This window comes from Pleurodeles waltl, chromosome 12 (assembly GCF_031143425.1).
Source record: "Pleurodeles waltl isolate 20211129_DDA chromosome 12, aPleWal1.hap1.20221129, whole genome shotgun sequence".
Lineage (NCBI taxonomy): Eukaryota > Metazoa > Chordata > Amphibia > Caudata > Salamandridae > Pleurodeles > Pleurodeles waltl.
In genome coordinates, this window is record NC_090451.1 from 469,924,002 (window position 1) to 469,996,090 (window position 72,089).

Sequence of the window (72,089 nt, forward strand, 5' to 3'; positions counted from 1 at the left end):
ATGATACACCCAAACACACATTGATGCATACACTAACACATCCAGGCACACACTAACACATACAGTTACACACCCAGGTACACACATATGCATACAGTGAAACACCCAGGCACACACTCATTTATACACTGACACACCCTGGCATACATTCATGAATACACTAACAGCCAGGCACACACTCATGCATATATTGATACATCCAGGCACATGCTCGTGCAAACGCTGACACACCGAAGCACACACTAATGCATACGCTAAACACCCAGGCACACAATGGTGTATACACTAACACCTTGGCACACACTCATGCACACAAAAACACATCCAGACACAGAATCATGAAAACAGTGATACTCCCATGCACACATTGATGCATAAACTAACTCACGCAGACACACACTGACACATACAGTTATACACCCAGGCACACACCAATACATACACTGACACACCCAGCACACAGTCATGCTAACACTGACACACACACCTAAGCAAAAACTGATGCATACACTAGCACACCAAAACACACACTGACATACCCAGGCACACACTCATGCATACACTGACACACCCAGGCACACAGTCATGTATACACTGACATATCCTGGCATAACACTTGTGCATACGCCGACACACCAGGCACAAATTCATACATACAATGACACAATCAGACATACACTGATGCATACATTAACACACCCAAGCATACACTTATTATTTCTATATAAATACATCCACTTACTTAATACTGCACACAGAGAAATACATGGGCACACAATTATATGGAGGCAGACAAAGCTCTTTATAGAAAATATGGCGTTTCTAACAAGATGTTATTTTAAAGATTTTTTGAGAACCAAGGGTTTAAAAAATAAAAGTAGACTGAATGCAGAAACTGCAAACAACCAAATTGTATGAAAAATAGTTGCATACTGTAAAAAACTAGTGTTTTCAAACACTAACAAGAAAAGATACAAGTGATGAGTCTTCACCTTCTCCAACAGGGTTATGATGTCATCATTTTTTCTAACCCCTGGCACTTGCCACAGTCAATACCCATGTCTTTTAGTTCACTGAAGATATCTGGAATTGAAATCTGAGCAGGTGGCTGTCCAAGGCCAGATGTTGATTGGAACAGGAACATCTACAGTTGTGGTTCTCTCCCGCACCATCCTCCAATATACATGTTAATTGTTGCTTTTCAAGTATTTCCACATCAGTGATGTACCATAGATGTATTACTTGAGAGTTCTTCCGGAAAGCTCTTTCCCACACAGCTTAAAATGTGCAAATCAAGCACACACCTCCTTCTCTCCTGATGACACAGTAAACCACACCCAAACATCACTCTCCTTTTGCTGCAATGTTAAAACACCTCATTTGTGCAGGAAAAATAAACAGAATCATTTATAAGATTTTGAATATGTCAACCCTTATGCTATCTTTTGATTCAGAGGCTCCATTTATACCTAATATATTTTTTTAACAATTCAGTGTATCTGTGGATCAGAATTCGTGGACTTATTTATATCACGTGACCAGTACAAAAACCATAGAGTGCAAACATACGACAATCTGTGGTTCCACAGAGGATCTGCGGATCTGAAAAAAAATGAAATAAAGAAATAACAGTAATTATTGTTATGTGTAAATGACCATTTTTGTATTATTGTTTTACACACTGAAATTCTTTTATTTCTCCAAATTGTGCCCTCATCCTCCTTACTTTGATTTTCATCTTTCTCCTGTATTTAGTGTATTATCTCCTTCCTTTTCTGAAATTAAACTGCTTTCTCCTTGGCTGACGACTGAATTAACAATTACTTATTATAATTACTTTAATTTAAAGAACCATACAAATTTACAGAAAAAAACAAAGGTAACATGGACATTATAGTTAGGAAACAGAATTAAAGACAAATAGAAATTCACTGGAAAAAACAAAGGTTATAGGTACACTATAGTTAGGGACTGAATGTTCTCACATAAAACCATAGAAATTCAGCAGTTATAGCTACCAACTCTAACTAAAACGTGTGCCTCTGCAATCTATTGCTTTTGACCTGACATATTACATCACTCATGACATGGTCATTGACATCACGGATGACATCCCTAATGACATCTGAAATGACATCACTGATGACATCATTGATTACATCATCCACCAGACAACTCTCACACCCCATTCACAGGCCCATCGAAAGCTCTCATACACCCACTCACACCCTCACACAACTACTCACATACCTATTCACACACCTATACAACTACACACAAAAGCACTCACACATTGTAAAATGCACTCACACACCCGTTCACATATTCATAAAGCCAATCACACAACCACTCACTTTGTTCTGCAATTACTCACACGCTGACTTATACACCCATAATCCCTTTCAGACAGCTACACAGCCAACCCCACAGCTAATATAATCTTCACTTATTGAGCCACTCATATACCCAAATACCCAAACACTTATTCATAGACCCACTTCCTCTGAAATACACACACAGACACCCAGTCAAATAGACATTTGGGGCCATATGTACGAACACATTTTCCCATAGACACAGAATGTATAAAACCCCTTGGTACATCTGGCCCACAGTCACAAAGACAAGGAGTCACTCACCCAATTACTTTTATACCCACTTACTCACCCATTAAACAAATAACAGAACCAGTCACTCACCCACACAGTTACTCACACACCCACTCACTTAGTCATATAGATACTAACACATATACTGACTCTCCTACACAGTCACTGATACAAGTACCCACTCACCCACTGTTGGAAAGTGAATTATTGGTAAGGGCAAGTAAGTACCTACACTTAGCAGTAGGCCACTAACTTCCACTTAGGTCCAGTTAGGTCTCAATAAATGAAACCCAGCTCAACCCTTGGTAGCTTGGCAACAAGCAACAAGGCTTGATCTAGACAAGTGCGTAAAGCATTTAAAAATCACAAAACAGTGAATAAGTAAAACACCGAACACAATAAAAATCCAACACCAATTTAAAAATAGATTATATTTTTATCTTTAAAATAACACTAAAACAAACAAAATCAGATAAGGGGAACCAGAGATATGAATTTTTAAAGAATTAGGCTCATATACATACTTTTTGATGCGAACCAGCGCTGGCGCTGGTTTGCATCAAAACATTTACCGCCGGCTAATGCCATTCCAATGCACCAGTAGGGCACCTTATTTATGGATTGACGTTAGCTGGTGCTGTGGGCTGGTTAGAGTAAAAAAAAAAATGACTCTAACCAGGTAGCACAGGCGTAGGGAAGAATCGGGGTTGTGCGTCAAAAAATGATGCAAGTCAGGCTAGAGTAAAAAATCTTGGCTCTAACCAGACTTGCCCCATTTTTTGACAAACAACCCCCCATTGAAATGACTCCTGTCTTAGGAAAGACAGGAGTTATGCCCCCCTGCCCAATGGCCATGCCCAGGGGACTTTTGTCCCCTGGGTATGGTCAGTGGGCACAGTGGCATGTAGGTGGTCCCTTAACGCCTGCCCTCACCCAGGTGTTAAAAAACAGCGCAAATCAGGCTGTGCGACATTTTTTAAGGCCTGTCCCCTCCTGTGCGTCAAAATGACACAGGAGTATAAATAAGGCGCACATGCCTTAAAGTCATTTTTTGGACGGGAACACCAACCTTGCATGTCATTAACGCAAGGCGGTTTCACGCATCCAGAAAATGACGCACACTGCTGAATTTTGACATTTGCAGGGTTGGGCGTCAAAGTATAAATATGGTGTTAGGTTTGCGCCTAATTTGCGTCAAAAAGTTTGATGCAAATTCAGCACAAACAGAGTATAAACATGACCCTTAGTGTTTTTTAGCACCTAGAAACAAAAGGCGCCAATCTGATCATCTGGTCGGACCTCAACCAGGGCGAAGTCAAAGTTTAAGGCCAACCACGATGGAGCCCTGCTCGGCTACAGCAAGCGGGAGGCCTCGATCAAAAGTTTACCTTCTGACTTAGTTGTTTTCTTAAAGATTTTCTTCAGCGGGACGAAGTCGCCAGTCCGATCCAACCTCCCTAGAGCCCTTCTTCGGATACGCATCCCAGGAGACCTCGTTGAAGATTTCTACGTTCGGACATCGATGATTTTTCGAGATAAAAATCATTCGACCAGGCCAAACCTGAATCTTGATCTGACGTCCCTGGAGCCATCATCGGATACTCTGAGCAGGAGGTCCTGGTCACCTTTCTAGGTTCAGACTTGGTCAGTTTTATTTAGATTTTCTTCATCAAGACGAACCTGCAAGTCAGGCGGGGTCGGGGTTGAGGCCAGCCAACTAGACTCACCACAGGGGGTCATTCCCTCAACGGAGCTTTTTCCAAAAAGTTCACCAATCTTCTACAAACATCTGGATCTTCTTCCAGAAGGTCTTTGAAGGTTGTTTAGGACTCCACAGCTCACATCCAGGTTCGAAGAAGCTCTGAGTTGCTCCTTAAGGGTGAGGATTCCAACTCCCAGATTGCACCTGGCTCAAAATTCAAAATGGCCACTGGACAGTGGTCAGCTGGCCAGTTTCTTCAGAATTTAATGCAGGGGACTCTGGTTAGCTATTTTTCACCTGTAGCAAACAGGGAGTCCCTCCTAGAACCAGTTGAAGCCAGGCAAAGTCATTCTTGTGGTGAAGCCCAAGTGTGCAGTTGGTGTAGTCCTTCAGAGTGCAGTGTCCAGGTGCAGGTCAGGGGTCCAGCGGGGCCGTCCTTCTTCTTCTGATGTTCTTCCTGGTAGGGATCTGAGGTGTGGGTGCAGCTCTGCCATATTCATCCTTGCTCCTGGGTGGAAAGTAGGAGAGTCCTTGTTATCCCAGCACAGGCATGCTTCTTCCCCCTTTGATGACCACATCCTGTGAAGTATGGCAAAAATCAATCCCAGGGATCAACATTCCTCAAAAATCCAACATGGCTGAAAGTGATTTTTGGAGGTTAGATCTGGCTGAGCCCACCCACTGGTGTGGATGAAAATCCTAAACACACTCCTCTCCTGCCCTCTCCTAATCTAATCAAGAAGGCACCTAATTGTCTGGGGTTGGAGGATGTGAGGGAGGTCCTGAGCTGCTCCAAATGTCCTTCCTTGCCTTTGAAGACCAGTTTGGCCACTCTCCCCCCCATCCTGCTTCTCCATCCACTGAGACAGATCTCCTCCCTCAGGCACATTCTTTGTGTTCAGCCCAGGCCACTTCACACCTCATCAAGGCAGCCTGGCCAGGCTGCCAGAGGCTGGTCAATCAGAAAAGGGCACTACAGAGCTGAAGTTGGCAACTTTCAGTTAGAGTTTTAAAACTCTTTACCTGAACTAGTTATATTAAATCCAAAAATTGCAAGTTGTGGGATTTATTATGACATTTAATTTGATAATTTCAATAATTGTTTATACTTGTTGGCATCCATATGTATTAAGAACTATTTTTTAGTGTGATCTTTTAATATATCTTGTACGGCACGTGTGATTTCCATTGTTAAAGACTACATTATAAAATATTAATTAATTTGGTTGAATTGATATTTCATCAAGGTGGATGCTTTTCAATGTGATATGCTTGCACTATGGTGTTGGTCCTCTTTTTAAATTTTTTATGTTTTTTAGTATTTGGTATGTAAATTTTATGGCCATCCCATCCGTGATCAAGGCTACGGCTGAAATGCATTGTGAGGAAGACTCTTGTCAAGTAAAGATTATTTTTGCAATTTACACAATCCTAGTAAGAGTAAGTCACACACAATAGAAATTATCTTGTCCCCACCCTCTGGTAGCTTGACACTGAGCAGTCAGACTTAACTTAGAAGGCAATGTGTAAAGTATTTGTGAAATAAATCAGACAGGAACAGAGTGAAAACACCACAAAAATAAACCACAAAGGTTTAGAAAAATATAAGTTATTTATCTGGTTAAATTAAGGTCAAAAGAATAAAGATTTAATAAGCATGAATTGAGATATCACTTTTGCAAGATTAAAACAAAAGTCTTAAATCTTAGAAATCAACAGTTGTCTCTTGGTTTCACAAAGTATACCTGGTTTGTGTCAAAAATAACATGCATGGGGACCGCAGAGGAGGAGATGCTTGGAAAAATAGGGTGTGCGTTGGATTTTACGGCACAGACAATGCGTCATTCTTTCCATGCTGCAAGGGGCTTTGCATCGATTCCCGGCATGAAGGCTTGGTTCCTCACTGTGATGTGGGGATCTTTTTGATGCCCAGGGATGATGCATGAAAAACCTGGGTGTACAGGACGAAGTCACAGACATTACATTGATCCAGTGGGTGATGCGTCAAATTTTCTGTTGCACGGCAGGTGCTACGTCGATTCTTCACTCGGGAAGTCAGGCTGCGTCATTCCGGTTCAGCTGTGTGGCGATTTCTTGGCCGCACCATGACTGTGCATTGATTTTTGGCACACAAGGATTTCCTTGAAGAGATAAAGGCCCTCATTATGACCTTGGCGGGCGGATGCGATCGCACTCCCGCCGCAGTCATTATGAGATCCCCGCTGGGCCGGCGGGTGGAAACCTGGTTTCCGCCCGCCGGCCCAGCGGGGATCTCGCCCGCAACACAGGAGCCAGCTCCAAATGGAACCGGCGGTGTTGCGGCTGTGCGACGGGTGCAGTTGCACCCGTCACGCTTTTCACTGTCTGCTATGCAGACAGTGAAAAGCTGCATGGGGCCCCCAGGGGCCCCGCAACTCCCCGTACCGGCATCCTTTTCCTGGCGGTTCAAACCGCCAGGAAAAGGCTGGCGGTCGGGGACTCGTAATCCCCTGGGCAGCAGATTATCACCGCTGGGGCAAATGTGGCGGGAAACCGCCGGCCCTGGCGGTGCGACCGCAGCGCTTCCGCCGCAGTCATAATTCCCAGGATTGCACCGCCAGCCTGTTGGCAGTGCAATCACCACAACAGCCCTGGCGGTCTTTGACCACCAGGGTTGTAATGACCCCCAAAGTCTTTTTGTCCCTGAGACTTCAGAAAACAGGATGCAAGCTCAACACAAGCCCTTGAGGAGCACTTCCCAGCAAAGTCAGAGGACAGCAAGGCAGCAGGGCTACAGCAGGGCAGCAGTCCTTCTCAGCAAAGCAGTTCAGATGAGTCCTTTCGGCAGCCAGGCAGTTTTTCTTGACAGGATGCAGATTCAGGTCCAGAAGTTCTGATTTGGTGGTGTCAGGGACCCGGTTTATATACCCAAAAATGACTTTGAAGTGGGGGAAACTTCAAAGAGGTTTTTTGAAGTGCAGAAGGTCGCCTATCAGTACAGGTCTGTCTGCCAGGATCCCAGTAGGTGGATTGGCAGTCCATTGTGTGAGGGCAGGCCACTAGCCTTTGAAATGTAAGTGTCAGGCCCTCCACCCTTCCAGCCCAGGAAGAACCATTCAGTATGCAGATGAGTGCAAGTGTGACTGAGTGTCCAGTGTCCAGTGTTGTTGGCAGGGTCAAGAGTTCAAGGGAGCTGTCAACCATTCCAGCGCAGACGTGGATTGGAGACAGGCTGTAAGGCACAGATGGATTTTAAGTGCAGAGAAATGCTCACTTTCTAAAAGTGGCATATCTTAAACAGTAACATAAAATCCAACCTCACCAATAAGTAGGATTTCTTATTACCATTCTCGCCATACCAAATATAACCTGGTTACCCCTTTCTGGTCAGAATCTACAACGCAAACAGCATATGAGGTTAGTCCTAATGCTATCCTATGAGAGGAGCAGGTCTCACAGCAGTGGAAAATGAATTTAGGGGTTTTCCACTACCAGGACAGATAAAACACACATGCACCTGTCCTGCCTTTTACCTACATAGCACCCTGCCTCCTGGTTACCTATGGCCTACCTTAGGGGTGACTTACATGTGGAAAAAGGGGAGTTTAAGGCTTGGCAAGTACTTTTAAATGCCAAGTCGAAGTGGCAGTGAAACGTCATTCACAGGCATTGCTCTGGCAGGCCTGAGACATAGTTAAGGGGTGACTTATATGGGTGGTACAGCAGGGCTGCAGGCCCACTAGTGGCATTCAATTTACAGGCCCTGGGCACATGTAGTGCACTTTAATGGGACTTACAAGTAAATTAAATATGCCAATTGGGTATGAGCCAATGTTACCATGTTTTTAGGGACATAGCACATGCACTTCTGCAGTGTCCAGAGTCCCCTAAGCCAGCAAAAATGAAGAAAAACAGTAAAAGAAGAGGAGGAAGGCAAAACGTTTGGGGGTGACCCTGCAGAGAGGTCATTTCCAATATATATATATATATATTTATATATATATATATATATATATATATATATATATATATATATATATATATATATATATATATAGTAAACACCAAGAGATTAAAAGTCAATGACACACTCTCAAGCCAGTGAAAACACAAAGTTTACTGCTTGCATGACGTGTTTCGCCTGAGAGACTGGCTTGTTCACATAGCAACACCATATTAACACACCCATTTTAAATCCTTGTGATAACAAAAGAAACATAAACATAAGACTAACTAGTTCCATTCGTTATCCCAGACATCTTTGAATAGCTTTACAGCTAAATATATGTATTTCTGATGTGATAGAAAATTATGAGTAAAAAAAAAGAAAATGAGAGATTATTAAAGAGAAAGCATAATCATAATCTAATCAAAAACTTTGTAACATTCATTGTCCAGATACTGTTGTCACAAACACGCTATGAACATGCATGTTAATCAGTTGAACTATCTATCCCCATCTATTTGAAAAGTCCAATATTAATGATTGTACAATCCTAAATCCCTTAACAACTTAATACAGTGTAAAAAGTAATTGCCTAGTGTGTAATGCTATTGCACAGTCAGAACCAACATAATCAATAGAGCACTATTTATTTTCCACATCTAATTCAGATCTTCGCAAAGTGCATAATCGTGCATAGTATTTCCTCACAATCCTATATAAAAGATATTGCTTCCCTGAGAGGTTCCTAATAAATCAACTTATCTGACTGCTCAGAAGCTCATTAGATACATATGAACTTAGGGAAAACTATGATCAAGAAGGTTCCAAGTTTTTTTCCTAGAGTCAATAGACTTCCTCCTGACTTTTCTTCAATCTAGAAAAATATAACCATAATTAATTATTATAAAATAAGTTAAAAATATAACTGATAAGAAGACCATAACTTGTGACAACTATTCTGAAAAAACCTATTCAACTGAATAAAATTACTAACTGTAAATTAATTGATCATAGAACTCATTACTTGTGGCACGTCGCTGTTCAACTAGCAATAATGTTTAGAGTTATTACGCATGGAGATATACTCCTAGTTCTTCATCTTGGTCAAGACCTGAAGGGGTCTTAGTTTCGAAATCCAACATCAATCTGGATTACTGTTGTCTACGTTTTAGTTATCTGTTGCCCCTTCTGTGATATGTGTTGAACAGCATAAAAGGACAAAAGGGTACTTTTACCACCATGTTTTAAAAAAAAGTGTCTGGCTATAGGGTAATGGGGATCAACTTTGTTGATTGCCCTCATGTGTTCCATCACTTCCTTTTTAACCATCAGTGTAGTACTCTAGTACTCCCTATGTATCTCTGTTTGCATGGGAATATATATATATATATATATATATATATATATATATATATATATATATATTACATGTCAAAAATTGTTTTAAGACCCAGTCCTCACTTTTCGGGATATATTGGTGTAGGAAAGTACCATCTTGCCTGGCATGTTACCCCCATATTTCACTGTATATATGTTGTTTTAGTTGTATGTGTCACTGGGACCCTGCCAGCCAGGGCCCCAGTGCTCATAAGTGTGCCCTGTATGTGTTACCTGTGTTATGACTAACTGTCTCACTGAGGCTCTGCTAACCAGAACCTCAGTGGTTATGCTCTCTCATTTCTTTCCAAATTGTCATTAACAGGCTAGTGACCAATTTCACCAATTTACATTGGCATACTGGAACACCCTTATAATTCCCTAGTATATGGAACTGAGGTACCCAGGGTATTGGGGTTCCAGGAGATCCCTATGGGCTGCAGCATTTCTTGTGCCACCCATAGGGAGATCTGACAATTCTTACACAGGCCTACCAGTGCAGCCTGAGTGAAATAACGTCCACGTTATTTCACAGCCATTTACCACTGCACTTAAGTAACTTATAAGTCACCTATATGTCTAACCTTTACCTGGTAAAGGTTGGGTGCTAAGTTACTTAGTGTGTGGGCACCCTGGCACTAGCCAAGGTGCTCCCACATTGTTCAGGGCAAATTCCCCGGACTTTGTGAGTGCGGGGACACCATTACACGCGTGCACTATACATATGTCACGACATATGTATAGCATCACAATGGTAACTCCGAACATGGCCATGTAACATGTCTAAGATCATGGAACTGGCATTGGGGAGACAATTCCATGATCCCCAGAGTCTCTAGCTCAGACCCGGGTCCTGCCAAACTACCTTTCCCGGGGTTTCACTGCAGCTGCTGCTGCTGCCAACCCCTCAGACAAGTTTCTGCCCTCCTGGGGTCCAGCCAGGCTTGGCCCAGGAAGGCAGAACAAAGGACTTCCTCAGAGAGAGGGTGTTACACCCTCTCCCTTTGGAATAAGGTGTCAGGGCTGGGGAGGAGTAGCCTCCCCCAGCCTCTGGAAATGCTTTGATGGGCACAGATGGTGCCCATCTCTGCATAAGCCAGTCTGCACCGGTTCAGGGATCCCTCAGCCCTGCTCTGGCGCGAAACTGGACAAAGGAAAGGAGAGTGACCACTCCCCTGACCTGCACCTCCCCTGGGAGGTGTCCAGAGCTCCTCCAGTGTGCTCCAGACCTCTGCCATCTTGGAAACAGAGGTGCTGCTGGCACACTGGACTGCTCTGAGTGGCCAGTGCCAGCAGGTGACGTCAGAGACTCCTTCTGATAGGCTCCTTCAGGTGTTGCTAGCCTATCCTCTCTCCTAAGTAGCCAAACCTCCTTTTCTGGCTATTTAGGGTCTCTGCTTTGGGGAATTCCTTAGATAACGAATGCAAGAGCTCATCAGAGTTCCTCTGCATCTCTCTCTTCACCTTCTGCCAAGGAATCGACTGCTGACCGCGCTGGAAGCCTGCAAAACTGCAACAAAGTAGCAAAGACGACTACTGCGACCTTGTAACGCTGATCCTGCCGCCTTCTCAAATGTTTTCCTGGTGGTGCATGCTGTGGGGGTAGTCTGCCTCCTCTCTGCCCTAGAAGCTCCGAAGAAATCTCCCGTGGGTCGACAGAATCTTCCCCCTGCATCCGCAGGCACAAAAGAACTGCATCACCGGTCCTCTGGGTCTCCTCTCAGCACGACGAGCGAGGTCTCTTGAACTCAGCAACTCTGTCCAAGTGACTCCCACAGTCCAATGACTCTTCAGTCCAAGTTTGGTGGAGGTAAGTCCTTGCCTCCCCACGCTAGACTGCATTGCTGGGAACCGCGTGTTTTGCAGCTACTCCGGCTCCTGTGCAGTCTTCCAGGATTTCCTTTGTGCACAGCCAAGCCTGGGTCCCCGGCACTCTAACATGCAGTGCAAGACCTCCTGAGTTGTCCTCCGGCGTCGTGGGATCCTCTTTTGTGACTTCGGGTGAGCTCCGGTTCACTCAACTTTGTAGTGCCTGTTCTGGCACTTCTGTGGGTGCTGCTTGCTTCTTCTGAGAGGGCTCCTTGTCTTGCTGGGCGCCCCCTCTGTCTCCTCACACAATTGCCGATATCCTGGTCCCTCCTGGGCCACAGCAGCATCCAAAAACCCTAACTGCGACCCTTGCAGCTAGCAAGGCTTGTTTGCGGTCTTTCTGCACAAAAACACTTCTGCACGACTCTTCACGACGTGGGACATCCATCCTCCAAAGGGGAAGTTTCTAGCCCTTGTCGTTCATGCAGAATCCATAGCTTCTACCATCCAGTGGCAGCTTCTTTGCACCCACAGCTGGCATTTCCTGGGCATCTGCCCACTCCCGAATTGATCGTGACTTTTGGACTTGGTCCCCTTGTTCCACAGGTACTCTCGTCTGGAAATCCATTGTTGTTGCATTGCTGGTGTTGTTGTTTCTGGCAGAATTCCCCTATCACGACTTCTGTGCTCTTTGGGGAACTTAGGTGCCCTTTGCACCCACTTTTCAGGGTCTTGGGGTGGGCTATTTTTCTAACCCTCACTGTTTTCTTACAGTCCCAGCGACCCTCTACAAGGTCACATAGGTTTGGGGTCCATTCGTGGTTCGCATTCCACTTCTAGAATATATGGTTTGTGTTGCCCCTATCCCTATGTGCCCCCATTGCATTCTATTGTGACTATACATTGTTTGCACTGTTTTCTATTGCTATTACTGCATATTTTGGTATTGTGTACATATATCTTGTGTATATTTGCTATCCTCTTACTGAGGGTACTCACTGAGATACTTTTGGCATATTGTCATAAAAATAAAGTACCTTTATTTTTAGTATATCTGTGTATTGTGTTTTCTTATGATATTGTGCATATGACACTAGTGGTACTGTAGGAGCTTCACTCGTCTCCTAGTTCAGCCTAAGCTGCTCTGCTAAGCTACCTTTTCTATCAGCCTAAGCTGCTAGACACCCCTCTACACTAATAAGGGATACCTGGGCTTGGTGCAAGGTGTAAGTACCCCTTGGTACCCACTACAAGCCAGTCCAGCCTCCTACATTGGTTGTGCAGCGGTGGGATAAGTACTTTGCAACTACTTACCACTTTGTCATATTGTACTTTTCATAAGAGAAAAATATACAAAACAAGTTCAGTGTATGTACACCTAACCAAAAAGTTTTGCTTTTCTTCTCTCACTTCTTTGCTAAGTGCTGAAAAGTACCTCTAAAACTTTCAAAAAGTTCTTAAAAAATTGTAAAAGTTTTTTTCTGTCCTTTAAAAAGTTCTGAAAACATTTTCTCTCTTTTTCTGTCCCTTAAACCTTTTCTATCATGTCTGGTACAGGCCAAACTCTTGATCTGGCCAGCATAGCTTATGACAACCTTAGCTGGAAGGAAGCATGGAGTCTCTGCATAGATAGAGGTTTAGGGGTAGGGAAGAATCCCTCAAGACAACTGTTAGTTAATATGCTCATTGAACAAGATAAGACCTTAGGTGGCACTTCTGGTGAGAAATTAGCTGATGGTTCTCAATCTGACCCTGGGGCACCCCTAGCAAAAGATTTAGAAGGGAACCTTCCCAACCTGCCCCTTAGCAGGCCATCTAGCATAGCTGGTCCTGATGTGAATTCACATCACAGTAATAGTGTTACTTCCCATCACAGTAGGAGTGTCACTTCTGTAGGCCAGAATGTTAGAGTGCCATCTGTTAGGGACAGGTCTCCCTCTGTTCATTCACACCATTCTTCTGTGTCAAGGCATGCCCAACCGACCTTCCCTGAAGACAGAATGTTAGAAAGGGAGCTCAATAGATTGAGAGTGGAACAATCCAGGCTGAAGCTCAAGAAGCAACAGCTGGATTTAGATAGGCAGTCCTTTGATTTAGAAAAAGAAAGGCAGAGGTTGGGGTTAGGACCCCATGGTGGCAGCAGCAGTATTCCAAATACTCGTCCTGCAAAAGAGCATGATTCTAGGAATTTGAACAAGATAGTTCCCCCTTACAAGGAGGGGGATGACATTAACAAGTGGTTTGCTGCACTTGAGAGGGCCTGTGTTGTACAGGAAGTCCCTCAAAGGCAGTGGGCTGCTATCCTATGGCTATCTTTCAGTGGAAAGGGTAGGGATAGGCTCCTTACTGTTAAAGAAAGTGATGCCAATAGTTTTACAGTTCTTAAGCATGCACTCCTAGATGGTTATGGCTTAACCACTGAACAGTACAGGATGAAGTTCAGAGAAACCAAAAAGGAGTCTTCACAAGACTGGGTAGACTTTGTTGACCATTCAGTGAAGGCCTTGGAGGGGTGGTTACATGGCAGTAAAGTTTCTGACTATGAAAACCTGTATAACTTAATCCTGAGAGAGCATATTCTTAATAATTGTTTGTCTGATTTGTTACACCAGTACCTGGTAGACTCTGATCTGACCTCTCCCCAAGAATTGGGAAAGAAGGCAGACAAATGGGTCAGAACAAGGGTGAACAGAAAAGTTCATACAGGGGGTGACAAGGATGGCAAGAAGAAGGATGGTAATTCTTCTGACAAGGGTGGGGACAAATCTAAAAATGAGTCTTCATCAGGCCCACAAAAACACTCTGGTGGGGGTAGTGGGCCCAAATCCTCTTCAAATCAAAACAAAGAAAAGAAACCATGGTGCTATTTATGTAAAATAAAAGGCCATTGGACAACAGATCCCAGTTGTCCAAAGAAAAGCACCAAGCCTCCTACCACTACAACCCCTGCTGCTACACCTAGTGCCCCTAGTAATAGCAGTGGTGGTGGGAGCAAACCTACTAATAGCCAATCCAAGGGAGTAGCTGGGCTCACTTTTGGTAACTTAGTTGGGGTTGGTCTTGTTAGGGAGACCACAGAGGCTGTGTTAGTCTCTGAGGGGGCTATTGATTTAGCCACCTTGGTTGCTTGTCCCCTTAATATGGATAAGTACAAGCAACTGCCCCTAATAAATGGTGTTGAGGTTCAGGCCTACAGGGACACAGGTGCCAGTGTTACAATGGTAATAGAGAAACTGGTCCACCCTGAACAACACCTACTTGGTCACCAGTACCAAGTAACCGATGCTCATAACAACACTCTTAGCCACCCCATGGCTGTTGTGAATCTCAACTGGGGGGGGGTTACTGGTCCAAAGAAAGTTGTGGTTGCCTCATATTTACCTGTAGACTGTCTACTAGGGAACAATTTAGAGACATCAGCTTGGGCAGAAGTGGAGTTGGAGGCTCATGCAGCAATGCTGGGCATTCCAGGGCATATTTTTGCTTTAACCAGGGCTCAGGCCAAAAAGCAAAAAGGACAGGGTGACTTGGATCCTGGAAGAATGGACCAAGTGCTCCCTAAAGCTAGGGTTAGTAAAGGTAAAACACTACCTACTATCCCTCCCTCTACAGTGGATTCAACTTCTGAGGAAGAAGAATTTCCACCCTGTGCAGAACCTACACCAGAGGAGCTGGAAGCAGACACTGCTGAGCTTTTGGGTGAAGGGGGGCCTGCCAGGGAGGAGCTGAGTGTGGCACAGCATACCTGTCCCACACTAGAGGGTCTAAGGCAGCAAGCTGTCAAACAAGCAAATGGGGATGTCAGTGACTCTCACAGAGTTTACTGGGAGGATAACCTTTTGTATACTGAAGCAAGGGATCCAAAACCTGGAGCTGCCAGGAGATTGGTGATTTCTCAAGAATACAGAAAGTTCTTCCTAACTCTAGCCCATGACATTCCCTTAGCTGGACATTTGGGGCAAATGAAAACTTGGGACAGGCTTGTCCCCTTGTTTCATTGGCCTAGAATGTCAGAGGACACAAAGGAATTTTGTAAGTCCTGTGAAACCTGTCAAGCCAGTGGCAAGACAGGTGGCACTCCAAAGGCACCCCTTATTCCACTGCCTGTGGTTGGGGTTCCCTTTGAAAGGGTAGGGGTTGACATAGTTGGCCCCCTTGACCCTCCTACTGCTTCAGGCAATAGGTTTATCTTGGTGGTAGTGGACCATGCCACCAGAAACCCTGAAGCAATTCCTCTAAGGACCACTACAGCTCCTGCAGTGGCAAAGGCCCTCCTGGGAATCTTTTACAGGGTGGGCTTCCCAAAAGAGGTGGTATCAGACAGGGGAAGCAATTTCATGTCTGCTTACTTAAAGGCCATGTGGAAGGAATGTGGTGTGACTTCCAAGTTCACCACACCCTATCATCCACAAACAAATGGACTGGTGGTGAGATTTAACAAAACTCTCAAAGGTATGATAATGGGACTCCCTGAAAAACTCTGCAGGAGATGGGATAACCTGTTATCTTGCCTCCTTTTTGCTTACAGGGAGGTACCCCAAAAAGGAGTGGGCTTCAGCCCCTTTGAACTCCTATTTGGACACCCTATAAGAGGTCCCCTAACACTTGTTAAGTAGGGTTGGGAACAACCTTTAAAAGCTCCAAAGCAAGACATAGTGGACTATGTACTTGGCCTAAGATCTAGAATGGCTGAGTACATGAAAAAGGCCAGTAAAAACCTTCAGGCCAGCCAAGAGCTCCAAAAGCAATGGCATGACCAGAAGGCTGTTTTGGTTCAGTACCAACCAGGGCAGAAAGTGTGGGTCTTGGAGCCTGTGGCCCCAAGAGCACTCCAAGACAAATGGAGTGGACCCCACATAATTGTTGAAAAGAAGGGAGAAGTCACCTACTTAGTTGACTTAGGCACTGCCAGGAGTCCCCTTAGGGTGCTCCATGTCAATCGCCTGAAACCCTACTATGACAGGGCTGATCTCACCCTGCTCATGGCAACAGATGAGGGATAGGAAGAAGAGAGTGACCCTCTCCCTGATCTCTTCTCTTCCACAGAACAAGATGCTCTAGTGGAAGGTGCAGTTTTGGCAGATTGTCTTACTGCTGAGCAGAAAGACCACTGCATAAATCTCCTGGGTCAGTTTTCTGAACTCTTCTCTACTGTGCCAGGCACCACTTCTTGGTGTGAGCACACTATAGATACTGGAGACAGCTTGCCTGTCAAAAATAAGATCTATAGGCAGCCTGACCATGTCAGAGACTGCATAAAGCAAGAAGTGCAGAAAATGCTTGAACTGGGAGTGGTTGAACACTCTGAAAGTCCATGGGCCTCTCCTGTGGTACTTGTACCAAAACCTCATTCCAAAGATGGTAAAAGGGAAATGAGAGTTTGTGCTGACTACAGAGGTCTCAACCAGGTAACCAAAACTGATGCTCACCCTATACCCAGGGCAGATGAGCTAATAGATACACTGGCATCTGCCAAGTATCTAAGCACCTTTGATTTGACTGCAGGGTATTGGCAGATCAAGTTATCAGAGGATGCAAAAGCAAAAACTGCATTTTCAACCATTGGAGGCCATTACCAATTCACAGTAATGCCTTTTGGATTGAAAAATGCACCTGCCACTTTTCAAAGGTTGGTGAATACAGTCCTGCAAGGGCTGGAAGCTTTTAGTGCAGCATATCTAGATGATATAGCTGTCTTTAGCTCCAGCTGGGATGATCACCTGGTCCACCTATGGAAAGTTTTAGAGGCCCTGGAAAAGGCAGGCCTTACTATCAAGGCTTCAAAGTGCCAGATAGGGCAGGGGAAAGTGGTTTATCTGGGACACCTGGTAGGTGGAGAACAGATTGCACCACTTCAGGGGAAAATCCAGACTATTATAGATTGGGTTCCCCCTACAACTCAGGCTCAGGTGAGAGCCTTCTTAGGCCTCACTGGGCACTACAGGAGGTTCATAAAGAACTATGGCTCCATAGCAGCCCCTCTTAATGACCTCACATCTAAGAAAATGCCTAAAAAGGTATTATGGACAGCAAACTGACAGAAAGCTTTTGAGGAGCTGAAGCATGCCATGTGCTCTACACCTGTCCTGAAAAGCCCCTGTTACTCCAAAAAATTAATTGTCCAAACTGATGCATCTGAATTAGGGGTAGGGGCAGTCTTATCACAACTTAATTCTGAGGGCCAGGATCAACCTGTTGCTTTTATCAGCAGGAGGTTGACCCCTAGAGAAAAGCGTTGGTCTGCCATAGAGAGGGAGGCCTTTGCTGTGGTCTGGGCACTGAAGAAGTTGAGGCCATACCTGTTTGGCACTCACTTCATTGTTCAGACAGACCACAAACCTCTACTTTGGCTAAAACAAATGAAAGGTGAAAACCCTAAATTGTTGAGGTGGTCCATATCCCTACAGGGAATGGACTATACAGTGGAACATAGACCTGGGAGTACCCACTCCAATGCAGATGGACTCTCCAGATATTTCCACTTAGACAATGAAGACTCATCAGGTCATGGCTAGTCTTATTGTCCTTCATTTTGGGGGGGGTTGTGTAGGAAAGTACCATCTTGCCTGGCATGTTACCCCCATATTTCACTGTATATATGTTGTTTTAGTTGTATGTGTCACTGGGACCCTGCCATCCAGGGACCCAGTGCTCATAAGTGTGCCCTGTATGTGTTACCTGTGTTATGACTGTCTCACTGAGGCTCTGCTAACCAGAACCTCAGTGGTTATGCTCTCTCATGTCTTTCCAAATTGTCACTAACAGGCTAGTGACCAATTTCACCAATTTACATTGGCATACTGGAACACCCTTATAATTCCCTAGTATATGGTACTGAGGTACCCAGGGTATTGGGGTTCCAGGAGATCCCTATGGGCTGCAGCATTTCTTGTGCCACCCATAGGGAGATCTGGCAATTCTTACACAGGCCTACCAGTGCAGCTGGATTTCACAGCCATTTACCACTGCACTTAAGTAACTTATAAGTCACCTATATGTCTAACCTTTACCTGGTAAAGGTTGGGTGCTAAGTTACTTAGTGTGTGGGCACCCTGGCACTAGCCAAGGTTCTCCCACATTGTTCAGGGCAAATTACCCGGACTTTGTGAGTGCGGGGACACCATTACACGCGTGCACTATACATATGTCACGACGTATGTATAGCATCACAATGGTAACTCTGAACATGGCCATGTAACATGTCTAAGATCATGGAATTGTCACCCCAATGCCATTCTGGCATTGGGGAGACAATTCCATGATCCCCCGAGTCTCTAGCTCAGACCGGGTACTGCCAAACTACCTTTCCCGGGGTTTCACTGCAGCTGCTGCTGCTGCCAACCCCTCAGACAGGTATCTGCCCTCCTGGGGTCCAGCCAGGCTTGGCCCAGGAAGGCAGAACAAAGGACTTCCTCAGAGAGAGGGTGTTACACCCTCTCCCTTTGGAATAAGGTGTCAGGGCTGGGGAGGAGTAGCCTCCCCCAGCCTCTGGAAATGCTTTGATGGGCACAGATGGTGCCCATCTCTGCATAAGCCAGTCTGCACCGGTTCAGGGATCCCTCAGCCCTGCTCTGGCGCGAAACTGGACAAAGGAAAGGGGAGTGACCACTCCCCTGACCTGCACCTCCCCTGGGAGGTGCCCAGAGCTCCTCCAGTGTGCTACAGACCTCTGCCATCTTGGAAACAGAGGTGCTGCTGGCACACTGGACTGCTCTGAGTGGCCAGTGCCAGCAGGTGACGTCAGAGACTCCTTCTGATAGGCTCCTTCAGGTGTTGCTAGCCTATCCTCTCTCCTAAGTAGCCAAACCTCCTTTTCTGGCTATTTAGGGTCTCTGCTTTAGGGAATTACTTAGATAACGAATGCAAGAGCTCATAAGAGTTCCTCTGCATCTCTCTCTTCACCTTCTGCCAAGGAATCGACTGCTGACCGCGCTGGAAGCCTGCAAAACTGCAATAAAGTAGCAAAGACGACTACTGCGACCTTGTAACGCTGATCCTGCCGCCTTCTCTACTGTTTTCCTGGGGGTGCATGCTGTGGGGGTAGTCTGCCTCCTCTCTGCACTAGAAGCTCCAAAGAAATCTCCTGTGGGTCGACGGAATCTTCCCCCTGCAACCGCAGGCACCAAAGAACTGCATCACCGGTCATCTGGTTCTACTCTCAGCACGACGAGCGAGGTCCCTTGAACTCAGCAACTCTGTCAAAGTGACTCCCACAGTCCAGTGACTCTTCAGTCCAAGTTTGGTGGAGGTAAGTCCTTGCCTCCCCACGCTAGACTGCATTGCTGGGAACCGCGTGTTTTGCAGCTTCTCCGGCTCCTGTGCACTCTTCCAGGATTTCCTTTGTGCACAGCCAAGCCTGGGTCCCCGGCACTCTAACCTGCAGTGCACGACCTCCTGAGTTGTCCTCCGGCGTCGTGGGACCCTCTTTTGTGACTTCGGGTGAGCTCCGGTTCACTCCACTTCGTAGTACCTGTTCCAGCACTTCTGCGGGTGCTGCTTGCTTCTGAGAGGGCTCCTTGTCTTGCTGGGTGCCCCCTCTGTCCCCTCACACAATTGGTGATATCCTGGTCCCTCCTGGGGCACAGCAGCATCCAAAAACCCTAACCACGACCCTTGCAGCTAGCAAGGCTTGTTTGCAGTCTTTCTGCACGGAAACACTTCTGAACGACTCTTCACGATGTAGGACATCCATCCTCCAAAGGGAAAGTTTCTAGCCCTTGTCGTTCTTGCAGGAATCCATAGCTTCTACCATCCAGTGGCAGCTTCTTTGCACCCACAGCTGGCATTTCCTGGGCATCTGCCCACTCCCGACTTGATCGTGACTTTTGGACTTGGTCCTCTTGTTCCACAGGTACTCTCATCTGGAAATCCATTTTTGTTGCATTGCTGGTGTTGTTGTTTCTGGCAGAATTCCCCTATCACGACTTCTGTGCTCTTTGGGGAACTTAGGTGCCCTTTGCACCCACTTTTCAGGGTCTTGGGGTGGGCTATTTTTCTAACCCTCACTGTTTTCTTACAGTCCCAGCGACCCTCTACAAGGTCACATAGGTTTGGGGTCCATTCGTGGTTCGCATTCCACTTCTAGAGTCTATGGTTTGTGTTGCCCCTATCCCTATGTGCCCCCATTGCATTCTATTGTGACCATACATTGTTTGCACTGTTTTCTATTGCTATTACTGCATATTTTGGTATTGTGTACATATATCTTGTGTATATTTGGTATCCTCATACTGAGGGTACTCACTGAGATACTTTTGGCATATTGTCATAAAAATAAAGTACCTTTATTTTTAGTATATCTGTGTATTGTGTTTTCTTATGATATTGTGCATATGACACTAGTGGTACTGTAGGAGCTTCACTCGTCTCCTAGTTCAGCCTAAGCTGCTCTGCTAAGTTACCTTTTCTATCAGCCTAAGCTGCTAGACACCCCTCTACACTAATAAGGGATACCTGGGCCTGGTGCAAGGTGTAAGTACCCCTTGGTACCTACTACAAGCCAGTCCAGCCTCCTACAATTGGTATTTCTTAACTGTTTGAATCATCTTTCTATTACTAAATGCCTCACAATGACCACATGGAAAAAAGCCCTTGAATGAAAGATCTATTATACTCTTATATACTGTAATTTCATTGTACATAGTCATATCTCTTAGGTTACGACCTCTTCTATATGTTACCTTAGGACGTAAGTCCACCTTACCACCAATATGAGAATCATTTTTTACTATCTTCCAATGTCTACAGACAATTCCTATAATCTCACCTGCCCCTTTGGTATAATTCATAACAGTGCAACAGTTATCCTGATTATTTTCCACAGTCACATCCTGTTCACATAAGATTTAGGCCCGTATTTATACTTTTTTTGTGCTGCATTTTCGTCGTTTTTTGACGCAAAAACGGCACAAACTTGCAAAATGCCATTGTATTTTGTAGGTTTGCGCCATTTTGCGTCAAAAAGTGGCGCAAATGGGGCGCTAAAAAAAGTATAAATACGGGCCTTAATATCTGATCACTTTTTTAATCTTTGTGCGGGCCTGATTTAAGACCCACAATGGGTAACTCCTCTCAGTGAACCTGTTCATCATGATCTTCTTTTTTATACATCTCCTCACTACTACAGTTTCTTTTAGCTCTTAATAATTCTACAAATGGAATATTCCACTTGGAGTTGAGAGGATGATCACTAAGAGCATGGAGAAGACTATTGACTGCAGTTGTTTTTTATGAAGTTTAGTATCAAGTTTGTTTTCAATTATTTCCACCTCCACATCCAGGTAAACTACCCTTCCTCTGCTAATTTGCTTGGTGAATACCAGATTATATGGATTTTTGTTTAATTCACCCATAAATGCTTTTGCCTCATCCATGGTTCCTTTCCATACTATAAACAGTTCATCTATGTACTGTAGCCACAGTACAATCTTCTGGAGATGCAGGAAATAATCATCATCATCAATCAATGACTTCTCCAACCATCCCAAAAACAAATTCGCTAGACTTAGGGCGAAACAAGTACCCATAGCCACCCCAAGCTTTTGTCTATACAGTATACCATTGAACAGAAAGATGTTATTCTTCAAGCAAAAATCAACCATTTTAACATCAGCCTCTGATACTAGCTTTGTTACACTGACGCAATTCGACCTCCGTCTTACTCAAAATGGAATATTCAAAATGGATCAGTCCTTCCATTTCCTGTCCATTTTTATACCGCACCCAAGGGCATCATGGTGATTATAGTCCATAGATGTAGTATCACTCATTGAATATGTTAATGAAACTGGACCCAGAACACATTCCCACAGTTCACACTCATGCTCATGAAGATTTCAAAATCAATATGTTCTGCCTTCCAGGTAAATACCACTTAAACGCTCTGAGTTCAGTAAAAAGTCATAGAGCCAGATGAACGAAGCGTTTTGCATGGCGAAAACTGCGAAATTCACAGTTTACGCTATGAAAAACGCGCATCGCGATGCACAATCCCATTTTGCGAGTCGGTTCCGACTCGCAAAATGGGAATGCAACTCACAAATAGGAAGGGGTGTTCCCTTCCTATTTGCGATTCGCACCGCAATGCAGAATTGCTTTGTGACCGCGAACGCGGTCTCAAAGCAATTCGCAGTTAGCACCCATGACAAGTGGGTGCTAACTCATTCGCAAAAGGGAAGGGGTCCCCATGGGACCCCTTCCCCTTGTGAATGTCGCCCAAAATATTTTTTCAGAGCAGGCAGTGGTCCAATGGACCACTGCCTACTCTGAAAAAAAAAAGAAAATGGTTTAATTTTTTCTTTTGTATTGCAACTCAATAAAAAAAAAAAAAAACTGCTTTATTAAAAAAGCAGTCACAGACATGGAGGTCTGCTGTCTCCAGCAGGCCACCATTCCTGTGAGTGCAGGGAATCGCAAGGGGGTCGCAAATTGCGACCCACCTCATTAATATTGATGAGGTGGGTCTTTGCGACCCCCTTGCGATTCGCAGAAGGTGTCTGAGACACCATTCTGCATATGATTTTGCAACTCGGAAGTTGTGAGTCGCACCGACTCGCAATTTCCGAGTCGCAAAATCATATCTTGCTACATCTGACCCATAGTCCCTTATAACACCCACACTCAGCGTTTTCCTTCTATTGTACAGGTAGATTACCTCCTCATTCCTATATCTCCAGCTCAGAGTCCTGTCACCCTTAAAACTTTAATTCAAGGCCAGGATCACATCAGCACAAGTTATGGTTACTTTAGGGCACGAGTTATAGTTACTTGAGGCAACTCTAGCTATAACTGGTGAATTACCATGGTTTTGTATGGTTAAAATGTGATCCTAACTATAACGCCCCTGTAACCTTTGTTTTTTTCAGTGAAAATATATAAATATATATATATATATATATATATATATATATATATATATATATATATCTTAAAGATAGATAAAAAAACACTACTTCCCTAACATTCTATGAATGTACATGGGCGGCTTGAAGTATTGGATGGCACAGCCAGGTCAGTCAATGCAAATGTTTTTCATTAATTTTATGATTCCATCTTTCCAAGTGTCAACAGTGCGAGTCTTGTGACATGTTTCGACCAGAGCCTTCAACTCGTCATGGGTTCAACACAATGCAGAGTGTATTTAAAGAGACAAAGCCCACCCCCAATATCCATTAACAACATCTAGACTGCTAACATTGATTTTGTAAAAAGGGTTCCCAAGACGTCCACCATCTCTTTTTGCACAAGACCCTTGAGAACAACTGTCTTACAAACATCCAACTATAGATTCACTTGTAAATAATCACAACTTGATGATTACGGTAAAATACCAAGTATGCAAAGCCTTTTATCAAAAGTGTTCAAAGTATATTTCTAATTATTCATCATTTTTCCATTATTTCATATTGCAGACATATTGAACAATCACATGTCATAGTTATACATTGTACTTAATCTCCCTTTATAACAGTTATCTTCAATAGCTTGAGATTCTATCTCATGTCCTATATCTCCTCATTACTCTAATTAATTAAATTGATCGTATGCCCCACTGTGGGTGATTATTTTCATCTAAAAAAGTGCTATAGAAAGGGAGCAATGCAATTTGGGCAGAGCTTCCCATCGATTTTTAAAATGCTATGATGATACACAGGTTTCATTTCTGTACAGTATATGGCCGCCCCATAAATCATGATATTACACTCTCCCCATTGTCTATCCATTTCCATATGAGAATAAATGGGACATGTGCTCTGTCACATATTTGTGTACCTTGTACTTCCCATTTTAGTGGGTCATTTTAAAGTATTTCAAATGAAGCATCCAGTGAGTCCCTCACTAGAATGTAATAGCTCTTGGTACTGTGGATGATTTTAAGTGTCATATGCGAGGTGTTTAATGAAGTGCACAATTAAAATGTCAGGTGCATGGAAATGAAGAGGCCATCATGTGCAAGGCATTTAATAAAATTGACAATCAAAGTATCATGTATATAGCAATGAAAAGGCTGTGTTCAGCATGGATCACAATTAAAAGTGTCCTACACATTGATTATTTCATTTAAAATGAAATAATTAAAAAAGCTGATACAAAGAAGCTGATGCAAAAACGCTACCAGGAAATTTGTGTGTCCTATTTAAGATTTGGAATTAGATTCACAATATTACCTACATGTCTTCTAGGGTGCAGAATCTTGAGATGTCATATTCATCTCCAGTCTTTAGTCACTGCTTGCACAAAAATTGACCTTCCTCTACTCACCAGAGTAGTCCTATCCTAATTTAATGGTTGAAATCTCAATCTTCATTTAGAGTGTCCTGTGCATACATACTATCTAATGCTGAATTAAAGTAGTACAAGAGATAAAAGCAAAGCCCTTCTATTTAGTAGTGAGCCATGTACAGACATAATTTTCACTACTTTTTATGTAGGTTCTTGTCAGGGGGTATCCCAATGAGTTTGTCATTTATGGGAGATCGTAGGATGGTCTGGCAGTACCTGATTTAAAACACTAACCATTAAAAGCAAATTCCAATTTTGTTTAATGAGTTCTTTCACTTCATAACTTGAGGAGTTGAAATCCATGACATATCTGATCACACCACCTACTTCTTTAGCTGTGGGGGTGACTATCTTAAGGATTAACAACTCTTCCCTCTGTTTTGTCCATGATCTCTGCAACACATCATCTAGTAGACATTTTGAATATCCTCTATGATTAAATCTCTGACACATATACTTGGCATGCACTGCAAACTCACTGTCCTCTGAACTGTTTTGCCTTGCTCTTAGAAACTCCCCAAGTGGCACACTCCATTTGAGTCCCTGGGGGTGTCCACTATTTGCATGTGATAGGTTATTACTGCTCATAGGCTTTCTGTGGATCTTGGTGCACTGCTTGTCATCCTATATGTAAATTGCAATATCCAGCTAGACACTATCAGTGGCACTGATGTTGTGGGTAAACTTCAAGTTTGGGGGATTACTATTTACTGAGTCAAAGAAGTTCACAATATATGTCTCTTCCCCTTCCCAAATTAAACATAAATTGTCTATATAGTGTATCCACATAATGATATGCTTCAAAAATTCTAAATTTTGTTCCGTCCAGATCGGCTCTGCCTCCCACCAACCCATCATTAGGTTGGCATAAGTGGGACAAAGGATATGCCCATGGCCTTCCTCTTCATTTGTAAGTAATAGATATTATCAAACCCAAACACATCATGGGTCAGACAAAGCTGTAACACTTAGATGAGAATTCTGTGTGTTCTGGTAAGCTTATTGACCTCAAGCTCAGAAAGTATTTGCATGCCTGTAAACTGTCTTCATGTTCAACTGATTTGTACAAGGCTACCACATCTACTGTAGCCATGAGGTATTCTTTTTTCCATGGTATGTTATTAATCCTGTGAAGAAAGTCCATTGAGTCCCAACAGTACAAGGGCAAAGCAGATACAAATTGAAACAAGAAAAAACTATGAATTTTGAAGTATTTTCCAGGAGAGAGCCCATTGAGCTCACTGTTGGTCATCCCAGAGAATTTTGTACGTCTTTATGCACCGTGGGCAAGAAATAAACAGTTGGTCTAATGGGGTGGCCATTCCTGAAGTAGACAGATTAATTTTCATCAAATAATCCTCCATCATGCCACTTGATAAGTTTCTAATGGTACTCCTTAGTATGTTCTTCAGTTTGATCACAGCTCAATCCTTCATAATTCTCTTTTTAACTTAGTTGCCTTTTGGCATCTTCAATATGTTTCATTTGGTCCATGACCACAATATTGTCCCCTTTGTCTGACAGCTTTCTTATTAGATTATCATCTTGGAGATCTTTGAGTGTCACCCAGAGATTTTTTGTCATGTTGGAATGACCACGGCAATATTGCTTTTGTATTTCTCTGCATGATATTCTTGTCAGTCCTTGAGTCATCACTTTTTGGAAAACATAGTTCTTATTACCAGATGGTATTTTGGGACAACATTTTGGCCTGATTTATGACCTTGGTGGTCCAAAGACCGCCAGGGCCACGGTGGCCGTCTCACCGCTGACGGGTCAGCGGTGAAGACCGCCACATTATACCTGTTGCGGTTTGTACTGTGCAAACTCCCACATCCCTGCTGGTACCACCGGGGTGGTTGGACAGCCGGGACGGAGATCAGCATCTCTGACCTGGCAGTCCACCCAATACCACCAACGGTGTCACGAGTCCCCTTTCCACCAGGGATTTCGTGGCAGTAGCACCACCACAAAATCCCTGGCCGAAAGGCTACCGACAACAGAAATTTGCATCCCTGTCGTCGTTACACGACTCCCCCTCCCTCCCATCTACCCAAGAGCCCCCCCACCCCCTTCCCTTACCACATTCCCACCACCCACCTCCCCAAACACCCCAGTAACCCCCACCGCACTGCTCCCAGTATTTACCCCCACCCCCAGAAACGTACTCACTCCCCACCCCTGATCCCCATATTTACCCCCACCCCCTGCATACACACATACACCCACACGTACCCACAAACATGCACACCCTGACACTCACTCACTCATACTCACAACACCATTACACTCATGCGCACACACTCACAACACCCTTACACTCCCATGCAACACCCCCAAATCCATACACACATACACACACACGCACAACACCCCCACTCATACACGCACTCACTCCATTCACCCCATTGACACTCACACACACTCCATCCCCCACCCCCTTCTTTCCTCAACATACATACACACACAACCCCTACCACTGTCTGCACACACGCACCCAGACCCAGTATTCACATTCACCCACACACGCATCGCTATCACCACATTTACACACAGACACACACGCATGCATGCACGCACAAACACTCCCCCTTCCTCCCCCATTCATGACACGCTTACACCAACGCACGCACATCCATTCATATACCCTACCCCCTCCCCTTGCAAAGGACACTTACCTTGTCCAACAAGGTGTTCCTCCCTGAGTAAATGGGAGCCAGTCCTCCCACCACCACCAGTGCCCCTCCATCAGGACACCACCAGGCCATATTACAGGTCGTCCTTTTGGCAGGGCAGGGCAGGCGGTGGAACCGCCTCTGCGCCTCTGGCCTCCAGCATGACTACTGGAGGATTTCCATCCAAATTGTGGCAGAAATCCTTCACTACTCATAATATGGTTGTCGGAAGACCACCAGCACTAGCAGTCTTCCGGTGCCCTTGGCTTTGGCGGTCTTAAGAAAAGACCACAGAAGTCATATGGGAGCCTTTGACTTCAGCTTACATTCACTGCTGATAGTTTCATTTGTAGGAATCCCCATAAATTCACAATCTTCAAAATTCGTCAGGTCTTCCACTTGTACATTGTCTGGTCCTCATTTTGCTTCTGTTTCCAAGGTCATTAATGTTTTGAGAGGACTCATATCTGCTGTAGTCATGGGTGGAAATCTCCTGTTGTTCTATAACTTTGGATTTGTATTGTTTCATTGCAATTTACTTCGTAAGCTTAAGCTTCCTTGAGATATTGTACAGAACTATACTTGCTGTTACCAGATCCATCGGAATTATGGCCTAGAATGTCAAGACTTTATTTAGCAAATTAATATGATTTGGAACAAGATTTTTGAAGTGTTGTTGATGACTAGAGTATTGTGCCTACTCCTTTTTGCCTCCGCTTTTCTTTCCTCATACTCTTTCTCTTCATTCTCCTGGCTCATTTGTGTTTACAGGCAACTTGTTTGCTTGTCCCCTGCCACTCCTTTTCATCTGGATCTGGAAAAGACACATTTCCCTGAGAAATCCATCAAGGATTGCACTCTCATCCCCCAAGCTCACATCAGAACTTTCAATACTTGATGCCACATGTTCCTTCTCAAGTACTTTGTCCATCATTTGCCTGTTGTATAGAGGATCATATCTCCTTGCAAATGTATATATCCTGCCAGTGGCATTGACAACTTTATCTTGATTAAAATTTGTCACTTTTTTGTCTGTATTTCTTTGTTGTGTTTCTCAACTCTCTTTTTCATTTCACTTATGCACTACGCCCTATGTTTATGATTTATTTCTAATTTTCAGCTCTGCAGATCATTTAGAAGGTGCTATTGTGTACATTGGTCTAAAATCTGAATGGGAAATTGCATGGCAAAATGCATTTTGGAACCACACTTTCTATCGTCCTCAGTTTCATAAATCACCCTGAAACTTTCAACATATCAGATAAAGTGAGTGGTGTACTAGTTTTGAAACTTTTGTGAAATTAATCAAGCGTCACTAAAGTTATTGTCAAAACATATATATGTATTGTTGTCAGTAGGTAGCTATAATTAGGACCTAGTTTCTAATGAAAAAGTGTATTTTTGAGTTGCCTATATCTTTGGCATTGTTTGATGAATCTTTATAAATTATTTTTTAAAGTGTACCCTAGAAGCCCATTTTACAAGGGCATTTTCAGGGTGATCCATCAAGCAGAATAAAAAAAAAAGGGGGGGTCAATAAAAGTGTATTTTCCATTTTCATTCCCATAGGGGTTTTGAACACTACTACATCCCAAACTGCTAAAAGGAATTTCACCAAATATAACTAAAAAGTAGCTTTTGGTCCGGAGATCCTGCTTTTTGTTATGAGGTTTAAATTTGTTCAGTAGGTTTAGAGAAATGAAAAGGAAATCCAAATTTGTACATCCAGGTTTGGTACAAATTTGTGATGAATTTGCAATGAATCGTAAATGCATGTACAAACTGAAGTGCAGTGATTGGCTTGCCGCAACCTGAGCAGAACGTTGCAGCTGCCATTTTATATTATGGGGTTGGATACTGAAGTAGAAAAGTAAATGAAGAAAACTGGTATAAGGAGTCAGGTTGGATGTAACCCAACTCCATGGGTGGGATATAGTGGTGTTTCTTGGACATAGTATGGGCATAACACATCAAAGAAGAGGTTTTTCCACCTCAAATGCGATATTCACTAATACGTTGCCACGCCCAGCACAGCCCCCATTTAAAATAGTAATACATTTGCAAGTATTGCAAAAATACACAGAAAAGAAAAATCACACTCACTCAAACACTCATCTCCCAACTCTCAGACCCATTCAGGCACTCATGCAGTTTGGATAATGGATTATTTATAAGGGCAGGTAAGTACCTACCCTTGGCAATAGGCCACTAACCTCCACTTAGGTCCAGTTAGGTCTCAATAAATTAAACCCAGCTCAACCCTTGGTAGCTTGGCAACAAGAGAAAAGGCTTAACTTAGGAGACACGTGTGTAAAGCATTTAAAAATCACAAAACAGTAAATAAGTAGAACACAAAACACAATACAAATCCAACACCAATTTATAAAAATAGATTGTATTTTTATCTTTAAAATGAGACCAAAATGATGTCGGATAAGGGGAAACGGAGATATGAATTTTTAAAGAATCAATGTTTTCTAGCGCATAGAAGCAGCTAGCGCTCAAAGGGTTAAAAAAGGTCACACTGGAAAGGGACATAGTCCAGGGATCAGACCACCCACGAGGTAATACTGTCACACTTACTTTCAGAAGTGTTTCTTGATTCAGGAAAGTGGTCCACAGCACCAACCAAGGGTTCAAGGCACTGGTTTGCCTCCGGAGGCTTGAACTACAACTCCCACAATGCACCTCTTCAACTTATGGAGTTGCTCCATATGTCTCCAAACTTCTGGATCTTCTTCCAGAGGTCCATTTTATGTCCTTGAAGTGTTCATAACTTGATCCAAGGTTCCAGAAGCTCTGAGTGGCCCCTTGGGAGTTGAGACTACAATTCCCAGAATGCACCTGGTCAGAATCCTCAAATGGCCACTGGCTGCTGGTCAGCTAGGCTCTGCTTGTAGGACTTGATGCAAGGGACTAGGGACAGCTCCTTCGTACCTGTAACAAACAGGGAGTACCTTCTTGAAGCAGTAGTCCTTTTAGTGGTGAAGCCCAAGTGTACAGCTGGTGCAGTCTTTCAGTGTGCCGCGTCCGGGTGCAGGTCATGGGGCCAGCAGGGTAGTCCTTCTTCTTCTTTGTCTTGTTCTTTGTAGGGATCCGAGGTGTTAGTGCTGGTCTGACATATTTATCCTTGCTCTTGGGGTGGAAAGCAGGGGTGTCCTGGTTGTCCAATCCCAGGCAGGCTCCTTCCCCCTTTGATGACCACTTCCCTCTGAAGTGTGGCAAAAATCAATCTCAGGGAGCAACATTCTTCAAAAATCCATCATGGCTTAAAGTGATTTATTGAAATTAGATCAGGCTGAGTCTGCCCACTGGTGTGGCAAAAAATCCTAACCACGCCCCTTTCCTGCCCTTTCCTAATCTAATGAAGAGGGCACCTAATTGTCTGGGGTTGCAGAAAGTGAGGGAGGTCCTGAGCTGCTTGAAATGTCCTTCCTTGCCTTTGAAGACCAGTTTGGCTGCTCTCCCCCATCCTGTTTCACCATCTGCTGAAGCAGATCTCCTCCCCCAGGCACATCCTTTGTGTTCTGCCCTGGCAACTTCACACCTTCTCAAGGCAGCCAGGCCAGGCTGCCAGAGACTGGCCAATCAGTGAAGGGCACTACAGAGCTGAAGTTGGCAACTTTCAGGTAAAGTTGTAAAACTCTTTACCTGAACTAGTCATATTAAATCCAACAATGGCTATTTGAGGGATTTATTATAACAATTAATTTGACACCAAACTCAAGGTATCTGTCACCTTTGGGGACTTTGTTAATTAAAATAAAGTCTCCCCATTTTAGCCTATGGAAGCCATTCACTACAGTGAGGGAAAAATAAATTTGACTAGTTTACCTCACCAGGGCTTATAAAAAATGTTTATAAGGTCCCTTCTTATAGTTACATGGCACCCAACCTTAGGGCAGATAGGGAACACCTTAAGGGTGACTTACATGTGGAAATTAAGTAGACAACGACTCTGGAAGTACTTTTAATTCCAAAGTCGAATTTGCATAAAACTTTCGTTTAAAAGCAGCCAGCAAGGCAGGCCTGCCTTTAAAATGACACAGGGCACCTTAGCAGTGCATCTATGGGTGCACTACCTATGCTGGGGTCCCTAAACCTACATGCCCTACCATATACTAGGGACTTATAGGTAGGGTGGCATAGCCAATTATAATTAGCCTAATTTGCATATTAATTTTATACAGAGCACAGGCCCTGGGACTGGTTAGCAGTACACAGGGCACCATCAGAGTCAGGGAAACACCAGCAAAAAGTGGAAAATGGTGGCAAAAAGTTAGGGGGCCTCTGCAATCAGCCCTCTTTTCTCACAAACCCACTGTGGTACTCATGTACATACTCACAGATACACTCGCAGACTCATGCACAGACCCAGAGACTCAGAGACTTATGCATACACTCTGAGACCCACTCAGAGGCTGCTTACACTCACAGTCCCACTGACTCATGCATGAACTAATACAATTAAAGACTCATGCACTGACTCACAGAACCACCAAGAGACTCATGCACTCACACACGCACTGAGGTGCTCATGCACACACTCATAGACCCACTCAGAGACTCATGCATGCAGTCAGAGACCCACTGAGGTACTCATGACCATACTCAAAGACTTACTTAGAGGCTCATGCATGCACTCATAGACTCAGATGCTCATGCACCCACTAACAAACCCACTCAGAGACTCATGCACCCACTCAAAGACCCACTCAGAGTCTCATGCATACACTCACAGACCAACTGAGGTTCTCATGCACCCACTAACAGACCCACTCAGAGATTTATGCACTAAGTCACAGACCCTCCCAGACACTCAGGCATGCACTCATAGACTCCAAGATTCATGCACCCCCTCAGAAACCCACTCAGAGACTCACGCACCCACTCACAGACTCGTGCAGCCCCTCACAGACCCACTGAGGTACTCATGCACACACTCACAGACCCACTCAGAAACTCATGCTTGCACTCGTTGACTCATAGGCTTATGCACCGCGTCGCAGACCCACTCAGAGATTCATGCACCCACTCAGAGACTCATGCATGCACTCATAGATTCAAAGATTCATGCACCCACTCAAAGACTCATGCAGCCACTCACAGACCCACTGAGGTACTCATGCACCCACTCATGTGTGCCTACTGCATGCCTTTCTCTTCTTTTCACTCCTTTCTCATCACTATAGACCTATTTTGTGCATCCCTGCTCCATGCCTTTCCCTCTTTCTCACAGTTTTTTGCAGACACTTTCTTGTTTCACAGCAGTACCATCACATCTCCAGCAACAAAAGAAGGACTCCATAAGTTCCTTCTTGGTAGGCCACAGTACATGGCCCCTGGCACGCAGTCTGGACAACCCCCATTTGCGCATGGCCATAGGCTGTGCATAGGGTGGGGTTCAGTGATTATAAAGTGTTGGCTTCAGGGCCTTGCCGCAGACCAATACCTGTGGCCACCACTGCAGGGTACGACCAAAGGCTGTGCGCTTTGGAAGTTGGATTAACATAACGTTTTTAAAGTTACTTTACCCTAACAAAGGTTATAGGGACGTTATTGTTAAGAAATAGAATAGAAAAAATATTAGAAATTCACTGAAAATACCAAAGGTTACAGGGACGTTTTGTGAGGTACTGAATTTACTTGCACAACCATAGAAATTAAGCAGTTATAGTTAGTTGCCCTAACTATAACTTATGCCCCCACAATTCACTGCTTAAGACCTCACATATTACATCACTCATGACATCTACATCATTGATTAAATCTCCAATGCCATCACTGATGACATCTTCCAGTCTCAGTAAGAATATACAAAGGCCGTCATTACAACCCTGGCGGTCGGTGTTAAAGCGGCGGTAATACCACCAACAGACCGGAAGGAAAAAAATGGAATCACGACCATGGCGGAAACCGCCAACATAGACAGCCACTTGAACACTCCGACCGCCATGGCGGTAGAAACAAACACTGCGGCGGTCACCGCCAACAGACAGGCGGAAGACAAAGTACCGCCCACTGTATTTCAAGACACCTATCCGCCACCTTTTCCGGGGCGGAACCAACACAATCAAAAGCACGGCGGAAACAGTACACAGAAGGGAAAACACTCACCTCTCAACACCCAACGAGGAACCAGGACGCCATGGAGCCAGAGCTGCAGGTGTTATCAATGTTGGTGTATCTTCTCATCTACCAGGAGTACGAACGGTGGCGGCGGCGACGACCACGGTGAGTACTGCACCTACAACACAGGGGAGGGGGGAAAAGAAAGTGACACACACACGCAACACACAATACCCCCATCCCCACCCTCACCCACAACAACATACACACAAATACATGCAGCAACATTACATATACACCCCCCTCCCCCTGGAAGAACGCAATGACAAAATTAAATGATTGTAACAATTGTAATCATGAAAAATCAGAGAGTCAAAATTTAAAATTCAGTATATACAAATATGTACACCAACTACACAAGTCCGGATAGTGTACCAATCATTGTCGTGGACCACTGGGCCCAAAATGCATGAGCGAAGCCTACACTAGATACCTGACTGGAAACGGTGAGAACACTGCTGGGGCATCAGACTGATAATAAACAGGCAACTCATGGGGAGGGGGGCACCTCAGCCAGATGAAATCACGACGCCACTGCTGCATGAGGGGGCTCCATGCCCATTGCTTTGTCCTGGGGACTGCAAAGCCACAGTCTCTCAAGTCACTCAAGTGGGTGGTTTGCCCACTGCTTTATCCTGGGGAGTGCAAAGCCACAGTCTCTCAAGTCTCTCAAGTGGGTGGTTTGCCCACTGCTTTACCTGGGGAGTGCAAAGCCACAGTCTTTCAAGTGGATAACAGTCTCCACTGGTTTTGGAGGGGGCTTTGTGCCCAGAGTGCTTCATCCTGCCATCGACTGAGGTAGTGGATGTATCTCTCCACTGGTTCTGGAGGGGGCTTTGTGCCCAGAGTGCTTCATCCTACCAAGGACTGAGATAGTGGATGTATCTCTCCACTGGTTCTGGAGGGGTAATTGTGCCCAGAGTGCTTCATCCTGCCAAGGACTGAGGTAGTTGATGTATTCCTCCACTTGTTCTGGAGGTGGCTTTGTGCCAGAGTGCTTCATCCTGCCAAGGGCTGAGGTAGTGGATGTATCTCTCCACTGGTTCTGGAGGGGACATTGTGCCCAGAGTGCTTCATCCTGCCAAGGACTGAGGTAGTGGATGTATCTCTCCACTGGTTCTGGAGGGGGCATTGTTCAGAGTCAGCTGAAGGAGAGTGTACTCACCCCCTTGTGGCTGCTGTGATGCCCTCAAGCGCCCATCTAACTCCGGATATGCCACCGCCAGGATCCGGGACATCAGGGGGGTCATGGTGCGACGGGCACCCCTTCCATGTTGGGAGGCCATCCCCAGCTGGGCCTCCGCTGTCTTCTTGCTCCAGCGGCGCAGGTCTTCCCATCTCTTACGGCAGTGGGTGCTCCGTCGGTGGTAGACCCCAAGGGTCCGGACGTCCTTGGCGATGGCACGCCAAATACCCTTCTTTTTGTGGGCGCTGACCTAGAGGAATGGTACAGGGGGAAAGGAAATTATTCACCCGTCCGGACCGTCATAGTCATTGCCCACCAGTTCCCACCCATGCCCTGACGCACATACACTCACCATCCGCACATGCAGGCCTCAACCCCCCCCATGTATCTTCCATCCACACCACTCAAAGCAGGCATTGCCCATGCAGCATGCTCACAGTGTGTTCACCTGTTTGTCTGAAGGACCGCACAGTTGCGTGTACTGGGGGAGGACCCCATCCACTAGTTTCTCCAACTCCTCCGAAGTGAAGGCAGGGGCCCTTTCCCCAGACACTGTAGCCATCGTCGCTTCCAGACACAGGTCACAGCAGCACTTGCTGTGTAGGTCCTCTCCTGTTGAAGGTCAGGTATCAAGTGAGTGAACAGACAGAAAATGGCGGTCACGGCCGCGGCGGTGCGTACCGTCACTGCCGGCGTACATCATCATTGGCTCCTGGGACCCATAGGGCCCAATGTTAACCAATGCAGAATTGCGCAGCGGTCTTCGACCGCCCACCCCGACAGTGTACAACGCCAGCACAGTTACCTTATGTCCCCTTGTCCCACCTTACAGGTCAGGCAGCCGCCATTTCAGGGGGCCACATGGCATGGAAAAAAACTGTGTCACACTAGGCTGGGAATACAGACAGATTCCGGCACATAGCAGATTACTAACATTTCTGCAAATAACACATTGTGATACCTCAGTGTTAGATGACTCTGTGCTCGCTGTTCTCCTCCATAGGGCACGTCTGCTGGGGCAGGTGATGTGATGGCGGCATCCTCCGGTGTACAGACCCCTGGTGGACCTGTCAACAATGGAAGAGAGACACATCATAATCACATACAGACTTGATCGTGCAACAATCCTGGAACTGTGTGCCCAGTTGGAGCCAGACCTGATGTCAGCTATCCACCATCCCACAGGGATACCCCCTCTAGTGCAGGTCCTGTCTGTACTCCATTTCCTGCCAGTGGATATTTTCAAACAACAGTGACAATGGCATCAGGGATGTTCTCTAATGTGTTGTCCAGAGTGTTGTCTGCCCTGCTGAAACACATATGCACCTACATTGTTTTCCCTCAGGTGGAGGATTTGCCCAAAGTGAAAGGTGACTTCTATGCCCTGGGACATATCCCCAACATCATTGGTGCCATTGATGGTACACATGTGGCATTTGTCTCCCCCCGCAGGAATGAATAGGTATACAGAAACCGGAAAATCTACCATTCGATGAATGTGCAGATGGTGTGTTTGGCAGACCAGTACATCTCCCATGTCAATGCCAAGTATCCTGGCTCTGTGCATGATGCTTCCATTTTGAGAAATAGCAGTATCCCTTATGTGATGGGGCAACTCCTGAGGCACCGTATGTGGCTAATAGGTGAGGCCAAGGTCCCAATAAAGTTGACATAGGTGTCTGGGTATGGGGTTGTCCCTAGGGGTTAGTGTGTGTCTAACAGTTGTCCCTCGCCATTTGCAGGTGACTCTGGTTACCCCAACCTGTCATGGCTACTGACCCCAGTGAGGAATCCCAGGACAAGGGCAGAGGAACACTACAATGAGGCACATGGGTGAACTAGGAGGATAATCGAACGCACCTTTGGCCTCCTGAAGGCCCGATGCTGGTGCCTCCATCTGACAGGTGGTTCCCTATACTACTCACCGAAGAAGGTGTGCCAGATAATCGTGGCCTGCTGTATGCTGCACAACCTGGCTTTGTGACGCCAGGGACCTTTTCTGCAGGAGGATGGGCCAGATGGTGGTCTTGTGGCAGCTGTGGAGCCTGTGGACAGTGAAGAAGAGGAGGCAGAAGAAGAGGATATCGACAACCGAAACAACGTCATCATGCAATACTTCCAGTGCGACACAGGTAAGAAGATGTAACTGCTTCCCTCTTCTCATACTATTGTTGGAGCTAGCATGAGTCTGTCATTTTTACTCAGTGTATGGACAATGACTTGTCACTTTGACTTTCCATTTCACAGATCTGGGTCCCACTTTGTGCCCTGTGCTATGTTTACTCCTGGCCTACAGCTCTGTTACATTGGTAAGTGAACAAGTAAATTGACATTGCTAAAATCCATAGATATTGCAATTACACATTTGTGAAAGCACAGACTGACTCCAGATTGTTTTGTGATTGAAGTGTGTTTATTCCTGTGCAAATAAGTGGAGGGGGTTATAAAACAGGCTGGGGTGATGGTGGAGGTATGTATATGGCAGAGTCCAGTCTATTAGTTTCACAGGTGCATTGTCCAAAGGGGCATAGGAAGTGGAGCAATGGCAGTTTAAGGATGGACAGGGTGACAGAGTGGGACAGAAGGGTGACATTCAGGGGGTTCTTATTTCCTGGTGGGGGTCTTGACAATGGTCTCTGTTTTATTCCTGGATCTCAGAGACCATTTGTGGGGTGGTTCTCCATCTGCAGGGGTGGGGTGCTGGTGTCCTGTTGTTCCAGTGGTGGTACCTCCTGTCCACTAGCGCCGGCGGAGGTGGAGGGCTGTTCATCATCGAGGCTAGTGTCAGGGGCCCATTGGTGTGCCACTGTGTCCCTCCTGGTGTTGAGAAGGTCTGCCAGCACCCCTGCAATGGTGACCAGGGTGATGTTGATGGACTTCAAGTCCTCCCTGATCCCCAGTTAGTGTTCCTCCTGCAGCCGCTGGGTCTCCTGAAACTTGGCCAGTAACGTGCCCATCGTCTCCTGGGAATGGTGGTATGCTCCCATGATGTTGGAGAGCGACTCGTGGAGAGTGGGTTCCCTGGGCCTGTCCTCCCCCGTTGCCCAGCAGTCCTCCCAGCTTCCCTGTTATCCTGTGCCTCTCTCCCCTGAACCGTGTGCCCACTGCCACTGCCCCTAGGTCCCTGATCGTCCTGTGTGAGTGGGGTTGCCTGGGTTCCCTGTAGTGGTGGACACACTGCTGATTGACGTGTCCTGGGGACAGAGGGGTAGGCCCGCTGGGTGGGTGCTGTCCTGGTGTTTCCTGAGGGGGGAGGCTCTGTGGTGGTTTGTGACTGTGTCAGGGGAACCGACTGTCCCGAGGTCCCTGATGGTCCGGGCTGGTCATCTTGATCCAGGCGTGCAGAGCTGCTGTCATCACTGTGGGTCTCTTCTGTGGGGGGACTGGATATGTTTGGCACGTCCTGTCCGGTGAAGTTGGGTATGGGTCCTGTTGGGGTGTAAATGCATAGTTATTGTATCTGTGTGTGCTATCTTGTGCAATGGGTGAGTGACCCTCTACTCATGCGCTTGCATTATTGGCTTGCTCCTTGTGTGATTGGTGATTATGGAGCATGAGTGAGTCTCTCTACTGGACATGCTTTGGTGATGGGTGTCCATGCATTGGTGTTACATGCAGGGCTTGATTTTGGGATGTGTAGGTTGTGTTAGTGGGGTATCTGTGGGTTGTTGGGGTGATGGGTGTGAGGGTAAGAGTGTCAGTATGTGATGGCATGCAGGTGGGGTGTCGGGGATAAAGTAGTAAAGATATGTCTTACCAGAGTCCAGTCCTCCTGCTACTCCTGCGAGGCCCTCAGGATGCATAATTGCCAAGACTTGCTCCTCCCATGTTGTTAGTTGTGGGGGTCCACCGCCAGTCTTCTGTACAGCAATCTGGTGTCTGGATACCACAGAACGTACCTTCCCCCGTAGGTCGTTCCACCTCTTCCTGATGTCATCCCGTGTTCTTGGATACTGTACCACTGCGTTGACCCTGTAGACAATTCTGCGCTATAGCTCCACCTTCCTAGCAATGGATGTCTGCTGCACCTGTGATCCGAATAGCTGTGACTCTACCCGGATGATTTCCTCTACCATGACCCTGAGCTCCTCCTAGAGAACCTCGGGTGTCTTTGAGGTGCCATGATGTGGTGTGGGTGATATGTGAGGTGGTGTCTGTTGTGATGTGTGAGGGGATGTATTGGTGTGTGTTGTTTGAGGTGCGTGGATGTTGTGTAAGTGATGGTGTTGTGTGTCTGTAGGTGCTGGTGTTGTTTTAGGTAGTCTTTCTCTCTGGCCTTCTTTCAAAATTTTGGTAGTAAGGGTTTGTGGGTGATGTGGGTATGTGCTTTATATTGGATTGGGTGTGTAGGTGTGGTGTGTGTATGTGTATCAGGTGTGTATATTTTGAATTGTCCAATGTGGTTGTGTTTTGTAAGTGTGCGTGTATTTTGAGCGCGGCGGTGTGTACCGCCAATGGAATACCACGGTTGAAAGACCACCACATTGATTTGTGGGGCGTGATACTGTGGGCGTATTCCTGTTGGCGTGACGGTGTCGGTTTTGGTATCACCAGTTGATCACTGACCTTTGGTGTGGCGGACTTGTGTGAGTGTCTGTATTGTGGCGGATTCCGAGCTGTGGGTCGTAATACCTGTAGCGGAATACCGCGGCCGCAGCGGTATGTTGGCGGTCTTCTGCACGGCGGAAAGCGGGATTTACCGTCAGGGTTGTAATGAGGGCCTAAATGTTTACCCAAGTTAAAGAAATGTATTAAGGTCTTGCATAAGTTAAATTAGTACTCTTTCAGAGCTACTGATCAGTGATAGTATTTGCGAAAAAAGGCATAAAGGGGCTGTGTAGGAATACCCTGAACCCGTAAGCCGGGATGTGAGAATACACAAATTTGCTGTAAATCTTTTTAAAAAATAGCACAGCCTCCTGTGCCTCTTTTAAAAAACAGGCTTTTTCCTACATACCCCCTTCAAATGAAAGATGAGGTGCAACTAAACCAACCCCTTGGCAGTTTTCACCATCTAAACAGAAGAACATTGAAAAGCCTTCTCATTGCCATGCTTAGTCCCAGGTCTGTGTTCCAATGTGTGAGACCTGACAAACTTAGGGTGGTCACACCTAACTTTTTGCCTGCCTCCCTCCACTTTTTGACATTGTTTTTGCCGGTTTTAGGACTCTGCCCACTTTACCACTGCTAACCAATGGTAAAGTTCACATGCTCTCTCCCTTAAAACATGGTGACATTGGCTCATATCCAATTGGCTTATTTAATTTACTTGTAATTCCCCACTAGAGTGTACTACATGTGCCCAGGGCCTGTACATTAAATGCTATTAGTTGGCCTGTAGCACTGATTGTGCCACCCACATAAGTAGCCCCTTAACCATGCCTCAGGTCTGCCACTGCAAGGCCTGTGTGTGCAGTTTCACTGCCACTTCAACTCGACATTTAAATATATTTGACAAGCTTTAAAAACCCCTTTTTTCTACATATATGCCACCCCTAAGGTAGGCCCTAGGTACCCTATAGAGCAGGGTTCTATGTAGGTAAACGGCAGGACATGTACCTGTGTAGTTTAGAGGGGTCATTCCGACCCTGGCGGTCGGGGACCGCGGGAGCACCGCCAACAGGCTGGCGGTGCTCCCTTGGGCATTCTGACCGCGGCGGTTCGGCCGCGGTCAGAACAGGAAAACCGGCGGTCTCCCGCCGGTTTTCCGCTGCCCTGGGAATCCCCCATGGCGGCACAGCTTGCTGCGCCGCCATCGGGGATTCCGACCCCCTCACCGCCATCCTGTTCCTGGCGGTTCTGCCCGCCAGGAACAGGATGGCGGTGAGGGGTGTCGTGGGGCCCCTGGGGGCCTCTGCAGTGCCCATGCCAATGGCATGGGCACTGCAGGGGCCCCTGTAAGAGGGCCCCACTTTGTATTTCAGTGTCTGCATTGCAGACACTGAAATACGCGACGGGTGCCACTGCACCCGTCGCACATCCTCCACTCCGCCGGCTCCATTCGGAGCCGGCATCCTTATGGAGGGCTGTTTCCCACTGGGCTGGCGGGCGGCCTTTTGGCGGTCGCCCGCCAGCCCAGTGGGAAACCCAGAATGACCGCCGCGGTCTTTTGACCGCGGTACGGTCTTCTGGCGGTTCCCTCCAGGCGGGCGGCTCCCGCCGCCCGCCGGGGTCAGAATGACCCCCTATATGTCCTGATAGTGTACAACTCCTACATTCCTTTTACACTGATGTGAGGTCTGCTCCTTTCATAGGCTAGCATTAGGGCTACCCTCACATACTGTTTAAGTGGTAGATTCTGATCTGAAAGGATTAGCAAGGTCATATTTAGTATGGCAAGAATGGTAATACAAAATCCTGCTAACTAGTGAAGTTGGAAATAATATTACTATTTTACAAATGCCACTTTTAGAAAGTGAGCATTTCTCTGCACTTAAATCCTTCTGTGCCTTACAATTCACGTCCCAGGCCGATATTGATATAATCTTTTTTGATTTATTAGTTATTAATAAAAGTGTTACAGTTGTAGTGCAAGAGGACTCATTATGCTAAGTGAATGAGAATGGCATTAAGGATTCTGTGGGTTTGCCACACGTACCACAGTGGCAGCCTCTTGTAGTGCCACCGTCTTTCCTCCCAATTTGGGAGGGGTGGCATAGTCACTATCTCCAGAGGATGTCCCAAAGTGTGGAAGTGGCATGGTGATAGAGATAGCATGAGTCAATGATGATTAGGTAAGACACTGTCAGCATACCACATTTCACTGTATCAGGAAAGCAAAGTGGCCAATCCATGTTTAGCGCTACATTGTCATCATTACACACACATGATCCCTGTCATTATGTTGGCAAAAAGGGCATAGACAGCATAAGGGGCACTGCCAATGGGGCATTTGTTACCTACACACAACTGTGACACATCGCCATGGACCACTAAATGCATGATAATTGCAGACTGAAAATTGAGTCAACTGTCCATCACACAGTAACTCAGTGTCCCTTGATGCACAAGCCACAAACTCTGAGTGACTAGTATTGCAGTGCACCAGGACAGGGAAGTGCCATTGAGATTGTCACCCAAATACAAATCATGACATGGAGTGCCATCGGACATGGATTAGCCACAAATGTTTGTAGTCAGGTTGAGTACCACATAATTGTTAGGCCCAGTGCATGTTTGCAGATGTGTGGCTATCACTTACTGGAGTGTCAGTGTCAATGTGAGTTTGCAGTGGTATGTCTTTTGGACCGTCTACATGTAGGATCACCAGCTCACTCATGTAAAATGTTACACACTGTGATACGTTGTCCACACATTTGTACAGTGATCTGACATTGAGCATATATTTCCTTTCCATGTCTTTCAGATGGACATGCACCCTTTACCATCGGGAAAGTGGCTCAATGTCAGGTCCCAGGCATATCCAGTCAGTGTGAAAATGTCTGTCCTGTGTAGTGATTGCAGCTGTTGTGTGAGTGACACTTGTGTGTTGCACTCATTGCAAGATATGATGAGCTGGCACGTGGTCTGATATATTACTTGACTGTATGTTGACATAGTATTCCGTACAAGGGTTAGACATTCACAGGCAGAGAGTCATATATTGGGAGTCTTGTGCTGTGCAATAGGCTGCAATGTGTGAACACGGTGATTACTAGCCACATGTAGGCCCACATGTGACTTGGAAGTGCTCCCGTGTCAGTATATTGTCACTGGGTCATACCCTCATTCTCACAACACAGTGATGCATCAGTTTTCCACACAAAATTGTGCATCCCTGTATTGTAATGTACATGTATGACTGCATGGGTAACTGTCCCCCAGCATCTAGCCCCATAAGTTGTACTCCATTTACGTGACACTTATGTAGTATGCAATAGGTGTGCATGCAGGTCAAGGCCAGACATGTGCTGGCATCAATGTGGGTGTTTTGGTAATTGTGTTGGCAGATCAGGTGCTGATGGTTGCCCACAACTGGACACATGAATGTAGATGTGAATGACCTATGGATATATCTCATTCCTAGGTTGCAGCCCTCCTCACATGTGTTCCACTCACTAAAACCATGTACAAGTGGACATGCCTTCGTGGTGGTCCTCGACAGTTGTGATGATGTATTGCATGCCCAATCCCCCGGAGGCACAGGGGTAGGGGAACAACATATATGTAGGTAGATGAGATGGTCACAGTGTAGATGACAGTCATCTCATTCAAGCATGCATTTGTCCCAAACAACACTGACCCCTTATGATTAGCAACTGCATACCATCCTGCCAATTACATCTACAAGTCACTGGTCTTGTGTGCTTTGCAGTTGACTCAGATGATAAAGATTAGTCGGCCTGGCCCATGTGTAGTAAGTGCCACCTTTGCATTGTGACACATTGCACTACATTAATGCACAGATCACTTTATTTGGTCCAACTCTTGCTGTGCTTTTCTGTAGTGTGAAAGACATGATGGGTAGGCAGCGTTGTCATTACATTCATCAGGGACATTGTGTCATCTGGACTGTGATTTGGACTGCATGTGCAAATTGGGGCAGAGTGTTAGATTTTCATATGTACATGCATCACAAAATGCCCCTTGGTCCTGCTGTTAAAAGTATTGCGGGGGTCTTGGGAAGTGCAGCTGTTTAACATCTGTCTGTGCACGGGCATGGATCTCGAGAGATGCCCTGTCTCCAAGTTTTGAGGTTTTGTTTGTGATTCTTCTAAATGTTTCAAGACTCGGGATAGTGGACCATAGATGTACTAATACAAGCAGGTCGATTGATTTGGTCAGATATTTAGCAGCCACTAAAAAGGGTTAATTTCAGCCAAACATTGGGGAATATTTATACTCTGTTTGTGTCAGATTTGCATATTTTTGTTTACACAATCCGAAACAACTTAACTCCATATTTATATTTTGACGCTAGACCCATCTAGCGTCAAAATAATGGTAGGTAGGTGTTCCCGTCCAAAAAATAACTCAAACACCCTAGCGCCATATTTATCCACCCGGGCAAAAAAGACACACTGGTGGGAAGCGGACCCAAAAAAAAGTAGCTAACACTGATTTGTGTCACAATTCAATGCCTGGTTCAGGGCAAGTGTTAAATAAGGCAAGCATACAACTACTTAAGAAAAACATATAGACACAACATTACAACCTACAGGAGAATATGGAGGAGATACTGATACAGCTTGCTAGACGGCACAGAGAACAGCAACAACTCCAGCAATCACCACCACAACAATGCAGCCCACTATGGCAATGCAGAAGGCAGGAGAGGCTCTTCAGAACAAGGACAACCCTCCTTGGCCTCAGGGACCTGGGCATAATTAGGACTTATAGACTGAACCTGCAAACCATACTACACCTGCTGCACCACATTGAGCTGGAAATTGCAGCCAGCCTGCTGACCCCACACAACATACCACCTATTACAAAGCTGCTCGCTGTCCTGCACATGCTAGAAAGTGGCTCATTCCAAACAACGGATGCACTGGTTGCTGGTGTCTCACATCCGTTGTTCTCAGTATTCCTGCCAAAGCTCTTAGATGCCATCATCTCTCTGACACCCTGCCACATCAGATTCCCCAACACCCAGCAAAAGCAGCAGGAGAACAAACAGAGGTTCTTTCAAATCCATGGCTTCCCGCATGTGCTAGGTGCAATTGACTGCACCCATGTCCTGCTCGTACCACCTGCAGCATCAGAGCACTTATACCAGAATCGCAAGCACACACATTCCATTATTGTGCAGGGCATAGTGGACCACCGTGGATTATTCATAAACATTTTGGCCAAGTATCCTGGGAGGGTCCATGACGCCTACATATTCTGGCACAGTTTGATCAATTAACCATCCCAGGATGGGCAATTTGGAAATGGCCTACTTGTGGGTAAGTCTACAAATCTAGTAATGTACACACAACACCCCAACCCTGTCAGACACACAAGACATGCACCACTACTGTAACATTTGGCCAGGGTTACATACATTTGCAGGTGATAACACATATGCAACATGCTGCAGTACAGCACAATCAGTGCACAACACCAATACATACACCCACATGTACGTCACACACCCATAATTTGACAGGCAACCACACAGTGACAGGTGCAGACATGTACCATTTGAAAACAGCAGAACTACACCGAACACTACACTTGGCCTCAGGTTGCCCACTATGTACACATCACACACACTACACCAAACAAACAATAGCACAGACACATCAAGGGCATACACCATGCCCATGTCATGTAACTTCCAAATAGGCACAGATGTCTCAAGTCATGTTGTGCTAATCACTGCCAGAACAAATATCAAACACTACACAACTTGCTCTAATACCTACTGCATCTCATCAACACATACCTAACTTATCTGTAGTGTGCAGAGAAATCTGCCTGACACAGTGGCTCACACACATCGGAATACAAGATCAATCACCAACACATATCATGTGCCAGATGGGTTAGAAGTGGAACCCCAGTAAAAGTAGTGCAACCTCACATGCAACACTCACTGACTCACAACACCATCATATCTGTACCAGATACAATAAATGGCCTAATAAGGGGCAGAGACACAGTCAGTGCAGATCATGGATGTCATAGTGGGACCCAGTAGGAGTCAACAGAACATCACTGACCTAACATGCACTGTGCCAAGGGACACATTTGCTAAGTAGCTGAGCTACATCCCATAGCCTGCACTGTGCATGTGTCAACAGAAAAAATGCACATTATTGTTTTGGAAGATAGGAGAGACACTGCTAGTATGTTGATCATCCAGTGACTATGGGATACACACTCTTGGACACCTCATGGCTGACACAAACATTAGCAGCCACTCTGGAACACCAAGGGGATAACGTAATTGCCCACAGTTCCATAGTCATGGCCTGCATTGTATGTACATATTAGCAGATGACCATCTCTACATTACTTTAAGACACATTCTAAATTGGCCACCCTCCCATGCTGCATGTAGCGTGGAAGGGGTGTGCAATGTTTCTCACTGCAGGTCTGTCACCACAAAATACATAGCATGAAGGTGCAGACTCACATGTTGCTGTCCCCTAAGATCAACATTTGTTGTATACCATTTGCCAATTTGCAAGCATCAGCCATCATCAACAATCCCTGAGATGTGAATGTCCATGAAATGTGATTCTCTGTAAGACAACTGCCCAGAGCACATAAGTGAACACACATCACATGCCATGATGCTTGCATAGCACTGACTGCCATACATATGTGGATACACTGTTGCCACACATACAGACATATGCATTACATGTATACATTTGCATGCTCTTGGTTCTGTAATACACACATTGGTGTAACACAACAATCACACACAAATCACATTGTACAATGGACTACTACATGTGGCCATACACAAAATGCCATACTGCAGCCCAGCACATACAATCATTAAGTTGATACAGGGTGCCTACATCAACAAATTTCAAAACCACGCAACCACGATTAGAGTAAAAAAAAAATTACACAAATGCATTGGAAAAAACCGCAACGCAAACTACATGACCCATGGGCCCTTAGAGTCATTTCCACCTTCGCACTCCTTGCAATGCTCATTTACTGTGAAATCGACGCATAAGGGTAATGGGGCTAAGTAAATAGACGCACAAGTAATGCGTCAGAAATACTCAAATGCTTCAAAAAAATCCACGCATAACAGAAATCATGTTGCAAGGGCACAGGAAGTGATGTAATAGGATATCCAGTTTACAGGCATGGTACAGTGGGTGTACTTTCACTTTCTCTTTACAGTCTGTGCCTCTTTTGAGTGTGTGGTTGTGTTTTAGAGTTGGTGGTGTCTTCTTGCGATTTAGCCTATCTTGTGCTGTCCCTCCTGTCATGTTTACTGTTGTATTTTATTGTCATTTGTCCCAGTGTCTATGAATTTGTTGTGTTTAGTGTGTTTTACCTTGTACTTGTGCTGTTGGGTGTCTCTCTGGGTTAGTACTATAGGTGTGTTATTTGGGTTATTTAATTTTTGGGTGTTAAATTTCTTTTCATTATTTCTGTTTCTCCATTGTTCTGTGTAACATTTTTTTCTACCTGTACCTCAGTGCAATGTCTGGCAGAGGGAGACTGACCAGAATGGGGGAGGAGGAGCTGGGAGGCTTTATTTGGCTGGGAGCCCAATACCTCCCATTGATGCTAGACATGGGTGGCCATGTGATGCAGGGCTACCGTACAGAGGCAAGGCGGCTGTGTTGGAGAAAGGTGCTTCACCGCCTGAAGAGGGTGTCCCACACGAGTCACAATGATCATCAGCTGAAGCATCACTGGGCTGACCTTGTGGGCAGGGAGCACGATCTTCTGGACTATCTTGGTGTGGTGTTTGGTGGGCCTGTTGGTGAGTACCCCACTGGCTAACTAATTACAGTTCACTGCACTTGAATGCAACCAGAATGAAGTGTTACTATGCCAGTATAGGGCTTCACATACCCTCACATTTAACCAATGCAAGTCAGAAGTTCGGATAGTCAAGCACAGCCATCACTAAGTCACACATTTCATGGGCCATGGCAACATATTTGCCCCAGCATTGTGTCATGTATGTTAAGGTTAAACACTGCCAGCATTCCATTTGCGAGTGGATTGTGATAACTAAGTATGACAATCCATGTATGGTACAAAAATGTCAAAGTTTCACATCCATTAGCCCTGCCATTATGTTTATGAAGGGGGAATACCCACCTTAGGGGGCACTGGCAATGGGCCATTTGATGCCATCAGCCAACTGTGACACATCAGTCATGGATTACTCAATGCATGTAAATTGAAGACTAAGGTGGTCATTACAACCCTGGCGGACGGTGTTAAAGCGGCGGTAAGACCGGCAACAGGCCGGCGGTAAAAATTTTGCAATTATGACCGTGGCGGAAACCGCCAACAAAGATAGCCACTTTAACACTCCGACCGCCACGGCGGTACAAACAAACAGCGCAGCGGTCACCGCCAACAGACAGGCGGAAGACAATGTACCGCCCACAGTATCACAACCTACCAATCCGCCACCTTTTCCGGGGCGGATTCACCGCAGATAAAAACACGGCAGAAACAGCCATTTCAAAGGGAAAACGCTCACCTCTACACACTCCACGGGGAAGGAGGGCACCAAGGAGCCGGAACTTCATATTCTGCCAGCGCTAGTCTTCCTGCTCTTTTACGAGGATCATCAACACCGGTGGCTAAGACCACGGTGAGTACTGCACCTACGACATAGGGGAGGGGGGAGGCAAAAACACAGGGACACACACACTCAACACCCCAACCCCCACCCTCACCCACTACAACACACACACCAATGCTTATCTATACATTACAGTAACACCCCCCAACCCCCCCAGAAGAATGCAAAGACAAAAGGAAATGAGTGGAACCATTGTAATATATCAAAATACAGTAAGCAAATATATACATATATATGTACACAATAAACAAAATATACACCACGATTAGTAGTGCAGGTATTGCACCATTCATAGTCCGTGGACCACTGGGCCCAAAATGCACGGGCGAGGCCCACACAAGATACCCGATCCAAACGGAGAGAACACTGCAGGGGCATCAGATAGAAATACAACAGGCACCTCAGGGGGAAGGGAAGGGGGGCACCTCAGCCGGATGAGTGCACCACGCCAGATCCACGAGGGGGCTTCATGCCCATTGATGTATCCTGGGGAGTGCAAAGCCACAGTCTCTCAAGTCTCTACAGTGGGTGGGTTGCCCACTGTTCAATCCTGGGGAGTGCAAAGCCACAGTCTCACAAGTCTCTACAGTGGGTGGGTTGCCCACTGTTCAATCCTGGGGAGTGCAAAGCCACAGTCTCTCAAGTCTCTGCAGTGGGTGGGTTGCCCACTGTTCAATCCTGGGGAGTGCAAAGCCACAGTCTCTCAAGTCTCTGCAGTGGGTGGGTTGCCCACTGTTCAATCCTGGGGAGTCCAAAGCCACAGTCTCTCAAGTCTCTACAGAGGGTGGGTTGCCCACTGTACCATCCTGGGAAGTGCAAAGCCACAGTCTCTCAAGTGGATGCATGTCTCCACTGGTTCTGGAGGGGGACTGGTGCCCAGAGTGCTTCAACCTGTGCAGGACAGATGGAGTGGATGCATGTCTCCACTGGTTCTGGAGGGGGACTGGAGCCCAGAGTGCTTCATCCTGTGCAGGACAGACGGAGTGGATGTATGTCTCCACTGGTTCTGGAGGGGGACTGGTGCCCAGAGTGCTTCATCCTGTGCAGGACAGACGGAGTGGATGCATGTCTCCACTGGTTCTGGAGGGGGACTGGTGCCCAGAGTGCTTCATCCTGTGCAGGACAGACGAAGTGGATGCATGTCTCCACTGGTTCTGGAGGGAGATTGGTGCCCAGAGTGCAGCACTCACCCCGTGACGGTCCCAGTTGCATCACTGCCCCTGCCGCAAATGGGCTAGCGGTGCTTTCCATGGCGGTCTTTGCCCTGTTCAGCGGTCCTTGGCCTGTTCAGCAGTGCTTAAGTTGCCAGTGTCAGACCTGTTCAGCGGTGCTTGAGTTGCCAGTGTCAGACCTGTTCAGCGGTGCTTGAGTTGCCAGTGTCTGACCTGTTCAGCGGTGCTTTCCATGGCGGTCGTTGCCCTGTTCAGCGGTCCTCGCAATGGCGGTCTTCGCCCTGTTCAGCGGTCCTTGGCCTGTTCAGCGGTGCTTGAGTTGCCAGTGTCTGACCTGTTCAGCGGTCCTTGCCAAGGCGGTCCTTCATTGCCCAGCAGGGCTGTGGCTGACGGTCCTTCATGGGTCAGCTGGGCTGTGGCGTGCGGGCCCTCCTAGCCAGCTGGGCTGTGGCTGGCGGTGGCCTCCTGGGCAGTGACGATGGGGCTGGCAGTGGCCTCCTGGGCAGTGACGATGGGGCTGGCGGTGGCCTCCTTGGCAGTGACTCTGGCGGTGGCCTCCTGGGCAGTGACTCTGGCGGTGGCTTCCTGGGCAGTGACTTTGGCGGTGGCCTCCTGGGCAGTGACGATGGGGCTGGCGGTGGCCTCCTGGGCAGTGACTCTGGCGGTGGCCTCCTGGGCAGTGACTCTGGCGGTGGCTTCCTGGGCAGTGACTCTGGCGGTGGCTTCCTGGGCAGTGACTTTGGCGGTGGCCTCCTGGGCAGTGACGATGGGGCTGGCGGTGGGCTCCTGGGCAGTGACAGTGGGGCTGGCGGTGGCCTCCTGGGCAGTGACTCTGGCGGTGGCTTCCTGGGCAGTGACTTTGGCGGAGGCCTCCTGGGCAGCGGGGATGATGGTGGTCTTCTCCGCCGTGCTGCTCCTCCCAGACTTTGGAGATTTCTTCTGCCCCTTCCCCACCTTGGGAGGAGTCACAGCTGAGTCGACACTCCCCCCGGGACCCCTGTGAGCGGCTTGGCTGGCTGGAGTCTTCCCCCTCTCCCGCTGGGCACTGTCCAACTTCTGGTGCTTCACAGGGGAGAGACTGGCTGTGTTGTGGCTCCGTGCCACACTGGCTGGCCTGGTGGCCGGTGCACTCCACATACCTGTAACAACAGGCACCACTGGTCCCGGAGATTTTTTGGCTGAGGTGCTAGTACGGGACCTTTGAGTTGGACGGGGGTGGTGGGAAATAGGTTAAGGGTGGACAGGAAACGTTTTTGGGAGACACTGGGACGGGTAGCTGGAGGGGGTTTGGGAGTGGAGGAAGAGGTGGTGGTTGTAGGAGGTGTAACTTTTGTGGATTTGGGTGCAGGTGCATGGGTTGGAGGCTGTTGTGAGGTGGATGGCTGTTGGGTGGGTGTGTGCCTGCGTTTGTGTATCTTCGGAGGGGGCGTCACAGACACCCGGAGAGGACACAGGGGATGTGGAAATGTTAGTGGGGGTGGTGAGTGCACGTGCGCGGGGTGTGGTGGTGGGTGTGCTGGTGCGGGACGTAGTGGCTGTAGTGGTAGTGCATGCAGGTGTGAGTGTAGACAAGACTGGGAGGGAGGAGGGAGACGAGGAGGAGGGGGACACAGTGGAGGCAGTGGATGTTCGTGTGTCTGTATGTGTGTGATGCTTGCCTGAGTGCCTGTGGGATGTGTGGTGCTTATGTTTGCCTGAGCTTCACTTGTATGTTGAGGTGTGTGCAGGCTGGTCTGATGGTGTGCTTGGGATAGGCAGAGGTATCTGGGTGGAGGAAGTTGGAGGGGGGAGGCTAGACACAGGGACAATGGCTACCATCAGTGCTGAGGCCAGAGTCTGAACGGTTCGATGAAGGGCAGCCTGACCAGAATGAATGCCCTCCAGGAATGCATTTGTGTGTTGCAACTCCCTTTCTACACCCTGGATGGCATTCAAAATGGTAGACTGCCCAACAGTGAGGGACCTGAGGAGGTCAATGGCCTCCTCACTGAGGGCAGTAGAGGTGACAGGGGCAGGGGCTGAGGTGCCTGGGGCGAAGGTGATGGCCACCTTCCTGGGTGAGCGGGCACGGGGCAAAGGCTGAGGGGCTGCTGGGAGGGCGGTGCTGGTAGGGGGGGGTGGCGGCTGTACCTGTAGAAGTGGGGGGCACAGATGTTGCCGCCACCACAAGGGAGTTCCCATCGGAGGATGAGTCTGTGTCGCTGGTTGCAGATCCTGTGACCATTGTGGTGCTCCCCTCGCCCTCCGTCCCTGTTCTGAGTCCTTAGTGTGGACTTCCATGGCCATGTGCGATGCAGCTCCCTCGTGCTCCAGTGCCACTGTACCTCCGCCTGATGATGCTAATGCACACAAGAACAGGGAGACCACAAAAAGGGGAGGGACAACAGAAGAAAGACAGGTTCAGTGCATGGCTTACCGCTACCGTTGGCGGATAATACAGACACAGCAGCCCCCTGCACTACGTCGCGCTGTTGGGCTCTACAGATGCAATTCCTGGGAAATGGCCTACAAGGCTATGGACGGCATCTGCACACATAGATGACACAGGGGCATGAATACCTGTACTCGGCACTCTACAGAGGTGGGGTGGGGTGCCACATGGCCTGCCTTACGGAGGGGCCTGGCCTACGGAACTCTCCATGGCCTAGGGAAACCCACAGCCCTCCTCCCCCACCCAGACACCTTCACTGCATGCAAAGTCAGCTGAATGATAGTGTACTCACCCCCTTGTGTCTGCTATGATGCCCTCAAGTGCCCATCCAACTCAGGGTAGGCCACCGCCAGAATCCTGAACATCAGGGGGGTCATGGTTCGACAGGCACCCCTTCCACGTTGGGAGGCCATCCCCAGCTGAGCCTCCGCCGTCTTCTTGCTCCAGCGGCAAATGTCCTCCCATCTTTTACGGCAGTGGGTGCTCCGTCTGTGGCGGACCCCCAGGGTTCAGATGTCCTTGGCGATGGCACGCCAAATATCCTTCTTCTGGTGGGCGCTGACCTACATGACATGTACAGGGGAAGAAGAGAAGTCATTACCAACTGCACCGTCAAAGTGAGTGGCACACATCCCTACCCTTGCCATGTGGCACATGCATTCACAGTCCTTCATGCACGCAGAACTGTGCCCCCTTCCTTCTTACAACCAGCCCTCTCCACACAGACATAGCCCATACAACATGCTCCCTGTGTACTTACCTGTTGGTCTGGAGGACCGTAGAGTAGCGTGTACTGGGGAGGACCCCGTCGACGAGCTTCTCCAACTCCTCTGCAGTGAAGGCAGGGGCCCTTTCCCCAGACGCACGAGCCATTGTCTCTTCCAGACCGAGGTCACAGCAGCACTTGCAGTGTAGGTCCTCTCCTGTCAAAGATCAGGTATCGAGTGATTCAACAGATAGAAAATGGCGGTCACGTCCGCGGCATAGCGTACCATCACCGCCGGCGTACATCGTCATTGGCTCCTGGGCCCCATAGAGTCCAATGTTAACCAATGCAGCATTGCCCTGCGGTCTTCGACCACCTACCGCGATGGTGAACAACGCCAGCGCAGTTACCTCACATCCCATTGTCCCAGTTTAGAGGTCAGGCAGCCGCCATTTCAGGGGCCCACATGGCCTAATTACCAACTGTGTCACACATACCTAGGCCTTGTCTCACAACACAAATACAGGCCACATTTTGTGTATGAATGGTGTTCTGTGTAGACTGTGGATACATACCTCTGAGTTGTTTGACTCTGTGGTCGCTGTAGTCCTTCATAGGCACCGTCCGCTGGGACATGTGAGGAGATGGCAGCAACCTCCCGTGTACCGACTGCCAGTGGACCTGTCGACAATGGAGGAAAGAAGTTTGATCATCACCTACAGGTTTGACCGTGCCACAATCCAGGAACTGTGTACACAGTTGGAGCCTGACCTGATGTCAGCAATCCGCGATCCCACAGGAATCCCACCTCAAGTGCAGCTGCTATCAGTGCTCCATTTCCTTGCAAGTGGGTCATTTCAAACAACAGTGGCCATGGCATCAGGGATGTCCCAGCCTATATTTTCCAACGTGTTGTCCAGAGTGTTGTCTGCCCTGCTGAAACACATGCGGAGCTATATCGTTTTCCCTCAGGTGGAGGACTTGCCTACAGTGAAAGGTGACTTCTATGCCATGGGACATATCCCCAACATTATAGGTGCCATTGATGGGACCCATGTAGCTTTGGTCCCCCCCACAGGAGTGAACAGGTGTACAGGAACCGGAAGAGTTATCATTCCATGAATGTACAGATGGTATGTTTGGCAGACCAGTACATCTCCCAGGTAAATGCTATGTTCCCTGGCTCTGTGCATGACGCCTACATCCTGCGGAATAGCAGCATCCCTTATGTGATGGGTCAACTCCAGAGGCACCAGGTGCGGCTATTAGGGGACTCTGGTTACCCCAACCTGTCATGGCTACTGACCCCAGTGAGGAATCCCAGGACCAGGGCAGAGGAACGCTACAATGAGGCCCATGGGCAGACTAGGAGGGTGATCGAACGCACCTTCGGCCTCCTGAAGGCCAGGTTCAGGTGCCTCCATATGACAGGTGGTTCCCTATTCTACTCACCAAAGAAGGTGTGCCAGATCATCTTGGCCTGCTGTATGCTTCACAACTTGACTTTGCGACGACAGGTGCCTTTTCTGCAGGAGGATGGTCCAGATGGCGGTGTTGTGGCAGCTGTGGAGCCTGTGGACAGTGATGAGGAGGAAGCAGAGGAAAAAGACATTGACAACAGGGACTCAGTCATCCAGCAATATTTCCATTGACACACAGGTGAGAAAACATTCCTGCCTACTACAAGTACTTTTACACTTCTACCTCTATCCTGTCTGTCGATTTCACCCAGTGTATGGTCACTGAGTTGTCATTTTCCCTTACGGTTTCACAGGTGTGGTTTCCAACGTGTGTCATCTGCTTAGATTCCTCATGGACTTGAGATGTGTGACATAGCTATGTTGACATTTCATTTGAAAAAGCATTTTGTCACTGTCATTGCTAATACACAATTTCGAAATCACAGACTGACTCCAGATTGTTTTGTGCTTCAAGGGTGTTTATTGAAGTGCTCAATATTGGAGGGGGTTGTAAAATGGTGAGGGGGGATGGTGGAGGAATGTCCATGGCAGAGTCCAGTCTATTAGTCTCACAGGTGCATTGCCCATATGGGCATAGGAAGTGGAGCTGGGGCAGTTCCAATATAGACAGGGTTACAAAGTGGGACAGTGGTTTGACAATCAGGGTGGTCTCATTTCTTGGCAGGGGTCTTGGCATCGTGCTCTGTCTTGTTCCTGGATCTCAGGGACTGCTTGCGGGGTGGTTCTCCGTCTGCAGGGGGTTGGGTGCTGGTGTGGTGGTCCTGTGGCGGTGCCTCCTGTCCACTAGCGCCGGTGGAGGTGGTGGGCAGTTCATCATCCATGCTAGTCTCAGGGGCCCCTTGTAGTGCCACAGTGTCCCTCCTGGTGTTAAGTATTTCCTTCAGCACCCCTACGATGGTGCCCAGGGCGGAGCTGATGGTTCTGAGTTCCTCCCTGAACCCCAAATACTGTTCCTCCTGCATGCGCTGGGTCTCCTGAAACTTGACTCCTGGGAGTGGTGGTAGGCTCCCATGATGGAGGAGAGGGCCTCGTGGATAGTGGGTTCCCTTGGCCTGTCCGCCCCCAGTCGCACGGCAGCCCTCCCAGTTCCCCTGTGTTCCTGTGCCTCCGTCCCCTGGACCGTGTGCCCACTGCCACTGCCCCCAGGTCCCTGTTGTTGTTGGGGTGGTGGGTTATCCTGGGTTCCCTGTAGTGGTGGACACACAGCTGATTGACGTGTCCTGGGCACGGAGGTATGGGCCCGCTGGGTGGGTGCTGTGCTGGTGTTACCAGAGGGTGGAAGGTCTGTGGTGGGCTGTGCCTGTGTGAGGGGAACCGACTGACCCGAGGCCCATGATGGTCCGGGCTGGTCATCTGGATCCATTTGGACAGAGCTGCTGTCATCACTGTGGGCCTCTTCTGTGGGTGGGGTGGAGATGTCTGGACCCTCCTGTCTGGTGACGTTGGGTAGTGGTCCTACAGGGGTGTAAAAGCATGATTATTGCATCTGTGTGTGTCATGGTGTGCAATGGGTGGGTGACCGTGTACCCCAGTGCTGGCATTCCTGTGTGGGGGCTTGTGTGATGATGGTTGAGGGGGGTGTTATGGGTATGTGCATTGGGCATGCTTTAGTGATGGGTGTCCATGCTTTGGTGTGTCATGCAGGGCTTGGTGTTGGGATGTGTGGTTTGTGTTATTAGTACATTTGTGAGGAGTTGGAGTGATAGGGGAGGGGGCGAGGGTGGGGGTCTGTGATAGCATGCAGGTAGCGTGGGGGATATGATAGTTAAAGGTTTGACTGACCAGAGTCCATTCCTCCACCGACTCCTACGAGGCCCTCAGGATGCAGAATCGCCAAGACCTGCTCCTCCCATGTTGTTAGTTGTGGGGGAGGAGGTGGGGGTCCGCCGCCAGTCCGCTGAACCGCGATGTTGTGTCTTGAGAACATGGAACGCACCTTCCCCCGTAGGTCGTTCCACCTCTTCCTGATGTCGTCCCGATTTCTTGGGTGCTGTCCCACTGTGTTGACCCTGTCGACAATTCTTCGCCATAGCTCCATCTTCCTAGCTATGGAGGTGTGCTGCACCTGTGATCCAAATAGCTGTGGCTCTACCCGTATGATTTCCTCCACCATGACCCTGAGCTCCTCCTCCGAGATCTTGGGGTGTCTTTGCCGTGCCATGGGTGGTGTGGGTGATGTGTGGGGTAGTGTATGTGGTGATAAGTGTGGTGATATGTAGTGGTGTGTGGTGTTTTGTGAGTGGAAGTTGTGTGGGTGATGGTGTTGAGTGCCTGTGGCTGCTAGTTTGTGGATGGTGGTGTCTCTCTCTGGCCTTCTTTCGGAATTTTTGGTAGTAGGGGTTTGTGGGTGATGTGGGTGTGTGTTTTATATTGTAGTGGGTGTGTGGGTGTGGTGTGTGTATGTGTATCAGGTGTGTGTATTTCGAATTGTCCAATGTGACGGTGTTTTGTAGAAGTGTGTGTATTTTGAGCGCAGCGGTGTGTACCGCCAATGGAATACCGCGGTTGAAAGACCGCCGCGTGGATTCGTATGTCGTGATAGCATGGGCGTATTTCTGTTGGCGTGACGGTGGAGGTTTTGTTTTCGCCAGTTTATCACTGACCTTTGGTGTGGTGGACTTGTGTGGGTGTCTGAATTTTTTCCGATTTCGAGATGTGGGTCATAATAGCTGTGGTGGAATTCCGCGGCCGCGGCGGTGTGTTGGCGGTCTTCTGCAAGGCAGTAAGCGGCTTTTACCTCCAATGTTGTAATGACCACCTAACTATTTAGCTGTTTGTCCTCCACAAAGTGCCTCTGTGTGCCGTGCAGGAGAAGCCAGAATACTTGAATCAGTTGTCTTGCAGAGCACAAGGGTTGTGTCATTTATCTCTTACCCACCTCCCCCTCATACCTTGGAGTTCCATCTTCTACAGATTGCTCACACATGGTTGTTGCAGGGTGTAGCACTACATGAATCTCAGGCCCAGTGTAAGAGTGGAGATGTATGGCTCTTATACACCAGAGTGACAGTCTCACTGTGAGTATGCAGTGGTGTGTTTGTTGCACTGTCCACAACCTGGGTGAATACCTCACTCTTCTGAAATAGCACATACTGCCAAATGCTGTCCACTAGTGTGATAAGAACCATGGTTTTCCATCCATATATTTCTGGTGGACCTCCCCTCTACACCATAGGTGAAGTGGCAAGATTTGAGGGCCCATATGTATCCAGTAAGTGTGATTTTGTCTGTCCTGTGTAGTGTTGAAGTGTTTAGTGTGAGTCATGTGTTCAGCACCCAATACTAGGAGTGATGAGCTGTAACTGATCAGAAAGCAGAGTAGGATGGATGGTGACAATGTGCTACATTTAAGTAGTTCCCCATGCAGGAGCAGAGAGTCATATCTTGTGGGGCTTCTTGCTTTCAATGGCCAGCATTGTGTAAACTAGGGGATGACAAGCCACCTGTAGCTCCTTATGTGACTTAGGTGTGCACCCTTGTGTATGTAATGGCACTGGAACACACCGCCATTCACACAACACAGTGATGCACCGTTTTCTTGACAATTTGAGGCATCCCTGTATTGTGACATACATGTAGGAATGTATGGGCATTTGTCCACCAGCATGGTGCCAATAACCTGGTAGTCCACCTAATTGACATTTAAATGGAATGTGATAGGCATGCATACAGGTCAAGTACAATTGTGTGCTGGCATGGTCATGGGTGTGTGGAGAATGGTATTGGCTGATCAGGTATTGATGGGTGTCTACACCTGGGCACATTAATGTAGAATTGAGAGACCTATGGATACCAGTTTCATATTTTGTCATTACCTAAATTATGGTCCACCCCCTGACTCCATGTATGAGTGGGCATGCATTGGTGGATGACCTAGACCGTTCAGATTTTGATCTGGATGGGCATACCCCCTGGGGCACAGGGGTGGGATCAACAAATGTGTAGGTAGACGTGATGCTCACTGTGTGGGTGACAGTCCTTTTGATCAGGCTTGCATGTGTACCTATCAACACTGAACCCTTAAGGTAAACAACATCATCCCATACTCTCAATACCAGCATCAAGTTTCAGGTGATGTATGTTAGAAAATTTGACACTTAAGAAGAGGAATAGTGGCCCGGATCAATGTGAATTTGACGCTGCCTTAGCATTGTCACACATGGTGCAAAGTCTAAGCACATCTAAATTTGTTTGTTAGCTAATCTTGTTGTGGATGGCTATGGTGTAAGGGAAATGGTGCTAAGGCAGTGTTGTTGTTTCATCCATCAGGGCCATTGTATCATCTGGATTTTGAGTAGGTGTGCATGTGCTATTCAATGTTGATAGTAAGCTGATTTACTGTACATACTCCACTCAATGCTGACACTGATGGTTGCCTCTCTCATTTTTACAGCTGCCAACATGAACAACGGCCAACTCCGCGCGTTTCAGAATAGGGCAGTGCATTATAAGCACATTTTGGCAGAGGAATATAGGTTCAGGAGGATGGTACACCGCTATCGCTCGGAGCGATCCACTGGTGAGTGGTAGGCATTCAGCCAAGGGGGACCCACACTGCCTACACAGGCTAGACCAAGCACAACTGCTGTGCAGGGGCCCACAGCTGTCAACTTTAACATTGCTCCAGCTGCTGCACCCACAAGTACCATGACACAGCCAACCACATCAGCTACCATTGGCATGAGTGCCATAAAAGATCTTCAGAGGGATGTACAACTGGTTCTCCAAAAGTTGGACTCCATTGAGCAAGAAAATAAAAAAAAAAGACTCAAAAGGGCCAACCTCTGAATGACATTATGTCACTCCTCTCAACTTAACTCCCCTCCCTCCTCTTTTTCTGCAATTCTTTGTTGGTGTTAGGGGGTTAGTTGTCGGTTAGAATAGGTTAGTGGGTTAGTTAGGATAAGTAGGTTTGGGGGGTGGGTTTACTACTTTTTATATTTTACTATGTGTGTGGGTGGGTGGTTGGGGGGTTATGGTGGGGCTTTTATATGTATGTGTATAAATATATATATATATATATATATATATATATATTTTGTTTTTTGGTCATAATTAGTAAATTTGTAGTTTAGTGTATGTTGTCCTGCATGTGTCCTGTGATAGAAGAGGGGTGGGGGGGTGACTGTTTAGAGTGTGTAGGTAAATATGTAAGGTAAGTGTAGCATAGAGTAGTTATGGTCTATTGTGGGCTATGTATAGTTAGGATTGGTTAGATTAGGATAGGTGTTAATTACTATTGTTTAATTTATGTATTTATCATAATAGATGTTATTGGGTACTCCCTTACTTCATGTGTCATATGGTTGGTTCTCAGGGTCTTCCTATGGGTATACAGTGCAAATTGTGTGTTGTCCTGGGGTCTCCGTATTACATCCAAATCCCTCTTTTGATATTTTCAACACCTCCTTATGACTGAGCTGCCACAGTGGCAGCTACAACACATCTACTTTCCTGTGGACCTGCCAACCAGTGTTCCCACCACTCAAGCTGACTATGTTGACCATGTATAGGACAGGATAGGTGTGGGAATTCAGCTAACCTTGTATGTGTTTTGTTTTGGGATGCTGGGCACTGTGGGATATGTTACAGATGTCTACATATCATTCCTATCCTGCTAAACCGACCAGTGGCAATAATGGATGAGTTTGAGTCACTCTGTTTCACACCAATGTGTTCTAGTGGTACTACCAGCTGATGAAATTGCCTGATTACTATTTCACACCCATTCTTGCAGTAGGTAGTGGGTGTAGCATACACGTTTTCAAAATATATCACATCTTCAGTGATTTGATTGTAGTGGATGAGGCCAACATCAATGTACAACATGTAGGTACCATGTGCATAGATATATGCCCATATACATGCACTCATGTACTGACACTGTGACTTGAGACATGTTACACACATCACAAACACTAGGCATAGTAGAAGTGTCACAACATATATAAACATGCTGGTTGTGTAGGTAGTGTTTATCTACAAGTGTAACAGTGCAAAGTATATACTATGTCCAGGTCTGTGACCCCATTTGTGGAATCCATCAAATTGTGACACAACACAAGTCCAGGGTTGTGGGACATGTCTTTCAGTGCAGGAGTACATAAGTTGCCAAATGGAAGGTTAGGGACAATAGCAGTCCATAGCAGAGAGGCCAACAGTGTGTTGCGGTGGAGGTCATATCTGTCAGAGTGCCAACACTGGCATGATGTCAAGCAAAGGACTAAGGAAAACACTGCCCATGTGGAATGGGCTGGTGCTACTGGTCCAAGATGATCTGTTGCACTTCTTCATCGTCCGAAGTATGTGGTGCCTCCTCTACCCTTGATTGTGGTAGTGAGGAGCTAGAGGGGGCCACACACACCTCAGTGGTTGCAGATGTGGTCTGCCAATTCCCGTCAGCTGTCATCTGTGGCAATACATATGGCATCACTGTAGCAAGGAGGAGCTTCCTCTGGTAGGCAGCCATGTCTGCCCTGAAGGAGACCAGTTCCCGGTGCATGAAGTCCTTATTGTCCTCTGGCACACTGCTGCCAGTTTGGGAGGGCAGTTGTTGTGGCCTCTCCCTCATGGCAGCAGCTATGTCCCTCAGACACTCCATGACTCCATGCATTGGGGAGTTTGTGCGTCAGTTGGCTGCAGTCTGTTCTGTTGCCATGACCATGCACATCTGCATCCCCTTAAGGCTGGCTGCCATTGTTTGCATCCCCACCCGCACCTCCTTGGCCAGCTCCATCTGGACTCCTACCACCCTCTCGAATCTGGTGCTTATGTCCTCGGAGTCCTCTGCTGTGTTGGTGCAGGCAGGTTGTTTTCTTGGCGTGCTAAGTGGGGTCTGTGGGATGTCTGCTAATTCAATACTCTTCCTTGCAACTGGAGGCGGTGTCTGCATGTTTACAAGGACGCCTTGGAGGGTCTATTAGCTGATGGTTGCCAGCTGGTCATCCAGGTCATCAGGGTACTCCAGGACAGGCAGATCTACAGGAGAGCCCTCACCCTCTGCAATGAGATGGTGTAAAATCAGTCTATCTGTGTTATGGCAGTTGACAAGTCATGTCACTGACTTAATATTTGAGGCTTATTGTCATAATAGGCCCATGTTGATGTAAAAGTGGTGCAGCATGGTGCTGTGTAATAATACTCTGTGCTGCACTGCTTCACTTTGGTGACACAAGATTGCACTGTATACAAGTGAATATGGGGCACCCCTGTGTTGTCCCCCATATTGGTGCAAGATTCAGCTGTCAGCGTAATTGCAGGCATCCTTGCACCTTTGTGCAAGGATGTATGTGTTGAGGCGTGTGACTGTTAATGTGTGTGAAAGTGTCCCTTCATGCACATTAACAATCACCAATGGCACTTTGGCAATTCTGTGTGAGTTGTAGAATGCAGCACACTCTGAAGAGCCAAATCGTCATTTACATATGATTGTTTATGTCATGGAGGAACACCTTCACAGTTTTAAACAATCATTTCTGGCAATTTGGTCTTCCTATGCATGCTGAAGATTGCATCAGACACTGGAATTCAGAAATGAAGGAGGTAAAGATGTATTCCTCCTCGTTGCACCCTGCTAATGCCACCCCTAGGCCTGGTGCACCCTGCTAATGCCGCACCTGGGGCTGGTGTAATAGGTTTGGCCCTACCTCAAGTTTACAAGTGTTACAATATTCCACATTTATCTGAGGCAGCATTGAAATATATTGTGTGTTACTGTGGCACGTCCACAGCAACACCCATTGCACCACCTTCCACACACTCATGATCAAGTGCCTACGTATTTGCAAGGTGACATAATGCCATAAAAAGTGTCACTGAAAGTGACGCTCCAATGGCGCTAGGGGCCTATAATGCACCCATTAGTTCCAATGGATTGTTCCAGTACATCACAGCTGTAGTCTACAACCCTATGCCCAACCTGCATGTCACATGAATGGAAGCCCAGATGCCACAATTGTCTGCATCATATCTTCTAAGTGTGTTGTCTATCCTTATTCTGTCTTGACGGCTTCTTATCTTGCTCTACCCTCCCTTTGCATCCATTTGCATGGTGTTGCCCTGCAATGTGTGTTGCTATGCTCATGCCACAGCACCACACATGGCAATTTTCACCTGTCCCAGTCTTAAATGTTTCACATACTCCCATGCTCTACTGAGACAGTGCACCACCCCAGGGATGACATAGTCACCACACTGTGCTCTTGTTGCCATTGATGTCTCCTCATGTTGTGATTTGTGTTTGTGTGCTACTTTGCATATCACTTATAGACCTGGAAGAGTACTGTTTCTACTCCTGTCGGAGTAGGTTGTTTACCTTACTAAACAGCTATGTCCTCCCCCTCAATGCAGCCCTCCTTGCACTATGAAACATGAGTGCAGAATGGTGACAGTACAGCTCATGTAACAAAAGCACAGGTTTGAACCCAGAGATGGCCAATATGGGTATGAAATTTCTGCTGTGTATATCATTCTGTATGTGACAGTGTCTGATGGTAAATATGTCTATGGGCCTTGCCAATTCTGAGGAATTGTACTCAGGGCCTGAGGCAGCTTGTCTAAGTGTGGTGGTGCTACCGGCACGTGCCTGGGTACTGTTGGGGCAGTTGCAATGACTAGTGTGCTGTGAGATGTAGCACACATGTGTTTGGGCAATGAGGCAAGGCTGTTAGAAAATGTTACAGCAAGGGACAGCACTATGTAGTTGCCCCAGGAATGATGTTGACTGACTACCTGGTCTCTGAGGTCTTGGTCATGTTAGTGGTATTGATTTGACTACATGCAAGGGATTTACTGATATCACAACCAGTGGCACAGTGATTATATATGCCATCCATCCCATGAGCTGCATTTGTACATGTGGGTATTTAGGCCTCGTGTTCTTAATATGTCCAAGTTGTGTATGTTTCAATGGTGCATGGCACTCCCAAGGCGCAAGTACATGGGTAAGCTTGCGTTGGCATGGTGCGAGTTGCTTAATGTGCATTGGATACATCTGCGCTCCTTTGAAATACATTGTGTGAGTCCTATGTGCCTCCCACTTCTTGCACTTGACATTTGAGCATATTTCCCCCATGCAACTTACCCTGCATTTGTGGTGTTTCCTGGTATTCTGCACTGTCCTGTCCTTGAATCCCTGTGACGATTTCTTCCGGGATGACAGCTGCAACCATCTCCTCCATCTCGTCGATGTCCTCTTGTGGTGCTGGACGCCCACCTCCAGTTTGCAGTGCTGCCTTCCTGTTCCATGCCATTTTTTCCTTGGTCCTTCTCTTGAAGTCATGCCAGTGTTTCTTGCACACAGTCACAGTTCTCCTAACCTCTGCCACACTGTTGATCTTATCCACAATCTGCTACCAGATTGCCTCTCTTCTTCCAATTGGCAATTTGGAGATGACAAAGAGTTGATTGTGATGCTCCGTCACCTCTCTCACCAGTATTTTGTGCTCCTCTGCGCTGTAACGACACTTCTTCTTTTTCTTCTCCTTCCTCCGGGTCTGTATCATCCTGGCTGGATCCTAGTTGATTGGGGTCTCCCTGGGGTCTCTCCTGGCTTCTGGGATCCATTTTGGGGCTCCTTTGCACTGTTTGCTGCATTAGCTTCTGTTTTTGATGCTATTGTGGGCAAAAATGGTGCATTTCTGCTTTGCAGCATGTTTCCATGTCGTAAACCAGATTAGAATCATTTTTCCTTTGTTAACATCATCTTGCCTTACGACAAGGCACAATGGATAACATGGGAAAAAATTACTCTAAACATTTTAGCGCCACCCAGCGTCAAACTATAACTTTGACGCCCGAGTGGCTCTAAAAAATGGCGCTAGTCAGTACTAACCTTTTTGACGCAAAACTGTGTTAGCGCAGTTTTGCTACAAAAGGTATAAATCAGGGCCATTGTGTTTTATGGTTTTTGTTTCACTTTGTTTATTGTCCTGGGCCTGTTTTTTTCCCTTCATTAATCTTTTCAATCCTCCAACCTTATGATTAATCTACCCCTCATTTTTATTTGTTATATTGCTGTTTCTTTTTGTGGCTAACTACTTTTACATGTTTTCATTTTTTTCCTGCTTTTTGTGACTTTTTGTGTTTTTGTTTGTTTCTCTCGTATTTGTTTTCTTCTTTCCTTCTCCTCCTGTTTCTTTTCTTCATCACCCACCACCATGGCAGGGGAGCAGCGGCGCCAGGTCCCACAGACTGCCAGCACCAGCCACCTACCCTGTGGGTGGTGGCGCTGTCAAGGGGTGCAGCCTTGGCCCATCTTTAGTGAGGAAGAGGTGGCAGCACTGTTTTTTGTGTGCAGCGCAATCTCCCCTCCATGCCGACAGCAAGCAGCAGGCCTGGGAGCGGTTACCCGCTGCAGGAGTGTGGGCTGCATTGGGCCAGGGTGCGCTGCTCTTTCCAATGTACCACCCAGGTCCAGTGCACCACCCAGCAGCTGACACACTGCTGGGCAGACATCATCAACACATGCAGGACCTACTTGAACTTCTAGGCATTGGGATTCTGTCGCGTGATTAGTATATTATTTGTTGTGTTTGTATTCTACAAAGCTAACTTTTTTCTGAATAGCATGCTGCTTACAATCAGAGGTAAATTATGTTTAGTTCACATTAAGAATATTATGTGGTCTAGTTTGAAATATGCAGATGCTTGCCGCAACCTAATCATACTTGTCACAATTTGGCTGTTTGTGTAAGAAGTCATTGCAATGTATACTCCTTTGTCCTCCAGTCACCATGATGAATTAGTATTATCATTGAGTTAGTGTTGTCTACAACTTTCTTTATCTAGCTCGTACCGTCCCAAGCAATTTCACAGTGATGTGTAGTACTAGTATACATCTATGCACTCCAAAAAACGCAGTCTAAACTGGTTCATCCCGGGGGTTGAGAAATGAGAATAGAATCAAAGATCATGCATTGGAATGCATTAGTTCCAAAGGAACTTTGGCCTAGGGATTTTAGGAGTATAACCAACTCAATGATAGTTGATCATACTAGTACCATGGGTGATCTGATTTAGATATGTAGAATGTTTCTTTGTTCGCCTGTTATAATAATTTTGAGGTAAGTAACTGTTCCACTAATCCATTCTTTGATCTTCTTTATTTTTTACATCACCACCCAAGGGCATGGAGAGGGGCACACAGAGACGGATCCGGCAGGAGCTAGGCAGGCACCGGCCACCAACACCAATGCTGCGGGCTCTGCTCATCTCAGTAAGTCATATTATTTTACATTATCATTATTTCACTTTCTTTTACCTCTGCCCACTATGATACTACTTTTTAATTTTGCCTTGTTTACTTTTTTGTACTGTGTCCTTCTTTTCCAATTACCCTATCCAATTTTTGTTTAATTCCTGTTATCCGTGCATTATCTTTTCTTTCTGTCTTTCATTGACAATTTCTATTCCACTCTTTCATTGCGCTTCAATGATTCAGAGTCATCATCATCATAGACTACAGCTCTACCATTCATTACGCAAAGTTTTTGGATGGCTTTACTACTTGGTTTTTCTAACATTGTGACCCAACAAAATGCCCAGAGTGATAGTTTTGATAGCAGACACTGCAATGCTAACTGAACTGTAATGATGTACTGTGGTTGCATTTTTTTAATTAAAAAATTGAGGGGAGGTGTACCTTGCATCTAAAAACTGTAAACTGTTTTTTCTGGCCACACCAACCACCAGTGGAGCCGGCTCAAGTTCAGCTGCAGGACCAGATAGAGCAAGGGGAAAAGCTGTGGCAGGAATGGGCGGTGGTAAGTCACATTGCTTGCTTATTGACAATCGCTTTTACTCACTAGCTACAAGGGCGTGGTCATGATCTTGAATCCCCCATGTTACAGCAGCAGTTGGGTTACTTATGGCCTCTTCTATCTGCAACTCAGCAAAAGCATGCATAGGCCCTCATTATGAGTCTGGCAGTCTTGAGACCACCAGACTCATGGTGTCGGTCGGACCGCAGTGGTTGTGGCAGTCCGACTGCCACATTATGACCACAGCGGAGCCACCACGGTTGGACCGCCAAAACCGCCAGGTTGTCTCCAGCCGGCAGCCTGGCGGTCCCAGTAGTTGTAGTCCCGAGGGCACCCTCCGGATTACGAGTCCTCATACCGCCAGGCTATTCATGGCAGTTCCACCACCGTGGAAAGGCTGGCAGAATGGGAGCAACGGGGGCCCCTACGGGCCCCTACACTGACCATGCACTTGGCACGGGAAGTGCATGGGGCCCCTATACACACCCCTGTTGAGCATTCCACTGCCGAATTACGGGCAATGGAATGTGCGACGGGTGCTGCTGCACCCACCACAATGCCACATTGTCACCGGCTCAAATGTTAAGGCCCTGCAGTGAACTCCAAATAGGGCTGGCGGTGTTTGGACTGCACAGGCTGTCTCTTGGCGGTATGAGTTTGGTGGGCCTCCACCACCCACCAATCTCATATTGAGGGCCATAATGTATGCTAAAAATGATGGCTTGATGGAAACGGGAAAGAAGAGAAGGATAAAAGAAAGAATGGGTGAAATGATTGAAAGGAAAGTACGCATGGGTGGGTGAAAGGATGCAATGGTGAGTATTGGGAAAATGGACGAATGGGTGAAAGGATGATTGAAAGAAAAGGTGGATAGTGGATACTGAATGAATGGATAATTAATTGTGAATTTTGGTGAAAGTCTGGATGAATAAACCTTAAATCATGGTGGCTATGCGTGAATATAGCAGGAAGAATTAAAGGATGATTGAGTAATTCCTTGGATGCACAAACAAGGGAGCACTTCTGGAGGGGGCGTGCTGCTCACCTACTTTGCTTCGTTTATGTTTTATGGTTATCAAAATTATGGTTTAAAGTATGGAGTATTATAGTTTGTGTTCTACCCCTTGACTCACTGTATTTATTAAATGAGGCAGATATGTATCCCACCTATCATCATCTTTCATCAACCCCCTCCCTGCCCCTTGCATTTTGCCACTTATGACCAAAGAAGTGCAGTATAGTTCAATTTGTGCCTGCAGTGTTGGCTGTGCAATGTGTCTCCTTCAGTTAATGAGGCATTTGTAAAGTTTTCAATGCATTGCAAAGCAAACACAGAAGGTGTGCTGTTTTCCCTTTGCCCACACAGTCACCTCTTAGTATTTCACTCCTTTATTCTCTCCTAGTTCTTTCATCCCAGCCTACGAAACAAATTGAAAAGTCCATTCTTGTCATTTGCCACAGTTTTATGGCTATGGAAAGTGTTTCCAGAATATATTTCATAGTTTTCCATAACAAATTCATTTTACGTCTGTTCAGATTTTTCCCTTTACACTTTCATCTACAAAGTGACTGAATAAGTCAAAGCTTAGGCACATGATGAATCAGTGATTGTTGACGACCCTCGATTCTATAGCAAAAGATCTACCTGCCCACCTAATCCCTCTGCCTTACTCTGCAGTAAATAAGTCAAGTTTCCTTTCCTTACTGCCCAGCAAATGAATTTGTTGGAAAGAATTTGTGGTGGTGGGCAAGGCCAGTGAGTGAACTGGGACTAGAAAGTGCTCGATTTGAATTCAATTTTAGTAAAACTCTCTGACAAAGGTGTCAAACACAATCTATATAGCCTGTTCCTTTTCCTTTAGTGCAGTGCATCGTTTTCTCCACCATCTACTTATGGCAGATAGGACAAATAATATATACACATTTTATACATGACATATGTGCCATACCTTATTTATTCATCTGCTTCTTTCTTTGGAGTCAGGGTAGAAACTACGTGAAAGGCATTTGGGGAAAAGCAGGGCCATTGGAATTAAAGATTGATAATTGTCAACTATAGCTGCTCTAGCTGCAGACAGTACTCAAAGCGCTGGCTCACATGCCTCCGTTAATTTGGCTCCGTAGTGTACAATGGCTTTCTCATAAATGAGAAATAATTCCTTTTTATTTTTCTACTAAAAGTGTCTGATGAGTTAGAAGTAAAACCTTTAAAAGAAAACAAAATGAAATCACAGGTTTTTTTAATCTGTTGGTATTCTGGCTTCATTTTCTTCAAGCAGAGAGTTAGTGCTTCTTATGTGAACCATGTGTGAGTAAACGAATAAAATTGGCCCTGTGACTCTCCTAATCATAATCACATCAAATTCCAATGTCCCTCGGGTGCCAACAACTAGTGCTACTGTGCCACCCACTACCTACTTTTGAAGAAGTGTTTTTCAGAGCAGTGTTTGTTTACAATGTTTTTGTTTTTCTCAAAATAACTACTCCTGCTAGATGACCACCAACCAGGCAGGAAATAGCTGCTCTTATGCTATTTGTTTGGTGAGAGGGGTGGAAGTGTTGTAGGTGGAAAGAGTGGGTTTTTGTATTTGTTAAATATAAAAAGGGGGTCATTTATTTTACATGATTTATGCCTCAAATGTTTATTTTGGTGTTTCAGTTTGCACTGCAATCTTTTAGTGTGGCCTGTTTTCTAAATCTGCCAAAAATGTGTATGTCATTTTCTTATACCTTGGCATGACTGTCCTCTACAACTTTATTGACCACTAGGGGATGATTGCTATTACCTATTTTGTCCACAAAAACCTAGATGCACACAGACATATTCTTCAGTAGGAGTTAATCACTCATTAAACAGGTTAACTTCATACCATAATTCTTCTCTCATCTGAACAGATGAAGCGATGGAGTCTTCTTACTGCAGGGCTTTTCTCAAGGTGGCATCCTAAGGGGGTGGTAGGTAGGAGCAGTAGTAGGTGAGCACGCTAACAGGGAAGAAAGAAGTTGCTACTCCCACCTAGGGAAAGTCCAGCTACAGGACTAATCAAAGGGTTATCCATCAATGTGAACTAAATTGAAAGAAAACATAGAGTTAGTGATTCATATTATGTAATAACTTTAAGAAGACTGAGACCAGACTACCACAGTGAAAGTATTTTACAAACGAAAAAGAAGACCTGATATGATAATAAAATCTAGCAATATCAACTTCTTCTGAGCAATAGTGGGGAGCTTGAACATCTGTCCCAGCAATTGTGTGATTCATTAATGGTGTACAATCAAGTCACATCACAATAAATCACAGGGTTGATGGTTCTGATGAATGGATGGGAAAGAGGATTTGGAGAAAGTTGTGACAAAGACAACCACTACAAAAGAAACCATGACAATACTCATCGGGGTGGCGAGCAGCACACCATCATCAACCTGTTGTGGAAGGAAACGATGAAGGGATAAGTATGACACAGTTCAGAAAAATTTATTGCAAACCATCCTTCTTCTGCCCTAGAGAGACCCAAGATAGTATATCTCTAAATGCTATGTCTTCTAGGTTAGAAAAATACAAATTAAGGAGGACTGAAGTTATTTAACCCACCCAATTCTAAAAAAAAATATTGTTAAAAGGAAAATGATACTGTATTGCCAAATTAGATGGTGCATCTCTATTCTTTTTGGAATGTCCTTCTCTCCTGGGTGCCTGGCTAAAGCTGTCTGGTAGGTAAGCTGGAGGCTTGAGCTTTCAACAAGTTTTGTTTGTGCGGGAGAGGAATAGGACAAGGCCTACATATTGAACAAAAGGAAGTAAGGTAAGCTTCATGAGGAGTCAGGAGTGTACTAAGAAGGCTCAGAGGCAGAGCAAGAACATAACAGGAGTTTGACATTTGTGCCAGCAAAACACAAATGCATACTCAGCAGCATTTCCCAACAACACACTTCTTACCGTCCATAAAGCGAAGTGAAAACTAGGTCTCAAAGTCGTCATGAACATCATTGTTGTTCTTTGAAGTTGATAATTTTCTAGTTGATTTAGTCCTACCCTGAGTTGTTCCATCCTCCTGATTCTGAGGAAGTCGGTCCCAGTCCCAAACCGAGTGAGATAGACCTGTGTAGTCAAGTGCACTGCTGTTGAAGAACAAATAAAGAAAAAGAACTGGGATATTTTGTGTAGATTTGTATTTGGTAACTAAAGTGACTGGTCTGGTCTGAGGAACCAGAAAAAAAAACTGGACCCTGCAGGTAAATTTTACTCAGTTTGAAAAACCAATCACTTTCAGGGAAAAATTATCACCCATCAGCCCCCAGACACTGTAAATCATAAGAATCAACTTTACAAATTTGTTGAACTCCCTCCCTCACTGTTAGCCCCCACATACACCATCAATAATCACACGATATATCACCACCCATTGGTGCAATAGTTAGAAGTTACCTCTTCCAATCTAAGCATGTGGTTGAACAAAATATTATCTCCTCCATTGGCAGTAATTAGCAATACATTGGAATTTGGCATTGGCAGTCCTTTAATCAATGATCCCCTGGGTCAGCCCTGCTAGGTGATGTCAAAAAGAAAGGATAGGCAATGGCATGTGAGGGAGGCAGGCATCATCTCCAAAGTGCTGCAGGGAATGTGGGGGGCTTCTTCGCTACACACGGGTCCAACACCAATCCAGCCATATATGACTAAAAATGGTGGGGCAGCATAAATCCTTCACAAACATTATATTCCACTAGCATTTTTTGCGAAAGAAAGATAGAAAGAAATTCAATGAGAAATAATTAAAATGTTGTATGGTGGCATTGGCATACTCATTCCGGGAAGTAGAGCTTGCCTCAAACTCATGTGGTTCACGCAGAAGTTTGCCAGCAAACGCATTTGAATCTGACTAATCACCCTCTTCCTCCTCCCCTGGTGTTTTGGGAACAGTTTAATCGGGTGGTATAAAATTCTGGTTCATTTTGATCATGGTTAATCACTCCATGTTTTGAGGTGAGAGACTGGTCTTTCTTACTGTAACAACTGCATCAGCTGCATTCACCACACTGTCAGAAGAAACACTGGCTAAAGGACAAGCCAGATACTTTGGGCCATATTATACTTTTTGACGCAAAACTGCGCTAACGCAGTTTTGCGTAAAAAAAATTTGCGCCGGCTAACGCCATTCTGAAGCACCATGCGGGCGCCGTATTTAACCAATGACGTTAGCCGGCGTTAGCCGCCGGCGCTGCCTGGTGTGCGTGTAAAAAAACAACGTACACCAGGCAGCGCCGGCGTAGGGGGATATGGGGCTTGGGCGTCAAGAAATGGGGCAAGTCAGGTTGAGGCAATTTTTTCGCCTCAACCCGATTTGCGCCATTTTTTTCGACTCCCAACCCCCATAGAAATGACTCCTGTCTTAGCAAAGACAGGAGTCATGCCCCCTTGCCCAATGGCCATGCCCAGGGGACTTATGTCCCCTGGGCATGGTCATTGGGCATAGTGGCATGTAGGGGGGCACAAATCAGGCCCCCCTATGCAACAAAAAAAAATGAAAAAAAACACTTACCTGAACTTACCTTGATGTCCCTGGGATGGGTCCCTCCAGCCTTGGGTGTCCTCCTGGGGTGGGCAAGGGTGACAGGGGGTGTCCCTGGGGGCATGGGAGGGCACCTCTGGGCTCCTTCAGAGCCCACAGGTCCCTTAACGCCTGCCTTTTGCAGGCGCTAAAAAACGGCGCAAAAGCGGCCGTACGTCATTTTTTTTGACCCGCCCACTCCCGGGCGTGAATTTTGCCCGGGAGTATAAATCCGACGCACATGCCTTGGAGTCAAATTTTTAGACGTGAACGCCTACCTTGCATCTCATTAACGCAAAGTAGGTGTCGACGCTAAAAAATGACGCAAACTCCATAGACTTTGGCTCTAGACGCATCTAACGCCAAAGTATAAATATGGAGTTAGTTTTGCGTCGGAATTGCGTCAAAAAAAACGACGCAATTCCGGCGCAAACGGAGTATAAATTTGCCCCTTTATTGCCAGCCTGCTGAGCTCTGGCCATTGGCGCATCTTCCCACATCAATACACCAAGGGGTTTTGATCCACATACACCTCTTTTAGGTCATCCAGATAATCCTGGAACATCATTTAAAATATAATTAGTGCTGCTGGGTGCTCACGCTCTTTAGCCTTCGCCTCTGCACTAGATTTACGACCTCTCACTTGAAACCAAGCCAATATACTTGAACCTATCTGATTATTCTGATAGTGTTGTTGACAGTGTTGCTATTGCTGGTGTTTGCTGCTGTGAGACAAGACCTCCCTCCCCCAGAAGTTGAAGCCAGCACCCCAGAACTGCAGAGGAGGGTCTAAGTTTCCTCAGTTCTTCTTCGAGGTCTGTGCCTTTGCTAAAAAATCCTCCTGTTGTATTTTGAAACATCACATTCAGAAAAAGGAATGAAAGTGGTAAGATTTTTTTTTGTAGTGTGGAACAAGTAGGGTGGCACAGATGTACTCTTTGAATGAGAAAATATCATTTTGCAGCCTTGTCTTACAAGTCAATTAATAGCTTAGGCCTTCAACCAAGGCATGCGCTTCTGGGTTTTTGTTCACACCTCCAAGAGTGAACCATTCAGACAGCTTCTTT